Source organism: Saccopteryx bilineata, chromosome X (genome assembly GCF_036850765.1).
Source record: "Saccopteryx bilineata isolate mSacBil1 chromosome X, mSacBil1_pri_phased_curated, whole genome shotgun sequence".
NCBI lineage: Eukaryota > Metazoa > Chordata > Mammalia > Chiroptera > Emballonuridae > Saccopteryx > Saccopteryx bilineata.
In genome coordinates this window covers 59,419,328-59,490,771 of record NC_089502.1, presented here as the reverse complement: position 1 = coordinate 59,490,771, position 71,444 = coordinate 59,419,328, and the positions used below count along the sequence as shown (strand labels likewise).

Sequence of the window (71,444 nt, the reverse complement as noted above, 5' to 3'; positions counted from 1 at the left end):
TTCTTTTCTTTTATTGGACCCTTGTTACTTTGTGGGTTTTAGATTGGGGTTCTAATCTCCCATCAATCATTGGTATTCTAAATTCCTATCAGCTCATAGAGTCTCTAAATATCTTGGTCATTGTCTTCATGAATGAATATTACAGTGTTTTGTATTACCTGTCCTTGTTTTTTGAAAAGAAAAAATAACAAAATTCATTGGTTGCTCAGTAACTTTGATGTGAAGGAGTATAATTGCAGCTGGAGTGGGAGTCATTTGCAAAGTTTCAGGAAGTTTCTCCCTCTTTTTGCTTAAAACCAGTAGAATATCATGTGCTTCGGGGGACACCCAATGATTCTAGCAGTACCGATGATAATGAGAATGAGGAAGAGGAAGAGGATGATGATGAGGAATTTTACTATGATATTAGAGATGAAGAGAAGGAACGGTCTTATGAAGAAAAACTGCAAAAGGAGCTACAGGCCAAGTTAACTAAATATGGCCAGGGTAAGGCAAAGGAAGGAGACAATTCAATAGGTAAGTTAGAAAAAAAAAAAAAAACCAAAGGGGTGAGACAGATTGGGTGGCTATGCTGAAGGTTGACTCTAACACACATTAAATTCAAGGCTAAGTTTGAAAAATTATTGCTCAAATGTGTAGTGGACTTTTAGTTGACTTGTATTTTAGTCCACTAGTTCAGGCTGTATTTAGATAAAGTTTCTGTCTTTTTCTGTTAGTCATGGAAATTCAGAAGCATATTCATTACTCGGAGAAAAAACTCCAAGAGATTCGGTTCAAAGCACAAAGACAGAAGGATCTCCTCAAGAAAGTGGAAAGCTCGACACTCAGGGTAAATTCTTGTTAACTGGTATAAAGATAACTTGGTGTTTTACTTTCAAAATCTCATCTTATGGTCTCTCTCATGTCCTCTCTGAGCAGTGTTCTTATTCACTCATGAAGCTAAACAACCTCTTAGAAACTGCTAATAATAGATAGCCCTGTTTCCTTTTATCTGAATAATTCAGATAACTCATATAAGCATTTTTTTTTGGGGGGGGGGAAGGGACCAGGGGACTTGAGATAATAATCGCCAATATTGAGCATTTCCTATGTGAAAGGCACATAAAGAACTTAACATTGTACGTTTCATCTTCACATCCCTGAAATATAGGTATTGTCACTTCTCATTTTATAGATAAGGAATTGAAATTCAAAGAGGTTAAGTACCTTACCAAGGACTGCTGAAAGTGATAGGGCGTAGTTTGAAACATGTCTGTATCAAAATGTATTCATTGCAGTGAAAGAGAATTAACTGTTTTTAAATTTTATGATGCATCCTTGAACAAGAATAAATATCTTTATTTTTATCAATATACATTTCAACAAAAGGAAAAATATATTTATACCATGTTTGCTTCCATTTTTATAGTGAGAGGAATTCTGAAACATCTGGAGAATTCCTTGCCAGATTTCATTTTCTATAGAGCTGTAGTCATCGAAGGAGAGCAATTTGGCATGGACCTATACATATTTCAATTGTCCTTTAGAATAACCAAGTGGAATAATAGATGTGGAGATATTTTGAAAGAGACAGATATATGGTATATTGTGAATGTTGTTGCATGTAGTGCTAGTTAAGAATAGTAATATTCTGCCTTAGTTCTGGGAAATGAAAGAGTCAAGAATTCCAAACCAATTTTTTTAGTACTTCATCACAGTCAAAGGATTTGTGCTAAACTAGAAAAATGTAACCTAATGGTAATTCAACCATTTATTTTAGAATAAGAAGTAAAACACTGTGTAGGGTATACAAAATCAAATTGATGGTCTTCTAGTTAGGGAGTACAGTTTTTATACTCTGAATCCTTTAAAAAGAGTGCTTTTATATTATGACTGACAGTTTTCTTATCAAATTATTTGCCAAGCTCTTTGTTTCTCTTGTTCTTTGTTTTTCTCTTTCTTTCTTTCTTTTTTTTTTTTTTTTTTTTTTTTTTTTGAGACTTAGCATACATCATTTATACAATTTATTTTTTAGAATCATTTACACGTTGTGCTGGAGCGGCTTATGTTACAAGAAAAAGAAAAAAATGAGCAGGTAAGAAATGTGTTTTCAAATCAACCAGAAAATATTTGATACAAAGAATACTCCACCCCACCCTCAATCCCATTTCTGGCTGTTCTTTATAGGAATTGTAGTGGTCAAATCTTTTAAATGTGAGGGTAGCAGGTTGGAACAAGATCTTTGAAAATTCACTTATTCAATAGATATTGAATGACTATTAAGTGAAAAGCCCCGGGTAGACACAGTGTTTCTTACATTTTATTTTAAAATTACAGTTTACATCCCATATAATTTTGTATTAGTGTTGGGTGTGTACAGCACAGTGGTTAGACAATCATATACTTTACAAAGTGTTCCCCCTGATATTTCCAGTACCTGCTTGGCACCATACATAGCTATTATAATATTGACTATATTTCGTATACTGTACTTTACTTCCTGTGACTATTTTGTAATTTACCAATTTGTACTTCTTAATCCCTTCACCTTGAATAAGAGAGATACAATACTTGTCCTAATAAAGCTAACAGTCTAGCAAGGAAGACTGATAGTAAACAAATTATAAAAATTTAAAGGTGCAAATTATGAAGAAGTACTGTGAAAGAGAAAAAGTCAGGGATGCTATTTGAATAAAGAAAGTCCTGATTTAAATTGGGGAGGGTCATGATCAGCCTTTCTGAGAAAGTTATATTTAGCTGAGACCTGATGGATAAGTCCAGACTAAGCGAGGATAAAGAGCTTTTTGGGTAGAGCATATGCTAGGTTCCACATTGAAAAAGAACTTGGCCTCTTTGAGGACCTCTCAAGTATTTAAAGTAAGGAAGAGAGTGACAACATAAGGTTGGAGAAGTAGGCAGAGGACATATTGTATGGTCCTTGCAAGCCATGATAAGGAGGATTGGTTTTAGTCTGATGTGCAATTGGAAGCTCTTGAAGAGTTTTAAGCAGGAGACTCACATTTAATTCAAACTTTTAAAAAACTACTCTGATTCTTATGTGAGGAATTTATTGTAGGAAAGCAAGGCCAGAAGAGGGAGGCCAGTTAGGAAGCTGTGTGGTAGTCGAATTGATGGTAACTTGGACTAAGGTGGTGGCAATGGAGATGGACAGAATATACATATTTTAACTGTAATATAAATGTTATATAACAGTTTTACTGAGACATAATGCACATATCGTACAATTCACCTCTTTAAACTGTACAATCCAATGGCTTTTAGTACATTCACAGAATTGTGCAGCTATCACTACAATCAATTTTAGAACATTTTCATTATCCCCAAATGAAACCTTTACCCATTAGCATTCACTTCTCATTTCTTCTGAACCACTCCTGCCCTGCACCTCTACGCAACCATTCATCTGCTTTCTACTAGGCTTATTCTGGCTATTTCATGTAAGAGGGAACATATATGTTCTTTGGTGTCTGACATCTTTCACTTAACATAATGTTTTCAAGGTTAATCCATGTTGTGGCATATATCAGTAATTGATTTCATTTTAAAGCTGAATAATATGCTGTTGTATGGATTCTCACATTTTGTTTATGCATTCATCCACTGATGGACACTTGAGTTGTTTCACATTTTGGCTATCACAAATAATGCTGCTGTAAATATATATGAGTGAATGCATTTTAAAAGTAGAATTGACAGGACCTGGGTTAGTTACTGGGTGTTGAAGAAGGAAGTGCTAAGGATGTGTGTTACATATCTGACTCGAATGACTGTATATTTAAAATCAGAAGAGAGTGAGCAGAGTGAAAAGAGGAGGGCATGTGAGATAAGTGAGGGTCAAGTAGCAATAAAGAAAATGTATGCTGACTCCAGCCCTATACTGTTGAGGGTAACAACTTTAAAGAGACTAAAGGTTGTAGCCTGACCAGGCGGTGGTACAGTGGATGGAGCGTTAGACTGGGATGCGAAGGACCAGGTTCGAGACCTCGAGGTCGCCAGCTTGAGTGCGGACTCATCTGGTTTGAGCAAAGCTCACCAGCTTGGACCCAAGGTCACTGGCTCGAGCAAGGGGTTACTCGGTCTGCTGTAGCCCCACGGTCAAGGCACATATGAGAAAGCAATCAATGAACAACTAAGGTGTCGCAACAAAAAACTAATGATTGATGCTTCTCATCTCTCTCCGTTCCTGTCTGTCTGTCCCTGTCTATCCCTCTCTCTGACTCTTTCTCTGTCTCTGTAAAAAAAAATAGAGAGAGAGAGAGAGAGAGACTAGAGGTTGTATTGTAAGGATTAGCTTAGCATGGGGCCTTAAAATAGAGATGATGCTGTCCCCCAACCCCATCTAACAAGGCCAGGGGAATTCTTATATTCTGTATCTTCTCTTCTCCTAAGCATATCACTTATCCAAGGACAGCCATATGAACGGTTAATGCCATGACAGCTTTAGCATCCACTAAACATCTTTGTCTTCATCAGTGCAAGTAATTAGTACTGTGGGGGTGCTATTTTTAACATAGAAAGATAGCTGTAAACTTTATTCACTTAGAGCTCATTTATTCAGTGCAGATTTATTAGGTGCCTACTTTATGCTAGGTTCTATAAGGAGCTAAAAAATGCTTACAACACAGTCTCTATCTCCAGTAGGGGATAAATCCATGAGAGGGATAGGAATTTAAAGGAATGAGGGCTCACTTTTGTCCATGGAGATAAGGGAAGACTTCATGGAGAGATGGTGTTTGACTGGAGCCTTAGGAAGTGGATAGGGGCCCTGGCCAGTTGGCTCAGCAGTAGAGTATCAGACTGGAGTGTGGAAGTCTCATGTTAGATTCCCGGCCAGAGCACAAAGAAGAAGCACCCATCTGCTTCTCCACCCTTTCCCCCCGCTTTGTCTCCACTCTCTCTTCCCCTCCTGCAGCCAAGGCTCCATTGGAGCAGAGTTGGCCTGGGCACTGAGGATGGCTCCATGACCTCCATCTCAGGCACTAGAATGGCTCCGGTTGCAGTGGAGCAATACCCCAGAGGCACCAAGCATCACCCCCTGGTGGGCATGCCAGGTGGACTCTGATCAGTTGGGCACATGCGGGAGTCTGTCTGTCTGCCTCCCTCCTGCTTCTCACTTTGGAAAAATACAAAAAAATAAATAAAAATAAAAGGAAGTGCATAGGGTTTTAAACAAGGAGATAGGGAAAGGAGGGCTTTCTGTATATAAAGTAGCATGTACAAATGGCTCACAGGTGTTAATGCCAGGCTAAAGAGTTTCGATTTTTTAATGTAGGTCATAATGAGCCATTAAAGCTTTTTCACCTGGGGAGTAATTCAGGAAGATTTCTCTACCAGCAGTGTATAGGAGAAATTAGAGTGGGGAAAGATTAGAGGAAAATATGATAGAAGGAATCAGAACTCAACAAGTGATTGACTTTAGAGGACAAAAAGGGAAACAAAAAGGAGTTCAAAGCCTGGGTAACTAGAAAATGGTGTGCCACTAATAGAAATGCAGAAAACAAGAGGAAGATTATTGGGCATGGGGAATGGAGAAGATGATTACCGTATTTTTCGTTCCTTAAGACGCACCTGACCATAAGACACACTTAGGGTTTTAAGGAGGAAAAAAAAAATTCTGAACCAAATCGTGTGTTAAAATATTTAATAAAAGACTGTATTTTTTGCTCCATAAGACACATGGGCATTTCCCCCTCCACTTTTTTGGAGGAAAAGTGCATCCTATGGAGCGAAAAATCCGGTAATTGAGTTAGAAGCACTCTAAAATAGGCGATTGCAGAGTGGCTCATGCATAGAAATGACCATTGAAGCTGTGGGGATAGAGGAGTTAACCCAGCTTTGTGTTTGTAAGTCTGGCATAATAAAGGGCAGCATCATGGCTGCAGCACTGTGTATGCATTCCTCACTGTGGCACTGTTCTTTGGAACATCACAAAACTAAGATAACCATATAAATGTCAAATTACAGTTCTTTTTTGGTTCATATATATTCTAGATCAAATAGTGGGACTTAAGATTTCAGATGAATTTTTCATGGGTTTTTTTTTGGTTTTTTTTTTTTTGCCTCTCCCTACAGATCAGTTCCTTACAGGAAAAACTGAAGCACTTTCAGGAGAAATGAGGACAGCCATCAGCCTGCCACACAAAACTTGGATTCCCCATCCAGATTGAAGTCTGCACAAAACTGTGCATGCTTCTGTTCATTTCATTGCCTTATGTTGAATCATTTGCATTTGTTTTCTGAGCCTTTTCTTTATCATCATATTTGAAGTTTGTAGTAGTAGTGTAGAAATGGACAGAGTATAAAAAAAGAAGTAGACCTAAGGTTCCAACTCAACTATGGAACTTTGCTTCTCTTTATAAATTTGAGAATTACTTGCATAACTCTGTTCTGTGGTGCCATCTGATGATTCAGCCATGCTTGTCAAAGACAATCTAGCCTAAAGGCCATCAACTGGTTTGCGTATGTTTTAGCCTTTCCTTCTGTCTGCCTTGTATATTTTCTAAAACATAGAACAAAGCATTTCAACCAAGAGCTAGGATTGGCCACAGTGAATTTAGGTGCCTACTTTGTGGCAGCTAATAGTAGGTTGTATCTTGTCTATGTTCTGGTAATAAGGGCTGCATTTCTGCTCACGGATGATTTTTTTCTTTCTTTTTTTTTTAAATTAGCATTTACTTTATGCTGAATTTATTCCCAAGCCATACAGTTTTTGTTTCTTCAATTTCTTCTCTGATGTCTTTTTCTTCTGTACAACATCCTCTGGTTTAGGAATAGTCTGCTTTTTGCCAGTAATGATCCTCTCAATGTGGCAGGGAGAGCTCGTGTATGGGTTAGCCCACCCACAAGCTGTATAAGTACTGCGCTGCATCTTGGGAGCTTTGTTTGTTTATCTAGATGTGCTCAATGACCAGAGAATCTACATCTAAACCCTTAAGTTCAATGTTAGTTTCTGCATTTTTAAACATGTGCAGAAAAAATTCAGCACTTTTAGGGGGCTACTAACCCTGTGTCCAGCCCCATTGAATGGCCTGGGCATACCTACCAACTCCACCATTGTAGCAACAGGATGGCACACGTTACTTCTGTAAAGTGACATCCTTCAGATTTATAGTGACTTATAATATATGAATAACCTCAGCAGTTTCACAAGTGTTCTTAAAGTTAACACAAAGATTTGAACCTCTTTTCCTTTAAGGATTTTATTGATTGAGGAAAAGGTTGGAGCGAGAAGTAGCAACTCATAGTTGCTTCACTTTGGCTGTTTATTGGTTGCTTATCATATGTGCCTTGACTGGGCAAGCCCAGGGTTTTGAACTGGCAACCTCAGTATTCCAGGTCAGTGCTCTAAATACTGTGCCACCACAGGTCAGGCTAGATTTGAACCTTTTGCTTTGCATGATTTTGCAGGGTTTTCTGGGTCGAGTGAATAGTACATTATTTTCAGAGGTCACCTCAGGTCACTTATGGGAAGAGTTAGGGATTATTTCTTGCCACTACTATCTTTATTCTGCTGTGTGTTTTTAGGACTATGTCCATTTGTTATTTGCCAGCTAACGGAATAGTTAGAACAGAGATAAAATTCCAAGCGGTTCTTATTCTGCGCCTCTTCATCCTAATCTGAGCCTGTTCATCCTAACCCTCATCAGAAAAGGTTAGGAAAAACCAGGTGCCTGTGAAAACCTCCTAAAAACTGTGAGTGGATTTGTTTCTTCAGCTGTATTTTAAGGTTTTTTACTCTGTATTCTTTAAGCAATAAATGAATTCATCATTTTAAATAGATTGCAGTCACTTTACTAAACTACTTACATGATGAGTATGCTCATATTACAAAAAGAAACTGGAAAGATAAACAATAAACTATGATTAGTAAATGTCACAACATGCTGTCAGTACTGGACTCCTTCTCAAAAGCTCTTAAGATAACTCCCAATGAACTAAGCAAATCCTCCTGTATTAAACATGTAGCATCAGGATTTCTAGTGAGGGTAGAGCAATGTGATAAAATGGCAGCTCTGATATTTGCATTGTATTATGTTGTAGTGGAATGAACACAAAGCTGGAATGCCAGCTCTGCTACCCACCTTAGGCAAGTTTCTATATGTCTTAGAGCCTCTAATGCCTCATCTGGAAATCAAGGGTGATAATGCTTATTAACAAGAGGCATCTTTTCTTATGGCTGAGTAGTATTCCATAGTGTATATGTGCCACATCTTCTTTATCCAGTCATCTATTGGCGGGCTTTTTGGTTGTTTCCATGTCCTGGCCACTGTGTGGTGGTTACAGGGGGAGGGGGAAGAGGGAAAGGGAAAGGGGGAGGGGGAGGGGCACAAAGAAAACTAGATAGCCCTGGCCGGTTGGCTCAGCGGTAGAGCGTCGGCCTGGCGTGCGGGGGACCCGGGTTCGATTCCCGGCCAGGGCACATAGGAGAAGCGCCTATTTGCTTCTCCACCCCCCCTCCTTCCTCTCTGTCTCTCTCTTCCTCTGCCGCAGCCAAGGCTCCATTGGAGCAAAGATGGCCCGGGTGCTGAGGATGGCTCCTTGGCCTCTGCCCTAGGAGCTAGAGTGGCTCTGGTCGCGGCAGAGCGACGCCCCGGAGGGGCAGAGCATCGCCCCCTGGTGGGCAGAGCGTCGCCACTGGTGGGCGTGCCGGGTGGATCCCAGTCCGGCGCATGCGGGAGTCTGTCTGACTGTCTCTCCCCATTTCCAGCTTCAGAAAAATACAAAAAAAAAAAAAAAAAAGAAAAAAGAAAAGAAAACTAGATAGAAGGTGACAGAGGACAATCTGACTTTGGGTGATGGGTATGCAATATAAGTGAATGACAAGATAACCTGGACTTGTTATCTTCGAATATATGTATCCTGATTTATTGATGATGCCCCATTAAAAAATAAAATTATTTTTAAAAAAATCTAATTGTTGTAACAAGTAAAGGAAACATCAAAAGCAGAATATACACAAATTCTAAAAACAAACAAACAAAAACAAGAGGCATCTGAGGTTTTTCTAGTAGTAGCCCACCTAGACCTAGGTCTGGTCCCAACTGATAAAGTTGATCTTGCTCTAGGAAATAATACAAGTTTTCTCTGACACTTCAGGTGCGCCCATTCCAAGTTGAAGTTAGTAAGCCAAGTATACAGAAGGGGAGGGCAATATGTATGGGCAGGACCTATGGAGGAGGGATGCAGACAGAAAGAATGCTGGGGGCTAACTAATGCAGGGGAGAAGTGGGAGTAAGGGAGAAAGACAGTTAAGGGAAAACAAAATAAAGCAAGATTAGGAGAGAAGTTAATGGACAGCTTGAAAACCAAAATGATATTAAAACAATTTCCCCCCAGAAATCCAGAATTTAAAAGATGAGAAGAAAGAGAATGGGGAAAGGGAATTGAGTGTCAGAGACAGAAGGTGAAAGAAGAGGCAGGGTTGGAAAAAAGATATGTCTTGAAGGAAGACAGGGGACTGGAACAGACATGGGTAAAAAATATTCTGGGGACATGGTTAGAGAGACTGAGGTTAGTGAAGGTGGCACATATGGAATCCAGGGGTGAGAGAGGTAGAAGAGCCCTATCCAGGCTCTGTCTGATACTGCAGCTCAAGAGCAGCCAGAGCTCTGCTGAGAGGCAAGGGGGAAGGGAAGACAACAGGAAGGGGCAAGGTCAAATTCACGTGTCTGCAGTGCCCTTGTACTCTCTCTAGTACCGTATCTCATTGTAACCCTGGGGAACCACTTCACCACTACCCTCCAGTTCCCCGAGGCTTATTTCCGCCCTATTTTCCACCCTACCCAACACATACATATGATACTCCATAAAGTTTTCTTAATAGCCCAGTGATTCTGACTCTTGCATGTTACAGATCTGCACTGTCCAATATGGTATCTACTAGCCACATGTGGCTTTTGAACACTTGACATATGACTAGCTCACATTGAGATGTGTGATAAGTGCAAAATACATATGGGGCTTCGGTAGAGAGACTGCTCTGGGCTAGCACCCTGGAGACTTTGCACTGTCCACATAGGCCATGTAGACAAGGCTCAACCGCAGGCTGCCCTAGGCCTTGGCAGAATGCCCTGTAATCATGGGAACACGGGAAGATAGTCTCATGAGGAACTGCTATAAGTCCATTCTCACTCACTTCCTTTTCTTCCAGAAGGCTGCCATGAGGCAGTTTCTCCTCCACCTTTGTCATTCTGCTGAGCCATGGGACTTCCTGCCTGTCTTCCCTCTGCCCAGCCCCAAAGGGAAAATCTGAAGGCCATAAAACTTCTTAGCTGCAGTGTGGAATGTCTACTCAGCAACAGGGTGTCCCCCTAACCATGTTGCATGTCATAGGGCCCCTTTTGTTTCAGTGTTGTCCTGTGGGACAAGGAATGCAGGGACCTAGTACCATTGCTATTTTTGCTTTTGCTGTAACAGTCTGGCTCTATGTGAGTTTCTTGTTTCTTTCTCTTTCTTTCTTTTTTTCTTTCTTTTTTTTTGTGTGTGTATGTGACAGTGACAGAGAGAGGGATAGACAGATAGGAAGGGGGAGAGATGAGAAGCATCAATTCTTCATTGCGGCACCTTAGTTGTTCATTGATTGCTTTCTCACATGTGCCCTGACAGGGATGGGGGGCTACAACAGAGCGAGTGACGCCTTGCTCAAGCCAGTGACCTTGGGCTCAAGCTGGTGAGCCTTACTCAAACTACATGAGCCTGCACTCAAGCTGGCGACCTCGGGGTTTCAAATCTGGGTCCTCTGCGTCCCAGTCCGATGCTCTATCCACTGTGCCACTACCTGGTCAGGCAGTTTCTTGTTTCTTTATCAGCAGCATCTGTAAGCCTCTTTGACACTTTCTAAGACTTATTTTTTGTAAAAAAAAAAAAAAATATATATATATATATATATAAAATAAAATACCTCATTACTAAGAGTAGTTTATACTAATTATATGTTGAAATGATAATATTTTAGATGTACTGTGCTAAATAAAATATATTATTAAAATTAGTTTCACTTGCTTATTTTTACTTTTTAATATGGTTGCTAGAAAATTTTAAATGGCATATGTAGCTCATATTATATTTCTTTTTTCTTTATTAATTTTACTAGGGTGACATCAATAAATCAGGGTACATATGTTCAAAGAAAACATGTCCGGGTTATCTTGTCAATCAATTATGTTGCAAACCCATCACCCAAAGTCAGATTGTCCTCCATCACCTTCTATCTAGTTTTCTTTGTGCCCCTCTCCCTCCCACTTTTCCTCTCCCCTCCCCCCCCCCCCCGTAACCACCACACTCTTATCAATGTCTCTTAGCCTCGATTTTATGTCCCACCTACGTATGGATCATGCAGTTCTTGGTTTTTTCTGATTTACTTATTTCACTTCGTATAATGTTATCAAGATCTCACCATTTTTTTTATAATTTTATTTTTAATGGGGCGACATCAATAAATCAGGATACATATATTCAAAGATAACAACTCCAGGTTATCTTGTCGTTCACTTATGTTGCATACCCATCACCCAAAGTCAGATTGTCCTCTGTCACCTTCTATCTAGTTTTCTTTGTGCCCTTCCCCCTCCCCCTTTCCCTCTCCCTCTCCCCCCTCCCCCCGTAACCACCATACTCTTATCAATGTCTCTTAGTTTCACTTTTATGTCCAACCTACGTATAGAATAATGCAGTTCCTGGTTTTTTATGATTTATTTCACTTCGTATAATGTTATCAAGATCCCACCATTTTGCTGTAAATGATCCGATGTCATCATTTCTTATGGCTGAGTAGTATTCCATAGTGTATATGTGCCACATCTTCTTTATCCAGTCTTCTATTGAAGGGCTTTTTGGTTATTTCCATGTCTTGGCCACTGTAAACAATGTGACAATGAACATGGGGCGGCATGTGTCTTTACGTATCAATGTTTCTGAGTTTGGGGGGTATATACCCAGTAGAGGGATTGCTGGGTCATAAGGTAGTTCTATTTTCAGTTTTCTGAGGAACCACCATACTTTCTTCCATAATGGTTGTACTACTTTACATTCCCACCAACGGTGAATGAGGGTTCCTTTTTCTCCACAGCCTCTCCAACATTTGCTATTACATGTCTTGTTAATAATAGCTAATCTAGCCTGACCAGGTGGTGGCGCAGTGGATAGAGCATCGGACTGGGATGCGGAAGGACCCAGGTTCGAGACCCCAAGGTCGCCAGCTTGAGCGCGGGCTCATCTGGCTTGAGCAAAAAGCTCACCAGCTTGGACCCAAGGTTGCTGGCTCAAGCAAGGGGCTACTCGGTCTGCTGAAGGCCCACGGTCAAGGCACATATGAGAAAGCAATCAATGAACAACTAAGAAGTCGCAACGCGCAACGAAAAACTAATGATTGATGCTTCTCATCTCTCTCCGTTCCTGTCTGTCTGTCCCTGTCTATCTCTGCCTCTGTAAAAAATAAATAAATAAATAAAAATAAAATAAAAATAAAAATAAAAAAAATAATAATAGCTAATCTAACAGGTGTGAGGTGGTATCTCGTTGCAGTTTTGATTTGCACTTCTCTAATATCTAATGAAGATGAGCATCTTTTCATATATCTGTTGGCCATTTGTATTTCTTCCTGAGAGAAGTGTCTGTTCATGTCCTCTTCCTATTTCTTTATTGGATTGTTTGTTTGTTGTTGAGTTTTATGAGTTCTTTGTATATTTTGGATATTAGGCCCTTATCTGAGCTGTTGTTTGAAAATATCATTTCCCATTTAGTTGTCTGTCTGTTTATTTTGTTGTCAGTTTCTCTTGCTGAGCAAAAACTTCTTAGTCTGATGTAGTCCCATTCATTTATGTTTGCTTTCACTTCCTTTGCTTTTGGAGTCAAATTCATAAAATGCTCTTTAAAACCAAGGTCCATGAGTTTAAAACCTATGTCTTCTTCTATGTACTTTATTGTTTCAGGTCTTATATTTAGGTCTTTGATCCATTTTGAATTAATTTTAGTACAAGGGGACAAATAGTAGTTGAGTTTCATTTTTTTGCACGTGGCTTTCCAGTTTTCCCAGCACCATTTGTTGAAGAGGCTTTCTTTTCTCCATTGTGTGTTGCTGGCCCCTTTATCAAAAATTATTTGACCATATATATGTGGTTTTATTTATGGACTTTCTATTCTGTTCCATTGATCTGAATGTCTATTTTTCTGCCAATACCATGCTGTTTTGATTGTCGTGGCCCTATAATATAGTTTGAAGTCAGGTATTGTAATGCCACCAGCTTCATTCTTTTTCTTTAGGATTGCTCTGGCTATTCGGGGTTTTTTATAGTTCCATAAAAATCTGATGATTTTTTGTTCCATTTCTTTAAAAAATGTCATTGGAATTTTGATGGGAATTGCATTAAATTTGTATATTGCTTTGGGTAATATGGCCATCTTGATTATATTTATTTTTCCTATCCAAGAACAAGGAATATTCTTCCATCTCATTTTATCTTTTTCGATTTCCCTTAACAATGCTTTGTAGTTTTCATTATATAAGTCCTTTACATTCTTTCTTATGTTTATTCCTAGGTATTTAATTTTCTTTTGTTGCAATCGTGAAGGGGATTATTTTTTTGAATTCATTCTCAAATGTTTCATTATTGGCATATAGAAAGGCTATGGACTTTTGTAGGTTAATTTTGTATCATGCAACTTTGTTGTATTGGCTTATTGTTTCTAGTAGTCTTTTTGCAGATTCTTTGGGGTTTTCGATGTATAGGATCATATCATCTGCAAAAAGTGATACCTTTACTTCTTCTTTTCCCATATGGATGCCTTTTATTTCTTTGTCTTGTCTGATTGCTCTTGCTAGAACCTCTAGCACCACGTTAAATAAGAGTGGAGAGAGTGGACAACCCTGTCTTGTTCCTGACTTAAGGGGGAAAGCCTCCAGTTTTGTGCCATTTAATATAATGTTAGCTGATGGTTTTTCATATATGGCCTTTATCATGTTGAGATATTTTCCTTCTTTACCCATTTTGCTGAGAGTCTTCAACATAAAATTGTGTTGTATTTTATCGAATGCCTTTTCTGCATCTATTGGTAAGCTCATGTGGTTTTTTTTCTTTGTTTTTTTGATATGGTGTATTACGTTAACCGTTTTACATATGTTGAACCATCCTTGAGATTCTGGAATGAATCCCACTTGATCGTGATGTATTATTTTTAATATGTTGTTGTATTCGATTTGCTAGTATTTTGTTTAGTATTTTAGCATCTGTATTCATTAGAGATATTGGTCTGTAGTTTTCTTTTTTTGTGCTGTCCTTGCCCGGTTTCAGTATGAGGGTTATGTTGGCCTCATAAAGTGTGTTTGGAAGTATTGCTTCTTCTTCAATTTTTTGGAAGACTTTGAGTAGAATAGAAACCAAGTTGGCTTTGAATGTTTGATAGAATTCGCTAGTATAACCGTCTGGGCTTGGACTTTAATTTTTGGGGAGGTTTTTAATAGTTTTTTCTATTTCTTCCCTACTGATAGGTCTGTTTAGGCTTTCTGCTGCTTCTTGACTCAGTCTAGGAAGGTTGTATTATTCTAGGAATTTATCCATTTCTTCTAGATTGTTGAATTTAGTGGCATAAAGTTTTTCATAGTATTCTACAATAATTCTTTGTATATCTATGATGTCCACGCTGATTTCTCCTCTTTCATTTTGGATTTTGTTTATATGAGTTCTTTCTCTTTTTTCCTTGGTAAGTCTTGTCAAGGGTTTGTGAATTTTGTTGATCTTTTCAAAGAACCAGCTCCTTGTTCTATTAATTTTTTCTATAGTTTTCTGTTCTCTATTTCATTTATTTCTGCTCTGACTTTTATTATCTCCTTTCTTCGGCTGGTTTTGGGTTGTCTTTGTTCTTTTTCCAGTTCCTTAAGGTGTGAAGTTAAGTGATTCATTTGGGCTCTCTCTTGTTTGTTCATATAGGCCTGAAGTGATATGAACTTCCCTTTTATCACTGCTTTTGCTTCATCCCATAGATTCTGATATGTCGTATTGTCATTTTTATTTGTCTGTATATATCTTTTGATCTCTGTGCTTATTTCTTCTTTGACCCATTCATTTTTTAAAAGTATGTTGTTTAGTTTCTACATTTTTGTGGGGGGTTTTCCCTCTTTTTTGCAGTTGAATTCTAGTTTCAAGGCTTTATGATCAGAAAATATGCTTGGTACAAGAGCCCTTTTTCTGAATATGCTGATGTTGTTTTTGTGGCCCAACTTATGGTCAATTCTTGAGAATGATCCATGTACACTGGAGAAAAATGTATACTCTGTCACTTTGGCATGAAATGTCCTGTAGATGTCTATCATATCCAGGTGCTCTAGTGTTTTGTTTAAGGCCAATATATCTTTATTGATTCTGTGTTTGGATGACCGATCTAGAGCCATCAGCAATGTATTGAGGTCTCCAAGTATGATTGTATTTTTGTCAGTTTTTGTTTTAAGGTCAATAAGTAGCTGTCTTATATATTTTGGTGCTCCTTGGTTTGGTGCATATATATTAATAATTGTTATGTCTTCTTGATTCAGCGTCCCCTTATTTATTATGAAATGGCCATTTTTTTCTTTGAATACTTTTGCTGTCTTGTAGTCAGCATTATCAGATATGAGTATTGCTATGCCTGCTTTTTTTTTATGTTATTTGCTTGGAGTATTGTTTTCCAGTCTTTCACTTTGAATTTGTTTTATCCTTGTTGCTTAGATGAGTTTCTTGTAGGCAGCATACAGTTGGATTTTCTTTTTTAATCCATTCTGCTACTCTGTGCCTTTTTATTGGTGAGTTTAATCCATTTACATTTAGTGTAATTATTGACACTTGTGGGTTCCCTATTGCCATTTTATAAATTGCTTTCTGTTAGTTTTGTGTCTTGTTTGATACTTCTCTTTCATTTTTCTATATTTTGTTTTTGTTTGGTTGTATTTCATACATCTTTCTTCTGTTGCTATCTTTTTTAAATCATGTGCTTCTGTGGTGGGTTTTTTCAATGGTGGTTACCATTAAGTAATGAAAAGGGTTCCTACCCTGTTCATTATAGTGCACTATCTTGTGAGTACTTCTGTACTCCATCATCCTTGCTACTGTTAATCTCCGTCCTCCCCCCCCCCTTTTTTTTTTGTTGTCACAGTTTAAATTTGGTTTTATTGTGTTCTTGGTGGAGCTTTTACTTGTGGTTTTCTTCATTTTATCTGGTTGGAAACCTCCCTTTATTAATTCCTGGAGTGGGGGTTTTCTGATGATACATCCCCTCATCTTTTCTGTATCTGTGAATGTTTTTATTTCTCCTTCGTATTTGAAGGATAGCTTAGATGGGTATAGTGTTCGTGGCTGAAAGTTCCTCTCTTTCAGGACTTTAAATATTGGGGTCCCCTCTCTTCTAGCTTGTAGAGTTTCTGATGATAATCTAATGGGCCTTTCTTTATGTGTTGTATTCTTCTTTTCCCTGGCTGCCTTGAGAATTTTTTCTTTGTTGTTGGTTTGTGCCAATTTCATTATGATGTGCCTTGGAGTAGGTTTGTTGGGGTTAAGAAAACTCGGAGTTTTGTTTGCTTCTTCAATTTGAGGCTTTAGTTCTTTCCACAGGCTTGGGAAGTTCTCATTTATTATTTGTTTGAATATGTTCTCCATTCCATTTGCTCTCTCTTTTTGATGGAGTCAGATAATTCTTTTAGGGCTTTCTCATTTTTTTAAAATTTTTGAGTCTCTTTCTTCTTCTCTCTGTTGTGCCTCAAGTTGCTTGTCTTCTGTGTCACTAATCCTACCTTCTATCTGGCCTGTTCTATTAGCTAAGCTTGTTACCTCATTTTTTAGTTCATGAATTGAGTTTTTCATCTGTGTTTGATTTTTTTTTTGTATTTCTCTGAAGCTGGAAACGGGGAGAGACAGACAGACAGACTCCCGCATGCGCCCGACCGGGATCCACCCAGCACGCCCACCAGGGGGCGACGCTCTGCCCACCAGGGGGCGATGCTCTGCCCCTCTGGGGCATTTCTCTGTTGTGATCAGAGCCACTCTAGCGCCTGGGGCAAAAGGCAAGGAGCCATCCCCAGCACCCAGGCCATCTTTGCTCCAATGGAGCTCGGCTGCAGGAGGGGAAGAGAGAGACAGAGAGGAAGGAGAGGGGGAGGGGTGGAGAAGCAGATGGGCGCTTCTCCTGTGTGCCCTGGCTGGGAATCGAACCCGGGACTTCTGCACGCCAGGCCAACGCTCTACCACTGAGCCAACCGGCCAGGGCCTTCTGTTTGATTTGTTTTTATAGTTTCAATTTTCTTGGTAATATATTCTTTGTGTTCGTTGAGTTTTTTCTGAGCTCCCTAAATTGCCCTTCTGTGTTTTCTTGTATATCTCTGAGTATTTTTAGGATTTCTATTTTAAATTCTCTGTCATTTAGCTCCAAGGTTTCCAATATATTAAATGTTTTCTCCATAGATTTTTCCTCATCTATCTGTGCTACCTCTCTGTCTTTTGTATCCATTATATTCGATTTCCTTTTCCTTAATGGCATCTGAGGGTGGTTTTGTTGATAGTATTATTGAGAATTAATAAAGAATAAAAAGTTAAAAAAATAAAAAAGAATAAAAAATTATTATTCCCCCCTTTTTTTCCCTCTCCTCTCCCCTCCTTCTTGAGAAAATCTTGTGGTGAACTGTAAATTATATTGTGTTAAATAGAAAAAAAAACTATCTATAAAGGAGGGCCTGAGTTCGGGAGAAGTAATAAAGGGGCAAAAAAGGGGGTATGGACCCACAAAATGCAAAAAAGGAAAAAATTTGGGTCAAGAATAAAATGATTTGCTTTTAGGTAATGTTTGTCTAAGAGATATGAGGAGAGGAATAAGAGGGAAACAGGAAAAAGGGGGGAAATTGCTAAAAATTACTATTGTATTTAGTGGAGCAAGAACTAGATAAAATGGAGAGCCAGGGTTGGGAGCACTGCTAGTGAGTTAAAAAAAAAAAGTGAAGTAAGCCCTGGCCGGTTGGCTCAGCGGTAGAGCGTTGGCCTGGCGTGCGGGGAACCCGGGTTCGATTTCCGGCCAGGGCACATAAGAGAAGGGCCCATTTGCTTCTCCACCCCCCCTCCTTCCTCTCTGTCTCTCTCTTCCCCTCCCACAGCCAAGGCTCCATTGGCACAAAGGTGGCCCGAGTGCTGGGGATAGCTCCTTGGCCTCTGCCCCAGGCGCTAGAGTGGCTCTGATCGAGGCAGAGCAACGCCCCAGAGGAGCAGAGCATCGCCTCCTGGTGGGCAGAGCGTCGCCCCTGGTGGGCGTGCCGGGTGGATCCCGGTCAGGCGCATGCAGGAGTCTGTCTGTCTGTCTCTCCCCGTTTCCAGCTTCAGAAATAAATTTTTTTTAAAAAGTGAAGTAAAAAACCCCCAAAGCACCACAAGGAAAAATTTCAGTCCCAGATAAAATAATTTGTTCGTGATTGAGGATTGAATGAGAGGAAAAGTAAAGGAGAAAGAAGAAACTAATATAGAGGGAGAAAAAAAAAGAGGAAAACACAAAAAGAAGAAAAAAAGAATAAAAGGAGAGAGAGAGAGAGTTAAGGGTTTTGGAGTGCAACCCTCATAGAGAGAAAGAAAGAAGAAAGAATAGATAATGGGAGATGTAACACTTATGGGTAGTGTAGTTCAAGGAGAGGAGAGAGTAAGACCAGCAGAGAATTAAATGGCCAAATTGGAAGAGGAAGAAAATAATCAAGACAAGAAGATAAGAGAAACAAACAAACAAATATACTAAAATGAGATAGGTTATAAAGTCTGTGGATTATTCTTGATTTTGAGAGGTTATCTTCTTGCTTTTTGTTTTCTCTCCCTCTTCCTGGTCTGTGACTCTGTACCCTGAGTTCTGCCCCTGTGGCATGCTTAGGTAGAGGTTTGCAGTTGATAATTCTCTATGGCGATGTCATATATTGGGCTTCAGTCTCGTTGGCAGTCGAGGGTCATTAGCACTTGCAGGCTCCACCAATGAGAGAGTCCGTGTTCCTGGAGCCTTTCTCCTAGTCTTTCCTTTCTGAATTAGTGGCCCGATGATCCAGCTATGGGGTTGCTGCTGCCTCTGCCTGGAGAGTAAGAGGCTCAAAGAGCTGTCAAATCCCCACTCTATTCCCACTCAGCACAGGGCTCTGGGTAAGGCTCAATCAGTCAGAGCCCCAGGCATAATTAGTCGGGGCTTCAGCCCCCACAAAGACCTCTGACTCTGCCCCTCTGTCCGGGAACATGGGCGCCCACTCCCGGGGGAATCTCTTGCCCAGTATCTGCGCTCACTGACCAGGATATCCAGCCAGCCGCCTCACACTCCTGGTGAGGCACCCCGCCCACATGGAAAAGTTCAAGCGTAGAGAATTTCGCTTCCGCTCCCTCCCCGTGTGCTGCTTTTTGGGGCGCAGGGGCAACCCTAAGATTCTGGTTTGCCCACACAAAGGCCTCTGACTCTGCCCCTCTGTCCAGTATTACGGGTGCCCACTCCCGGGGCTCTAGGAGGAATCTCTCACCCACTATCTGCATGCGCCGACCAAGAGATGGGGCGGATGGCTGTCCCAAGTGCCTTTCTTTGTCTGGATTTGGCGTGAGTGTTATCTTGTGTTGACTGGGTTGCCACAAGCACAGTTTTTCCTTGGCTTGGATGTCCGTGCCATAGCCTGGTTCAGACGTTTGTGCCGCAGTCTGGTTCTATTCACACCCTATGCCTGTCTTAGTTCCTATACTCTCAGTTCCCAATGAAAGCAACCCTTATTTAGGTTAGTGAGGAAGGCGGAGTGTTTCTTCCTCCTTATTTCCTTCAGGGTTGATTATATATTTAGTCAATTTTTCTCTCAATCATACCTTCGCGTTTAGTGTGGAACTTCTGGAGGCTCTAAGGATAGATTTTTCTGTCTCTGGTTGAAGATCTTGTTGAATTTTGGGGAGATTTATTGGTATCACTCCTTACGGCACCATTTTTCTGACGTCACTGTCATACTATATTTCTATTGGACAGTACTGTTATAGATTGGTGAAAAAAAAAACTTGGTGATAGTGAAGAGGGACTGACAGTTTAATTTTCCCAGAAAATGGTATTTGTAAATACACTCAATTTAAAGGGATAGACCTTTAAATGGAATAAATGTGACTTTATGGAAACTTACTACATTGTCTTTTTTCATATATTGTTTCAGGCTGGTAAAAAATTTCTTTAGATTAGTGAAGATGGTATTGAAGAACCATTGCCTTAAGAGCTCATTCAATGAGGGGATAATTAGCTAATTTGTGTAGGACCTAGAGAAGTAACCATTCCAAGTAACTATGGATACAGCTACTTGGAATGGGGGTGTCTTTTTGGTCTACCACGTGTTACACTCATCTGGTAGCCTACATTTTGCAATGCTCCTGTGTCTTCTTGACTCCCCCTCTTTCTTCCCACACACAAATAAGGGAAGGATGTAAAATATCAGAGTCAAAGAGTATATATAACCAGACAAACCAAAGTAAACAAATACAAATTTATTCTTTTTAAAGCAGAAGTCAAGGGAAAGGAGAAAAGCACCACAGTGAGTGGCAATCTAAGTTAAACAATTTGTTCCCAGTCCTGCCCCTTTGTACCAGACTTTTTGAGACTTATGTGCCACCCTTGCCACCTTTCCTAAATCCCTTCCCCAACTCCCATTCTCATGACCAGTTCTTGCAGCCCGTAAACAGCATAGCAAGCTTCAGTCTGGCCTCAGTACTGCCCTGGGATGGCAAGGACATTCAGCAGTCCCCCCCCCCCAAATGTAGCAGTTGTGGGAGGAGATGGAGGCTGGGAGCTGAGTCTTGGCCTTGAGCCTTTCCCTCTCCCAGAGCCGTGGGTGTGAAAAGAGTGAGAAGGAACTGAAGTATTCCTTTGTTCCCAGGGTCAGACTTGGCTGGGAGGCCCAGAGATAGAGGTGCCCTGCTGAGCAGTTCAGTGTCCACAGTCCTAGGGAAAGACAGCCAGTTTCCCTCCCAGGACAGTTTGTCTTAAGGCTCCTACCTTCTTTGTTATCTGTCCCCTATGTCAAAAAAAAAAAAAAACCTGATGAGATTCTGGTCCGAAATGGTTTCAGAGGCCATGAGTCTAACCCTGAGAATGTGTGTTGAAGGAACACTCTAGCCTGAAGCTGGATATGGAGCCCAGGTCCCAAACACAACTCAGGCAGTATAAGTATTCCTTAAAATGAATCTGGAGGCAAACCATCTCCAAGAATTGGCCTCTGCCTAGCCTCAGGGTTTCTTATCGCTGCCTCCTGCCAGTCCAGTTCCCAGAGTAGAGAAACTCAAACAAGTTTCTCTGTAAGAAAATATTTCCAAACTTTGAGCCTCAATGAAAATGGGTACTTGAGAGCCTTGCTTTTAGCTTTTCCATCTGGAAGGAAGAGCACATGTTCTCCCAGGTAGGGCCCTTCCTAGCGAACCATACAACAGCTTGATGTCCTCCAGCCACTCAGCCTTCCCTAACCATTTCTCAGTCCACTTGACTCCACTCTGCTCTCTCTACAGAGGCACCTTCAAAATGGCTTTTTTGCCTCTATCAGATTTTGTCAAGAATAAATTGCCTATCAATCCTAAGTATTCATTGATACTGTTTGAAAACAACCCAAGCAAATACTCACATTCCTTATCACAGAGGTTTCCTCAGGCTGCCTACCCAGCACCTCCCTTCACCACACTTTCCATACATGGCCATAAACTACATAGCATCACAAACAATGCCTCTAGGAGACACACACATGACAGATGCCCAATGACACACAACACATCTCAGTAAATCCCACTCTAATTTGGATTCACAGTGCCCAAGGATCCATTTACCTCACTGCGGGGAAACTCCATGTATATGAGGCAGTGACCATCAGTGGAGCCTTGAGCAATAAATAAGCATACCTTGGAGATACTGTGGGTTCAGTTCTAGACAACCACAATAAAGTTCATCTCATAATAAAGCAAGTCAATCTTTTTGCTGGTGGAGGGTCTTACCTTCAATTTGTAAAAAAAAAAAAAAAAAAAAAAAAAAAATGCAACACCTGTGAGGTGCAACAAGCAAAATGCAATAAAATGAGGTATGCCTGCACTCATCTCGGGCATTAAGGTAAACACAAGACCACAAAGTGTCAGTGACCCCGTTAGTGAGAATTCAACTCTTCACCACCTGCTTTGGTCCACCTAACAGCACAAATCCTACATAACAAGATCTGCATTTTCCCTACATTGCATGACCCACTGTGGTTGCCACAGGCTATCAGCATTCCTAGATCTCTTTAATGGAGTGAGGGTTACAGAAAAAATTTTCCAGGACTCCCTTGCTAAAAGATTGTTTCATAACATCTACCCGCCTAAGGCTTAGGCAGTCATAAGCCTCAAAGACTCTGAACTCTCTGTTTTATAGCATAGTTACTTTATCCCATTCCTGCCCACAGTCTAGGATCCTACAAATATAGCTTCCTGCCACTCACAGACAGATTCCCAGGCTCTGTATTTGATGCCCACCTACCACCTGCTCATCATACATACAGATACCCAAGTCTTTCCACCCAGAGACCTCATGAGCAATAAGGCAGATATGGTGATGTGGTCTGAAAACTGTGGGCCTCTTGCTTAATGCCCTGTGACGATTCTAGAAGGAAACAATCTTGGTCTTTTGGACCCAAGCTGCTGCCCTCTCTCCCATGCAGCAGATAAATCCAGCTTTCCAGCAGTTGTACACACAGGCCCACTGCTTGATTATAACACAGCACCCCAAGCATCTCATGCCCTCTTGACCTCAGTGGTAACCACAGCTTTCTTCAAGGGCCTGAGCCAGACTTAAGAACTGGAAGGGGCTAGAAGATATACTCTGTGTCTTATCCTGACAAAGGCTAATAAAAGTCTAATTGTTACCTCTTTTCTGTATGGGGTAGATAAAGCTTAGATTTGCTCTATTTTGTTATCCGAGCCATTGTTTAGAGGAGCCCTGGAAAATCCATCCAAGGCTTAGGTCTCAAGAGAACAAGATTTGGAGTGAGTAAAGAGAAGAGAGTGACTCTTCCAGTTAGAGTCCTCTGTGGCCACGGGCTTCTGTTGCTTTGGTCTTGAAGACAGCTCACCCCAAATATGAATGGAAAGACATCTGAGGGGAGTAGCCAGGATATATCTATCTGTTTAACCAGAAGCTTGGGCTAACAAAGAGCGAGGCAGAACATTAATACTTCAAGAGGTATTAGAATTTAATGTGTGAGTGAGACCAGGGGAATGATGATGTACAGTAGATATGCAGAATGGCTATGTATGTATATAAACTTAGGCAAATGAAGTCAATTTCAGGGCTCTATGTTATAAAGCTCCTTTTGAAAGAAAGCTACTTAAATGGGCTCTGACTCTGTTCAGAGTTGCCAAGCTCACTACCCCTCCTCTCACGTACTATCCTGGACAGTTTCCAAATAAAAGGATCATGGTATATATTGCCTAGAATGAGTTAGTTCAGTTTGAGGTATGGGTTTACTTTCTAGTGTTAGAATATTTTTATGCAAAGGAAGGCCATGCTGTTGCTTAGATGGAAAGCGGCCAGTAGCTCCTCAGAACAGGCCACTATTCAGGGTGGCCTATTGTATCTGCCTTAGGATTAGCTGAGGACAACCAGCCATGTCATCTGATTCACTCTAAAAGAAGCAAGGGTGTTGGACAGTCACACTCCTCCGGGCTAGTAGTGGCTTCCCCTTCCTCACCCAAGGGGAGCAGACTCAGAAGAGCCAAGGATGGCTTCAGCTGGATTTCCAGAGCAACTCAGCTGGTCTTTCAGGATGATGAGGCCTTCAAGAAAGAGGAGGATCGGGGGGGGGGGGGGGTATCTAAGCCCATAAGTATTTCTTTAATGATTCCAAATATAAGGTGGAAATAGGAATCAAAATTAACTGTTCACCACTTGAGGAATGTTTGCCACAGACTGAGGCAGAAGAACTAAAGATATTTGAGGAGGAAACAACATCTAGGTAGCCTTAGGATGGCTAGAGATATGCCCTCAAGCTGAAATAATATGACACATGCTGCCCACATTTTTTCAGGGACACTTTGACAGAGAAGGGGTTGTTTTGGGGATACCCTTTTATCTCCCTGAGTTGGGCCAAAGAGGAGGACTAACTCCTGTGGATTCATAATGCTGGAACCCTGGGGTCATTAGGCTTCCCAACCTCCATAATTCCATGGAGAAGGAAAGGCACCAGCAAGCACTGCTTAGCTCTGCAAAGCAGCACTCTGCTCCCCATCTGGGTGGCCTCCAAGTGCTCTTTGCCTATGCTGCAACAGAAGTGTGCTTAAGGGACCAGTCTCAAACTCGAGGATTAAAGGAAACATGTTTAGAGACATAGGAATCATGTCCCTCCCTCCCCTGTCCCTCGCATACCCACCTCACATACCACCAGATCCCTGCTGCTACCCAGAGCCCAAATAACTCGAGCTGAGAAATGTGGGGCCAGTGGAGACTGGAAAGGTTGGGTGAAGGCTGAGGGAAGGCTGTGACAGAACCAGGAGAGGACTATGGACTACAGGCTAGAAATCTGGCTCTATCAGGAGGCCAGCAGGGTGTTGGCAGTCACATCAGAGCTTCGCACACTGGGGAAGGCATGGCGAAGCTTCTCCATAATGTCCTCCAAGCACAGGCTGACATCTTGGCTCTTTGACCCAACATCATCTGTGTTGGAAAAGAGAAATGTGGAAAGGGAGCTAGAGATTCGATTCCCTGATGAGACCAAGGAGCTGAGTTAGAAACTCACAGCATTTGTGTCTTCCCAGCACAATATTTAGTACATGAGGAGTGCTCAATATACATGTGTAGAATAAACAAATGAATGAATCAGTCAATAAGCCAATCATGCCTGATGCTAATCTCAAAGCTATGAGGCAAAACCAGACCTAACCTTAGCAGAACCTTAGGCAGGAGATCTGGGGCAAGACAAAGCATGAAGGAAGGGGCTGGGAGGGGCTGGAGAAACTTACCTGCAGCCTCGGTGTCTGGAGTAGTCTGGCCCTTCTCCTGGGGATGACTGCCTTCTGACTGCTGTGGAGAGGAAGCTATGGACGAGCCTGCAGAGCCATTGCCATCTGATTCGGTGGGTGGCTAGCAAGAGGTAATGCATAACTTAAGTGACTTTGCCATCTTGACCTTACTTTGACAGACTCCTGAGCTTCGAAGGGGCCTTAGAGACCTTATGCCCATCTCTTTGCCCTTGGACTTTAAGAAACTTTGGTAGTGCCCCAAACAGTGATCTCCCATTTCAGGAAACTTCTTAGAATCTTCAATTATCAATTAACTTCTTCGTTCAACAACATATGTCAAAGTCTCCCACTTTTTATAAGAATGACACCACCCCTCAAGGCCTCTTGCTGCCATTCCAGCTATAATTAAGCTGTTTAGAACCCAATTCTCTCTAGAAATGTATAGTTACACACCTGATCCTCAGTTTATAACTTATTATATGTCAGGACCTCGAGGCACCTACAGGCCATCCCTTGTGAGGATCTGGGGAAGTGGCAAAGGGTGTTATCACCTGATACGTATAATGACAACAGGTAACATTTATCAAGTGTTTATTATATTCCTGGCATTGTGTTAAATTCTTTAAATGCACTAACTCATTTTATGTTTACTATAATTCCATGAAGCTAGTATATTATTATCCCTGTTTGACAGAGGAGGGTACTTTGGCTTAGTGAAGCTAAAGAACTCTCTTAACACCCCACAGCCACTAATTGGCAGAGCCACATTCAAACACAGGGCAGTTTGACTCCAGAGTCACACCATATCATCTACACACAATCTATCAAAGAGGAAAGGGGAAAACATATAACAAGAGCTCCCTTCAGAGAAGCATGGCCAAACTTGCTACTTTCTAGCAAACGTAATAGCAAAATCAAGGTTTTGGATGATTCCTTGAACTTTGTTTTTTCAATACCAGATTCAAATGGATTGTAAGAAAGTGAGCTCTTAGAAGTCCTTCCTCTGCCTCACACCCCACGATGGCTTGAGACTAACACACAGGGTGGAACAAAAGCTAGATGGAAGAGAATTGGCCAAGCAATAAGACACACCAGGCCCTTCTTTCCCCCTCCTTCCCCAACTGTCATCCCAGTTCTCTTCAAGTCATTTGGAATGTAAAGGGGGGAGAAATGGTGACGCAAGGAGACTTGACTTGGGGTAGTGAACACACAACACAATATACAGATGAGGTATTATAAAATTGTACACCTGAAACCTATATAATTTTATTAACCAATGTCACCCCAGTAAAGTCAATTGGAGGAAGAGAGAGGAGGAAGAGGAAGAGAAAAAAAGAAGGAAAAGGAAGAGGAGGAGGAGATCATCTAACAGCCATGGCGAAGGAGCTCTTCTTTCCTCCCCATTGTCACACTCCCCAGCTCCCCATATCTATTCCCAGCTTCACCTCTACCCCCTGCAGGGGTTTCTCTGGCCCTTTTCCTGGTTTCAGCCTCACCTGCAGGAGCAGTTCCCTTAAGCGCTGCAGCTGGGACTCCAGTTGCTTGTTGTGATCTTCAAGGATCTGCATGCGTGTCTCCAGGCGGCTCTTGTGCTGCCGAAGAATCCGGGCCTCAGCCAGAAGCTCCTCATTCCGATCGTCCTGTGCCACATCAGCAGAGCCCTCAGCCAGGGTGGGGGCCTCAGCAGCTTCCTCATGCTGCCACTTCAGGCGCCTTAGCTCTCCCTGTAGAATCCTGCCAAGGACAAGGAAGCTAAGCCCTATGGCCTTAATGAGGTGTTGACTGTCCAGGTCCCAAAGGACCCCTCATATCTAGGTATAAGCAATCCCTTGGCTTTCCCCTACCTACACCCACCCTAGCCGTGTTCTTGTTTGCATGGCCATAGCCACTTCGTCTCTACCACATATGTCATTTACTCTGCCATCCTTGGATCTCAGAGCAGAGAGAGCTGACATTTCATATAGCAAATGCCTCAGGGCTTTAATATGCTGCTTCGGGGATTAATTCTGACCTTAAAATCAGGCAGAATACAGTCTGAGAAAGAAGTAGTAATAACAATAAAAAAATATGAGGCATTAGGGCCACTGACTCACCTACTCCATTTTTAGATTTTTAATAGCCATATTATAAACAAAATATCACCCATCGTGCCACTTCTGTAAACTACCCTCCTTTTTGGCCTACTTGGAACACTCATGTTGAGTAATCAAGAAAACAGATTCCGCCTTAACAGGAGGTGGCGCAGTGAATAGAATGTCAGACTGGGACGCAGAGGACCCAAGTTCGAAACCACGAGGTTGCCAGCTTGAGGGCAGGCTCATCTGCTTTGAGCAAGGCTCACCAGCTTGAGCCCAACGCCACCAGCTTGAGCAAGGGGTCACTCAGTCTGCTGTAGCCCCCCCAGTCAAGACACATATGAGAAAGCAATCCATGAACAACTAAGTTGCCACAATGAAGAATTGATGTTTCTCATCTCTCTCCCTTCCTGCCTGTCTGTCTTTATCTTTCCCTTTCTCTGTCTCTCTCTTCGTCTGTCACACAGACAAAAAAAAGATTCCAAAGAAATGGTCTACTTTAGGTGCAACAGAATCACTCTCCCCATTGATCCCCAAGGCCTGCCCAATGCTGCTTTAATGCAGTGCTTCTCAAACTACCTGCAACAAAGACTTACTGGGATGATCACTTTGTAAGGTACATAAATGTCTAATCACTATGTCATATACCTGAAACTATTATAATATTTTGTCAACTATAGCTGAAAAAAAATTAAAATACCAGGCAAAATTTTTAATCCACTGTGGACCAATTTTTGGTCCAAATGTGCATGGCTAGTACACAGTTCACATCACACATGACTTGCCACACAAGTTCAACAGTCAAATTGGTCTATACCTTATTCAATGAAGACAAGTCCACTAATTATGTGCTGGGATGTTATAACAATGTCAAATTGCTATAAGAGTTTCTAAAAGTTTACTCTCTATTTCTGTATTTATCTCACAGACTGGCCCTCTTCTAAGGACCTGCTACTCCCCGCCCCCCCCCCCCCCAAATGCAGGAACTCAGGTTCCAAGCTAGACCCATGAGTCAAATTCTGCATCTTCCCAAGGTCCCCAAGTGACTTCTATGCTCACTACTGTTTGAGAAGCACTGTTCTGGCAGATACTAGGATTTTACTGCACACCCCCAAAGTGGTTTGGGCCCTTTTCAGGCCTTGTCTGCCATCAATAGTTTAGGGAATTAATGATATTCCTGTTATCAATTCACCTTCCCTCTTCCAGTGCTCAAATGTGCTATGCAGTTTCACCCTCTTTTATTACTTTCACTAAGTATAATACTAAGTATCTCTTTCCATTCCAACCCTGGACATTCCTTGAGGGAAGAGGTATGTATACTCTTCTGTATTCTCTGGATTTATATTCTTTCTGTTTGCTTCTAGTGGGCACTTGAAAATATTTGGGTTGAGTTAAAGAGATTCAAATAATTACTAAATAGCTAGCACTTATTGAACACTTACTATAAGCCAGGCACTGGCTAACACATTATATTCCTGGTCATATGATCTTCCCAAGTGTCCCTAGGAGGGAGGTACTATTACCATCGCCTCCATTTTACAGATGAGGAAATGGAAGACCACAGAATATAACTTGTTTGTGGCCACAAAGCTAGCATGTGAAAGTATCAGGACTTGAATTCAAGCTGTCTGACTCTAGAACCCACATAGCTCTGTGTCATTGCCATACCCACCGGTTCTCATCCTCTAGGTGGGCCAGGATCTTCTCTAGCTCCCCCTTGCTTTCTGTGGCCATGCTGCATGGAGCCTGCTGTCCAAACCCTGGCTCCCGGTCTGTGATGGGGCTGGAGTGCCGCAGCAGATACTGGTCCTCATCTCTGCATGGGTGTGAAGAGGAAAGGAGATGGCCGAGCATTGGAACAAGAACCAGCTCAGGGCATGAGTTCTCAGGTCCCAGCTCAAGCCTCAGGAGACACATGCCAGAGGATTCACTTCTAAGTCACACAGAGAGGGAAAAGACCATGTACTCAGGCTTAAGAGGAATGGAAGTATTCAAAGGTGGCTGAGGTCATGGTTAGGTATACCAAGAGAGAGTGCTTTTAGTACACTGGATCTTTTGGGTTCTACTTAAAGTCCCCTGGGAAATGATTCCTGTTCTGTGCTATTCTTCCACCCTACTTATCACCCTTCACTTCCCCACCAGCAGAGGGATCACTGCATGCCTGAATCCTAGTTAGGGCCAGATCAATGCATGTAGCTAGCAGCTCCTAGGCCGTCTGTCAGCAGGCAAGGTACCTCCTTAGAGATTAAGGGCCCATTCTTGGGGCGATAGCACCCAGAAGTCTTTCTAGCCACACTTCAGTCAAGTCCCTGGTGTCTCAACAGGGTTGCTGTGACACTAGCTGGAGCTTTGATAATGGCTCATTTCTGCATAGATGAGAGATTATTCTTCTCCCCTCAAAGCTGGACATAGAAGGATGGGATCTTGAAACAGAAAGAAGACTGGGCAGATGGCAGGGAGATAGCACATCATTCATTCCTTCCACTGGGTTGATAGAGGGAAGACGGCTTCTTTTACTAAACGCTGTTCCCAGAAAGCAGCCTTTCTTCCTTAGGGCATCAAAGGCCATAACCAGCATACCCCCTCCTCTTGAGGACAGAACCTTCCCAAATAAATGGTGGTGGAGGGATCCTAAAGAGAACTAGCTATTCCTAGAAAAGGAGCAGGTGTGAAAACTCACATGCTGTCATCTGGGGACAGGCTGTCATTAAAGAAGGAGCAATTCTGACTTTCCATTTCAGCAAGCCTGGGGAAAAAGAGCAGGAACAAAAGGGAAAACAGGATGTGGGGCCGGCTTTCATCTCAAGGACTCTAACCCCACAATAGGATCATCAGTTTGGTGGGCTGCCCCAACCACACCTAAGCGTTAGGCCTTGCCTCCCTTTTTCCCAACTGCAAACCCCTTCCCCATGAGACTCCTTACATTCTCTCTCCCCCAAACCCGGCAGTACCTGCTGGCAAAATGCTCAATGCGGGAGTGTGTGTCAGCATGTGGCAACCTCGGGGAAGAAGCTGGCCTAGAAGAAAGCAGCAGAGACTCAGAGGACCAAAGACTGGGCAGCTGGGCAGGCTGTTTGCTCATCGTCACCCTCCCAGCCCCCTCCCCTGCACCAAATTAGTGAAGTGGGCAAGGGCCGATGAGGACAGGATACAGAGACCAGATTTACAGTTTAATTCTCAGGCTGGATTCCCACGTGCAACCGCCCTGCCACTAGTCAGATTTGCCCTGGAAAAGTCCTCTAGCCCACACCACATGCAGCCTCCTCATGCACCCAGGCTGAACAGGGCTGCCCGCAGCCCCTGCCTGGCCACCGGTACTCACGTCTCACTGCAGTCGGCCTCCAGCACCGATTGCACAGGCAGATAACCTCGCTGGGGGTGTTTGCTGAAATAATGCTTTGAGCGGAATTTGTTCTTTAAGGTTTTGGCAAAGTCCCTCATATTCTCACTGGATGTGGTCTGAGGGGAGACAGGTAGAGAGACTCACCTTAAAGGCTTTGGGATATGACGGTACGTGTGCCTGGTCCCCTAGAGCAGCGAATGTGACTGGTCCTCCACTCTTGTTCGTGCCTACCACACCCCAGTCCTAGTAAAAGGTCTAGAAGGACACATGCCCAACTGAACACTGGGTACCTTGGAGAAGTTGAACCAAATCAGTGGGGACCAGGCTGAGGAGAGGAGAGGACTCTTATTTGATACTTTAAATACCTCTATATAATTTTACAATGATATATATTCGTTAATTTTTAAAATTTCATTTATATAAATTCCAGGGACATGGATGAGCAGGAGGTAGAAGATTACCAGTCTATCATCTTAAGCCTCTGTGTGACTTTTATAATATTTACTTTAAAATGATAATAAGAAAAAAATAAAGGGCAAGGTGTTTGCTCCCACTGGGTCATATATGTTACTGGGCCAACAGAATTTGGAGAAGAGATGTGGCTTGGAGAGAAGGATTATGGGTAGAAAGGTGGTATGGTCGGGTGCCAGGGAGCAGTGGAGGGAACTGGGCACCTGTTTGCAGCTTTGGGACCAACTGTGGGATGGGACGGGATAAAGGACTTGAGGGAGCACAGTCAGGTCAGACAGCTAAGTCTCAAGCTGTGGATCCTGAGCACAGCACAGGACAAATTCTGCAGCTGGAGCTCAGGGATGCTGACTAATCTGGACTCAGGGGGCTCTGAAGGGAACAGTTTCCAATGAAAACCAAGTGAAATTGGGGACTCAGGGAGAAAACATATCCTCTCCCCACCCCCAAGAGACTGAGTAATTAACATGAAAACAAACTTTGTTATTAACCGGAAGGGATAGAAGCAGTGACAAAGTTGCAGGTCAAGACCAGGAAATAGAAACAATACAGGAAACTAGGCAGAAAAAAATAAAGTGAGCAACAGACTTGTTGCCTGCAGCTGTCTTCCTATTTTTCCCTGAAACTTCTCTCTGCAGGAAAATAGTGTCTTTTAAATGGCCGAGAGAGGGATCCTACCACCAACCGCAGCCCTGCTGAGGGAGAAGGCCTGCTGGAGAAACAGGCCTGAATCCTCCAAATTGGCAAATCATCAGGACTGTTAGGAGAATGCTCCTCAGAAAGCAGCAGATGCCCTGGCCGGTTGGCTCAGCGGTAGAGCGTCGGCCTGGCGTGCAGGGGACCTGGGTTCGATTCCCGGCCAGGGCATATAGGAGAAGCGCCCATTTGCTTCTCCACCCCGCCCCCCTCCTTCCTCTCTGTCTCTCTCTTCCCCTCCCGCAGCCAAGGCTCCATTGGAGCAAAGATGGCCCGGGCGCTGGGGATGGCTTCTTGGCCTCTGCCCCAGGCGCTAGAGAGGCTCTGGTCGCGGCAGAGCGATGCCCCGGAGGGGCAGAGCATCGCCCCCTGGTGGGCAGAGCTTCGCCCCTGGTGGGCGTACCGGGTGGATCCTGGTCGGGCGCATGCGGGAGTCTGTCTGTCTCTCCACATTTCCAGCTTCAGGGAAAAAAAAAAATTATAGAAAGCAGCAGATAGTGGGCCAGTGTGCGGCTAACTAGCTCAAGGGCCCAGACCTGAGAGCGGCCTCCCCCTCTCACTTTACCACAGGCTCCTTACCGGGGTATAATACTCCATGATGGGATAGTGCAGCTTGTTGCCTTTGCTGGCCCGGCCTGTCAAGAAGCAGGTCTGACAGATGTCCACGTTAAACTGTTTTAGACTCCGGTACCTTGGGGGAGAGGAGAGGTGGCAGGACAGAGGATCAAAGGGAACATAGTGACTTCCCTACTCCCTTAACATCCAAATACACACACATTAGAAATGGGTGGGGCATGAAGTCATAATGCGTCCAACCATACATAGCAGTGGCTGAGCCTTTACTAAATGACTAGAGAACATACATGTCCATGAAATTACACACTCAGACTCCTAGGAAGTATGGGAAATAGCATTGTCTCGCCGTAATTTTTAAAAGTAAGGGCGTGAAGGTATAAATCGCTCATGATAACAAATAGCTTTCTAAACAAGTATGTCCCCAAAGAGTCCAGTTTCAGAAGTACCACTACCCACACTGGAGAAGTTACTCTTCCAATACAAAAGCTGCTTATTCTACCAACCCTTGGGCAACTTGGCTAAAAGTAATTTCCAAAAGCTTTTTTTTTTTTGCATTTTTCTGAAGCTGGAAACACGGAGAGACAGTCAGACAGACTCCCGCATGCGCCCGACCGGGATCCACCCGGCACGCCCACCAGGGGCGGTGCTCTGCCCACCAGGGGGCAATGCTCTGCCCATCCTGGGCGTCGCCATGTTGCGACCAGAGCCGCTCTAGCGCCTGAGGCAGAGGCCACAGAGCCATCCCCAGTGCCCGGGCCATCTTTGCTCCAATGGAGCCTTGGCTGTGGGAGGGGAAGAGAGAGACAGAGAGGAAGGCGCGGCGGAGGGGTGGAGAAGCAAATGGGCGCTTCTCCTGTGTGCCCTGGCCGGGAATTGAACCCGGGTCCCCCGCACGCCAGGCCGACGCTCTACCGCTGAGCCAGCTGGCCAGGGCCAAAAGCTTTTTTAAAAAATAATAACTGAGGCCCTGGCCGGTTGGCTCAGCGGTTGAGCGTTGGCCTGGCATGCGGCAGAGTGACCCCCCCCCCCCCCGAGGGGCAGAGCCTCGTCCCTGGTGGGCGTGCCGGGTGGATCCCGGTCGGGCGCATGCGGGAGTCTGTCTGACTGTCTCTCCCTGTTTCCAGCTTCAGAAAAATACAAAAATAATAATAATAATAATAACTGAGAAATGCTGAGGTCGCCGGTTTGAACCCTGGGCTTACCTGGTCAAGGCACATATGGGAGTAGATGCTTTCAGCTCCTCCCCCCCTTCTCTCTCTCTGTCTCTCTCTCCTCTCTCTCCCTCTCTGTCTCTCTCTCTCCCCCTCTCTCTCCTCTCTAAAAATGAATAAATAAAAAAAATAAACTTTAAAAAAATAATAATAACTGTATTACTACCCAATATAGACTAACTCTTTGGATCCAGTTATAAAGCCTGGCTGAGCTGCCCAGACCTAGTAGTATATAAAATGGTGAAATGCTTAGATTTAGAGAAGACCGAGGGTCCAACATCTGGTCCTGCTATAATATATATCCTGGTCTATATTAACCAGCTATGTGAACTTGGGCAGGTCACATTCCATTTCTTTGCCACATTCGCTTATTAAAATCAGGATGGTTGTGAAGAGAGTATGTGTTAGCATTTTAAAAAGTCAAAAAATTGCCCTGGCCAGATGGTTTGGTTGGTTAGAACATCATCCTGATATGCAAAGGTTACTGGTTTGATGCCCAGTCAGGACATCTACAGAAACAGATTGATGTTGTTGTCTCTCTCTCTCCCTCTCTCTCTAAAATCAATGAATAAATTGGTGGTGGGTACATGCTGTGGGGTGCTGGAGCTGCCCCACACAGCTCATATGAGCCAATTGTTAAAATTTCAGGGATTTTCCAAGCCGATTGAGAAATACAGCCATTATTTTAAAAATAAATTATATAAACTCACAATGAAGTATATGATATTAAAACAGAAGTAATAATAGTAAAATAATAGTATTTTACTATTATCTACACCCCTGAGGTTGTTTATGTCTATTGGATCTGCATGGTGGAAATACTGTAAAGAGTGTGCAACCGCACATCTCTTTCCGACCTCCTGTGGGTAGCCAGACATCAGCCACAGTGGGAGTACTTACATCATAGAAAATAGCAAATGCTACAAATTGGGTTTCCTTCTTGCTTTCTAGAGAGGCAGCTGTGAACCATTTGCCAGCATGCCATTTGTAATATAGATGCTCTTACGCTAGGAGGCTGGGGTTTCTGGGTTCTATTTAATATTTCCTGGGAAACCACGAGCAACTTACTTCCCTTTCTGTGCCGTTCCCTCACGCACCCCCTTTGACACCTCTGTATGTTTTTGTAGGTCTGCAACATTTCATAATACAATTAAAACAAAAAGAAAATATTTCTGATTGTTTAAAAAGTTAAACTGCAGTATAAAAATTACTAAAATATATAACAATGTACAATTGATTAGCTATAATTATATAATTATGAAATATTTTTTTGAATACATAACTTATTTGCAACATGGTGTACTTACAATTATTATCATTCCATCAGGTATTGTTTTCCCTACCTGAAGCCCTTAATGGGGCACTGCCTACAGATAGAGCACTTAGTCTGATGCTTCACTTGCTCAGCAATGGTGACCCGATGCAGAACAGCCAGCCATACCATGGACTGGGGCTCCAAGTTGACCCATTCCAAGAACTGTGAAGCTTCAATGACTGGTTTCCCAGTGCTCTAGGAAAACAAGAAGCCAAATGGTAATAACTGAGGCCCAACATGTCTTATTCATCGAATGGCAGCTCTCAGAGGAGCAGGAGAACTAGCAAGGCCTGGATTGGCTTAGTTTCCAGAGGTGTCTACCTTCTGTCCTGTCTTAGTAGACTTGGCACCCTCCCTGGCAGGACTCTAACCCTAAAATCCCAGAGAACCCTCTTCCCTGTTGCTCCATCCCAGCAAACTCCCTTATATCTGACTAGTTCAGATCAAAACCCTAGCTCTTAGTCCTCCCTCCCTTCTTTCAACCCTCCCTCCCATTACCCCTCCCTTCTACCTTCCCCAGTTCCATACTCACAAAACGGAAGCAACTACGGACACTGGGCTCCACATTGCTGCCCCCAAAGGCTGCCACTTCCCCCAGCTGACGGGGCACCTGAATGGCCTCATGAAGCAGGACACCAAGGTGGCGCTGGTCACACTGGCTGCCTGAGTTCGCTACTTGGCTGAAGAGGTCTGCTGGCCCCACCAAAAGTCGTGATCAACCCCGATGTAGGAATGGCCAGAGAATAGTACAAGGAAAAAGAGTAGAAAAAGAAGACAGAGAAAGAGACATAAACTTAGCTAATGACTTTTGAAATTGGAATACCTAGAGGACCATTCGTGAACTTCTAGAAGCCCGAGTTCTAAAAGGAGCATTCTCTGAGTTCAGAGAGGAAAAGTACGACAGACACAAGAGAGAGAATATCAGAAAGACAGGCTAGAGAGAGAAGGACAGAGAGCAAGCTGTGTGTAAGGGCAGTGCCAGACACAAACGTAACACTATTGGGAAAACAGATTCTCAAGCAGCAAGATTAGAAGGTATGTGACTCAGTGGTGCCTGAACATGAGTCACAGCTTGTGTGCCCTATCCCATCCTAGCTTGTGTAGTCTGAAACTATAGTATTATCTCAATTATCCACACAAATGGAAAGGAACACTGGCATGGATAATCCAAAAACAGGAGATAATTCAAGAGATTGATCATCTAAGACAGCGGTAGTCAACCTTTTTATACCTACTGCCCACTTTTGTATCTCTGTTAGTAGTAAAATTTTCTAACCGCCCACCAGTTCCACAGTAATGGTGATTTATAAAGTAGGGAAGTAACTTTACTTTATAAAATTTATAAAGCAGAGTTACACCAAGTTAAAGCATATAATAATAAATTACTTACCAAGCACTTTATGTCAGATTTTCTCTAAGTTTGGCAGAATAAATCTTTATAAAACAACGTACTATAGTTAAATCTATCTTTTTATTTATACTTTGGTTGCTCCACTACCGCCCTCCATGAAATCTGGAATGCCCACTAGTGGGCGGTAGGGACCAGGTTGACTACCACTGATCTAAGAAGTATCTTTAAGTGACTATGAAACAGACTGTGGTACTTTTATTTGAATATGGGCTACATCTGCCCTTGTGGGAACTCTCCCACCCCACCCCAACTTTAGAAAATCTCCTCTAGAGATTATTGTCTGTCTGCTTCATATCTCACCTACGGCTTAGAAAACACACAAACATGGAAGACAGAGGGCCTAGGTTTTAGTATTGGATCCATTACTGAGTAGCTTGTAGAACCTCACGTAAGTCATGAACCTCTTCATGCTTCAGTTTCCTTACTTGTAAATTCAAGACAAATAATCATTGTCCACCCCATCTCAAAGGAATGTTGGGGAAAATAAATAATATCATAGCTATGGGCATGCTTTGAAACGTTTTCTTCCCTGTAAAGTTTTTCCAGACTGCTGTTATTTCTCTTTTATGATCTACCATTCTGATTAGTCTAATTAACACTTTATAAAAACTGATTTCTGTGTACTTCTGGCTCCTCCTCTGCACTGTAAACCACTCAGGCAGGGATCACGTCTAACTGAACCTAGTACTTACCACATTTAGCACAGTGGTCAACACACAGTCAGCACTTGACAACTAAAGATGCGGCTGTAGAAAAGATGAAGGATGGAGGGGAAAGCAAAGGTACTATCCACCAGAGAGGTTAAAACTACAGAATTCTCTGTCTATCTCCCAGTAATAGGAATTACTGCACCCTGTCCATATAATCACATGGGAAGTCTCCAGTAGAATGTGTGACGTGGCTTGAGCTCCAGACTGGACAGGGAGAAGCCTGATAGGCCATGGGGAAATAGAATTGGAAAGTCCAGGCTCTGAGTACCCCAGCTGTGTGTAAGAGCAGTGTGTAAGAGCAGTGCCAGACACAAACATAACACTATTGGGAAAACAGATTCTCAACAAGTAAGATTAGAAGGTATGTGACTCAGGGGTGCCTGAACATGAGTCACAGCTTGTGTGCCCTATCCCATCCTAGCTTGTGTAGTCTGAAACTATAGTATTATCTCAATTATCCACAAAAATGGAAAGAAACACTGGCATGGATAAACCAAAAACAGGAGATAATTGCCACTCTTAAAGGACAATGTTCGCCTCTTCCCACTGCGACCACTAGATTTAAGAGAAGATGCTAACTCAGATCCTGGTAAAGAAATTACATCAGATTAGGAGAAATCAAACCCACCGGAGTAACACTGGGAATAAAAACAGGCCTTAGGCCCATCTTAGCCTTTGGCTACTATGGGTTCTTTAAAGCAGTGGTCCCCAACCTTCATTGGGCACGGACCGGTTTAATGTCAGAAAATATTTTCACGGACCGACCTTTAGGGTGGGACGGATAAATGCACAAAATAAAATTATGCGACTGGCGTAAAAACTGTGGTATTTTTAAATATAATTGTCGAACTTACAAGACAAGTGTCAAGAGTGAGTCTTAGACCAGGGGTCCCCAAACTTTTTACACAGGGGGCCAGTTCAATGTCCCTCAGACGATTGGAGGGCCAGACTATAAAAAAACTATGAACAAATCCTTATGTATACTGCACATATCTTATTTTAAAGTAAGAAAACAAAATGGGAACAAATACAATATTTAAAATAAAGAACAAGTAAATTTAAATCAACAAGCTGACCAGTATTTCAATGGGAACTATGCTCCTGTCACTGACCACCAATGAAAGAGGTGCCCCTTCCGGAAGTGCAGCGGGGGCCGGATAAATGGCCTCAGGGGGCCGCATGTGGCCCGCGGGGCCGTAGTTTGGGGACCCCTGTCTTAGACGGATGTAACAGAGGGAATCTGGTCATTTTTAAAAAATAAAACATCGTTCAGACTTAAATATAAATAAAACAGAAATAATGTAAGTTATTTATTCTTTCTCTGCGGACGGGTACCAAATGGCCCACGGACTGGTACCAGTCCACAGTCCAGGGGTTGGGGACCACTGCTCTAAAGTATCCTGGACCAGGAAGTATCACAAGGTAATCCTGAGCAGCCCTCTGCTGAGTCAGAGGACCTACCTTCTACTTGTCTTATACCTTCCTTCTTCCCACCACACTTCTCCCTCCACCACACTCCACTTCCAGACTTTGAACTTATACTCACACTGCAGTTTTTCCTTCACTTCTGTGCCACACAGGCACGCAATGCCAGTCTTAAAGGACAATGTTCGCATCTTTCCACTGCGACCACTAGATTTAAGAGAAGAGACTAAGAACATAAATATATGTAAAAGGTTAACATCTTGGCAGTTACTTCCCTCACAGAGTTGACCTTAGCAGAACTCTGTGCTAACCATGCTCCATACTGAGTCGGGTCCAAGTCCACCATGGCAGCAATCTCTTCCCACCAGGCCCACTCCAGATGTCCCACTGTATTTCATTCTGGATGCTTCCAGAGCTGCAAGCCTTTACCTATCAAAAACATTGAGGAGCCAGTTGAGGCTCATGTCTACACAGAGCGGCACATTGACCAGGATGCCTCTTTCTTCCTCCAGCCGTTCATATAAGGCAGTCAGACAATGAATGACCTCCACCACGTCCATCACATGCTCACTAGCCTGAAGGTCATGCTCATTAAAGATCTCCAGGGCTGTGGTTAAAGTTACCAGGTCCACTGGAAAAAAAAAGAAAGGGAAAATATATAGCCCAAAACAAGAACCTCAAAGGATAGGCAAGGAGATAAGGCCACCAGCTTCTCCAAAATTGACTCAATCTTCAGAAAAACCATTTGTAAATATGATACAAGCTTCCCCTTTACCAAGACACTCATTCCAAGGGAGAGGAAGGCAGCAAAAAGCTCCCTAAATTAACCCAAAATGTTTCTATACCCATATGTTCTTTGACATCAATTTCAAGAAGATGGTGGGATGTGAATAAACTCACCCTCTTTGTTGGACATATCTCATTTAAAATTTTTATACATATTTCAACTGCAAATATGTTTGTCCATGGACTTTGTTCTGAGAATCTAGCCACCATTTGTGAAGGCTCAGGTGTGCCTGGGTAATTGTGACATACCTACCTCAGGAGGACTCTCTAATTACCCCCAGTGTTGGAAGCAGCCTAGACAGTCATATCAGCAATATTGAGGCCCTGGCCAGTTGGCTCAGTGGTAGAGCATCGGCCTGGCATGCGGGGGACCTGGGTTCAATTCCCGGCCAGGGCACATAGGAGAAGCGCCCATTTGCTTCTCCACCCCCCCTCCTTTCTCTCTCTCTCTTCCCCTCCCGCAGCCAAGGCTCCATTGGAGCAAAGATGGCCCAGACGCTGGGGATGGCTCCTTGGCCTCTGCCCCAGTCGCTAGAGTGGCTCTGGTCACGGCAGAGCGACGCCCCGGAGGGGCAGAGCATTGCCCCCTGGTGGGCAGAGCGTCACCCCTGGTGGGCGTGCCAGATGGATCCCGGTCGGGCGCATGGGGGAGTCTGTCTGACTGTCTTTCCCCGTTTCCAGCTTCAGAAAAATACAATATATATATATATATATATTAAACAGTGTCTCTGAGAAAGGCCACAAGGCACAGTATATCTGCAGCTATACTGTCCCCTAACCACTGGCATATGTTTCAGCGGATCTGCTGCTTCATCCAATAACCCCAAGATGGCAAAAGAACACAAGCCTCTCGTGGCTCCAAACCATGAGCTAGGATACTTCCTGCCATAAAGCAGTTGCTTGACCCATGTTGGGTAGGGAAGAAGGGAGAAGGAAGAGGATAGCTGTGGGTTTATTTGGAAACAAGTCTGGGTCTTGGGAAGAATGGAAAGGCCCTGGAAAAAGCCAGTGTGCACAGCCAGTATATCCACCAGCCTTTGGAGGGTTCCCACCAAGCCAATCAACAACCCCAGCCAAGGTGGGATGAAAATGGGAATGAATTGACAGATGAGAAACGTAAGGAGTGGGGGGAAGGCCATAAGGGAAGTGTGATGGGAGACTTACAGCGCAGTGCCTTTTGGACTCTGCGTAGCTTCATGGCAGTTCGGTAGGCTGAGAACTTAATGTTGTTCAGATCAGCTGCAAAGAATGGAAAGAGACCCACTTAGATCAGGGGATTACAAATTAAAACTACAAGATACCATTATGTACTCACCAGCTCAGCAAAATATAATAGTCTGACAATAGCAAGTGTCATCAAAGGTGTGGATGAATCACTATGTAACTGCTGGTGGAAGTGTTCACCTTGGAACACAACATGGTATTATCCCATAAAATTAAACATTCAGGTATCCTACAACACAGTCAGTTATATATTCAGATCAGTTTTTCAAATGTCTTTTTGACAAAGACACATAATGAGAAATTCATTTTACATCACGGTCCAAAATATATATACTTATGTGAACATGTATAAATAACTGTTCAAACATTTCAGGAAATAATGCCTTATTAGATTTGATAAAGTAAAAACAAAATAATATCAAACATGACTTGCTAAATAAAGATTTGTTGTGCTCTCTTTCATGTTTTCTAGTCTGTTTCAATTTTTATAATGCTTGTTAAATGCTGAAACAATGTTAGACCTGTAATCTGAAAAAACATGAACAGGTGCACCAGAAGACATTAACAAGAGCTCTTCAGTAGCACTGTTCTTATTAACTCCAAACTGGAAACACTCAAATGTCTATCAACAGTAGACTGGGTGAAGAAACTGGTATATACAACAAATGAAGCACTCTACAGCAGTTAAAATAAATGAACTAAATTCACATACATCAACATGGATAAAATTTGCAGCCACATGGTGAGTCTCTGTTAGTAGCCCAAGATAAGGCACGCGAGAATCACATTCATTACTTCCTGGACAGTGTCTTTCAAAGCACATCTGGTTCATATCTATAAGCATAATCCCCTAATGTGATAATAGAATGGTCCAGGGGGAATGTAGAGCCTCCAGGTGAGGGAGGTTCAGATGGAAACTGAGAGGAGGCAGCTGGAGGAAAAACAAGGCACTCACTTTCATGCCCACCTGCTTATAAAATGGGAGTCCCTTCTGTTCTCATAGAACAAAGGCAGCTGAATCCCCACCCTCTATGGAAACCTCGCATTCTTACCCAGGGTTTGGTATAACTCGGTCATCTTGGGATGGTCCCAGCATGTGGTCTGAGCCTGGTGGCTACAAACAAAAGCATCAATATCACAAGCATCCACACCACCCCTCACCGCCCGCACACATGCGCACACCACTCAGTGACAGGTTGGATGCAGGAGCTGCAGGATCTAGGGGTGAACCCTGAAGGTCCGGAAGCACAAGGGTTCCCCTTTACCCTAGTAGAATCTTGAGCTCTTGAGATGAGTAGGAGGAAGAACTGGGTTGGATGAAGGAATCCCAACAGATAAGGAGTGACAGGGACAGACAGAAAAAAAGGCCAGGGAGGGGTGAGGGCAGGTGACTGACCCGCTTCTGATTGAGACGGTCACTCACTTGATGTAGTAGGGAACTTTATTGGGTGAAATTGCTCTTTCCCAGGGAACCTGGACAGAGGCTGGTAAAGGAGAAGAGAAAGAAGATGGCCGTCAATGCTCTTTAGGCCCCTAGGGACTCCCCTGTTCTGTCCTCCCAAGAAGATGTCAAGCCCCAAAGGGGAAATCTGCCTCATTGCCAGCTCTTCACAGCTGCTAAGGTGGAGGGAAAAAAACTAATGAACACATTTCTCTCTTTGATCTTAAAGCAAAAGCGGGAGAAGAGGTTGTCATTGATATCCTCACATGCCAGAGACGTGGCAAGGGCATGAACAGGAATATCTGACCTTGCCCACCCTGACTATCTTCTCCCTAACCAGGCTGGCATTTCTACCCATTCAGCTATAGGTAGCTGGAGTGCTTCTGTGGATAAGGAGTGGAACCTACATTCTTCTTGGGGCTCAATGGCCTTCCCCAGGAAGACCAAGCTACGTAGTCCTGTAGGACAGTGGGGAATGGTAATGCCTGTTTCTCTTTGAAGCTGAGGAACTCTATAAAAGATATCCCTCTCTGCTCCAGGAATTTACCTTCTGGATGTTTCAGGAGAGGTTCAGTCACCTGGGCAACCTCCTCATGGCTATTTCCCTAAGTACAAGAGCCCTCTGCAGGTATAATACCTGCGACTATAATAGTAATAGTTCTAACTGCCATTAACATTTACTGAGCTCCTACAATGTGCCAGATACTCTTCTAAATGCTTTGTGTACATATCTAATGTCCAGATTTGTATATTGCCACCATCTCCACTGCTACCACCATGAGCTGAGTCACCACAATCCTTCACCTGGGTTATTGCAGTACACTTCCTAACAGGTCTCCCTGTTCCCCCTCTCAACTTCAACACTGACTCTGTTGAAACATCATTCAACTCATATCATCTTTCTGCTCAAACCCTTCCAAAGGTTTTGCATTCCATTCAGAATAAAATACTAAGTTCTTACCCTAATCTACAAGGCCCTCTGTACTCTGGCCTCTTCCTAACACTCTGATGCCACACTCTCTACCCTCTTTGCTCCGTTCTACACCAGCCTCTTTGCTGTACATTAGGCAAGCCCTGCCTTAAGGTCCTGGAAGTTGCTGTTCCCTTTCCCTGAAATGCTCTTCCCACAGATATCCACCCGGCTCATACCCTTACCTCCTGAGGTTTCTTCTCCATTGCCATGTTCTCAGTGAGACCTTTCCTGACCACTCCATTCAGAATTTCAATGCCTCCCCCGCTCAAGTCCATCACTTCCTAGTCATGCCTTAGCTGCTTTTTTCCAGAGCACTTGTCACCAACTTGCCTCATAGACTTTTTACTTATTTGTTTATGGTCTGGTTTCCCTCCCTAGAATTTAAGTTCTAAAAGTGTAGAAACTTCTCTCTGTTTTGTTCACTGATATAGCCCCAGTGCCTAGAAGAGTACCTGGCCCAAAGTAGGCCCTCAATAAATATTGTTGAAAAAATAGTCATTTAATTCCCATAACCTTGTGAACCAGGTAATATTTTTACTTCTTTTTATATATGGGAAAACTGAGGTTCAGAAAGGTTAAGCTATTTTTTTTCAAGCTTGCTCAGCTATAAAGTCAAAGAGCTATGACTCAGACCTAGATCTCTCTGATTTGAGAGCTTATCCTTTAAACTACTATACTACACGGCTTTATCGTTATTGCATTAGGAATGCCAAGGTATACTGGGTTCCACTAGGTCCCCAAGGGACAAGAGTAGACTCTCTTGGAAAGTGGCTAAGGCTCTGCTAAGTGAAGTCCAGTTTGTCTCACGTACAGGAGAGGAAGTGTTGTGACCCAGGCCCAAAATCCCTGTGGGCATCCTGGAGCTGCTTAAGCCTCTCACCAACTGACACCTAGGGAAAGAATAAGTAGTAAGTCAGTCAGTGTGGGAATTCATTCCAGATATTATAGTGTGGGATTTTCATGCACCTCTAGGAATCTTTGAGAATATCCTTATAGGCTGGTTCTTTTGTAGTTCCAGTTCCTTCTACCATCACCCAACTGCTAGTCCTCCCACAGCACTCCCAGGGGCCAGAGACAAGCATCCCAAATTTCAGGACACAGTCATTCTTCATCTGTCCCTGTATAACCTAAGCATCCATATTTAGACAGGTCCCTTTCAGATCTTCATTTCAAGCACTCCCTGTAGCTTAGAGGTTGAGAAGCCTGTTCTCTGTCCCCAAATTCTCTACTATTCTTCTCCTATGCAGGTCCCATTTCAATGCTCCTTCACTTCCTTTGGGCCTAGAGAATCTTGCCCCATACCTAATTATATTGAAGTTCTTCCCCATGGATCATTCCAGACTTCTGTACCTGTAGCTGTTTCCACCGGATGTTGATCTGCTCCAGGGCCCGGGAATTCTCCATTGACAAGTGCACATCAGAAATGGCGAGTTGATGGGCCAGATCATTCACCAACTTCACTCCATCTTTCACGGGGGAGAATTCTTCTTTGAATAGCTGTAGCACCAGGACCCAAGTCCCACAATGGACAGAGAGTGTGAAAGAGAAACCATTAGTCATTCACCTCAAATTCTTCATCACTCAGAGATTTTGTTTCAGTAGCAAAACGTAGGTGTTTGTCTATTAGGGTAACAGGACTAAGATGTGGGTGGCCACTGTCGTTGTCCTCCTTTCTTACTCTCAGAAAACACCAAAGAAAGAGAAGACAGTAGAAAGACAGAGGAGATTCCAGCTAAACTAGCCCCCAAATCCAGCACATAAAATGGTAGGCTTGGTTGCAGTCCTAGTCAACAATGGACTCTCAAGAGCAGTAAACTTGTCAGGGTCTGGGACATGTGTCAGGTATCAGAGTGGACTGTAGCCAGGTAAGGGAGCCCGCATACCTTAAGAGCTTGGATGTGGTCAGGGAGTGAATCAATGAAGAGATCCCCAATGGGCTCCCAAGTTGCTCGAACACCCTCAGCCTGGGTCAGAGTAGTGCTTAATTCCTCCATGGCCTCTTGGATCTCCAATAGCTGCTCCAGAGTGCGCTCAATGTGGCGGTGCTGGTCCACACAGCGGGCTATCAGCTTCTCCCATAGTTCACTGGCTACAGTCGCCTGTTTCCACACAAAGCGGCTAAGATTCTGGATCCGCTGTCTGGGAGAGGTATCTGCAAGGATAGGTAGGAAGTCAGGTCCGGCCAATCAGGAAGGGTAAGCACAAGGGAAAGACAAACAAAGACAGCCTTTTGTAAGATGTACATGGGTGTGCATGCACGTGTGTGCATTTTTGCCTATGTTTACACAAATGCATATCTGTATAAATATACAAATGTGTATTTACACAAATACATATTTTCCTGTGGTTGAGCTTCTTTTGTACATTCAGTTTTTTTTTAATTAAACTTTTTATTTTGAGATCATTATAGATGTAAATGCAGTTGTAAGAAATAATACAAAGATCTCATGCTCCTTTTACCCAGTTTCCACAAATGGTAACATCTTGAAAAGCTTTACTATATTATCACAACCAGGATATCAACATTGATGCAATCTACCAATTATGTTCAGAGTTCCCCAGTTTTGCTCATACTTTTTTGTCTGTGTACTTGCATTTAGTTCGATGCAATTTTATCACATGTGTAGGTTCTTGGATTCACTACCATAGTCAAGAGATTATGTTGTTGATTTCCATCTCTTTTATCATGAGGCTTTCCTTATGTTTTTTTTTTCTTTCTTTCTTTCTTTTTTTTTTTTTTTGTATTTTTCTGAAGCTGGAAACGGGGAGAGACAGTCAGACAGACTCCTGCATGCGCCCGACCGGGATCCACCCGGCACGCCCACCAGGGGGCGACGCTCTGCCCACCAGGGGGCAATGCTCTGCCCCTCTGGGGCGTCGCTCTGTCGCGACCAGAGCCACTCTAGCGCCTGGGGCAGAGGCCAAGGAGCCATCCCCATGCCTGGGCCTACTTCGCTCCAATGGAGCCTCGGCTGCGGGAGGGGAAGAGAGAGACAGAGAGGAAGGAGAGGGGGAGGGGTGGAGAAGCAGATGGGCGTTTCTCCTGTGTGCCCTGGCCGGGAATCGAACCAGGGACTTCTGCACGCCAGGCCGATGCTCTACCACTGAGCCAACCAGCCAGGGCCTGTTCTTTTTTCTTTTAAAAGAATATTGGTTAGAGTTATTCTATTTTTAAAATTTCTATATTTAATTTTTTTTTTTTTTTAAATATTTTATTCAGCCTGACCAGGCAGTGGCGCAGTGGATAGAGCATCAGACTGGGATGCAGAAGACCCAGGTTCGAGACCCAGAGGTCGCCAGCTTGAGCACGGGCTCATCTGGTTTGAGCAAAAAGCTCACCAGCTTGAGCCCAAGCTCACTGGCTCAAGCAAGGGGTTACTTGGTCTGCTGAAGGCCCACGGTCAAGGCACATATGAGAAAGCAATCAATGAACAACTAAGGTGTCACAACGAAAAACTAATAATTGATGCTTCTCATCTCTCTCCGTTCCTGTCTGTCTGTCCCTATCTATCCCTCTCTCTGACTCTCTGTCCTTGTAAAAAAAAAATTATTCATTGCCTGACCTGTGTTGGCACAGTGGATAAAGTGTCCACACATGGAATGCTGAGGTCGCCGGTTTGAAACCTTGCACTTGCCTGGTCAAGGCACATATGGGAGTTGATGCTACCTGCTCCTCCCCCTTTCTCTCTCTCTCACACACATTCACTCTATGTCCTCTCTACAATGAATAAATAAAAATAAAAAAGTAAAAAAAAATTATTCATTGATTTTAGAAAGAGGATAGAGAGAGAGAAAGAGAGGACAAGGAACAGGAAGCATCAATTCATAGTAGTTGTTTCTCATACGTGCCTTGACTAGGCAAGCCTGGAGTTTTGAACCAGTGATCTCAGCATTCCAGGTCAATGCTTAATAGGCTGTGTCACCACAAGTCAGGCTCCTTATGTTCTTTACAATGTGCAAGGTAAATAGTGAGTAAAATATATTAAGAGGCATAGTGAGGCAAATCATCCAGAGTCCTATTCACATGACCCTGGAATGTGGTTTTGCATTAGTGTTTGCTGCCCACTTCCATTCAAAGAACAGATGCATTTCATGAAGGCCCAACCCAGGAAAGGTCAGTGTAACTTGCTCAGTTTTTCCATCTAGGCACCTAACCTGTAGGTTTCCTCTTCCTTCTCAATCCTCCTCTCAGAATTAGATTCAGAGCCCTAAAACTCCAGGCTTATTGGAACTGTCCTTCTCTTCTGGAGCTTGTCCTATCTGAAGCCTATTGAGCAGTAAATTCAGTAATAGCTTCCCACTGAGGAGCTCAAAGTAAATAAGAGGGTCAATGGCATTGACAAAGGGCTCAACTAAAGACCTCCTGACCTGTGGTAGTGCAGTGGATAAAGTGTTGATGTGGAATGCTGAGGTCACCAGTTCAAGGCCTTGGGCTTGCCCAGTCAAGGTGCATACAAGAAGCAACTATGAGTTGCTGTTTCCTATTCCTTCTCCCCGTTCTCTCTCTTTCTACTCTCTCTAATCTGAATAAATAAAATATATATATATAAAGAAATATATATAATATATATATATATATATAAATAATGGTCCTTCCAGGCTATTCATAGCCAATTTCAGAGAATTAGAAGATTCCTCTGGAAAAGAGGGCTTGCTAGGCAACCTCTCAAACCTAATCACCATGGATACCAGCTGCCTTATATGTACCTAGACCTAGAGTTGCCCACTCTATTGAGAGAAGGGACTAGAAGTCACTAGGGTCAGTATCAAAAAGCCATTATCAATTTTCTTCTCCAAAGTCATCACCTAACTTTTCAGATTTTAAAAGTTTTTTGTTTTGTTTTGTTTTTACTTGCTGTTGACTAGAGCACTGTCATATGTCTCTCTATGTTGGAAAAAAGAAGAATGTTTTAGAAGGATATACTACTACTTCAATTCACTGAGTCAGTTCAATACATTTGAGTCTTGTGTTTTTCCTTATTCATGCTTCATTAGAAGGCCACACATGATACTCCAGAGCCCCATACATCTTTGGGCCACACACTGGTGTACCTTGCTCCAGACTCCATTCTCTTTGCTTTTTCTTGCAGTATGAATCTTTCTCTTCCCCAACTTTGGACTCCTAGAAGAAAACTACCTTTCTAGGTAATAGTTGAGAAAATGAGTTTGGAGAAGGCAGGAAGCTGTTTTGTGGTTCATAGTTCAAGAAGAAAGTGGAAGAGAGGAAGACCACCTACCTTTGCTCTCCAAATGGGATTCTTCTAATTCCTCAAATGGATGCTGGGACAGGAAGGCCTGAGCTGACTCCAGCACAGAGTAGATATAGTGGCCTCGAGACTTGACATCTTCCATAAAAGCCTGTGAAGTTTAGCAACAAAGTCAACAGGAGGGAAAGTATTTCAATTGCTTTACATTTCATCCTACAATTGACAACCTTTTTTCTTCCTCAGTGTAACTTGACCCTTTGGCATTATCCCACCCTCCACTCCCAGTAGCTTAACCACTATTTTGTCCTGTGATACCAATGATTAGCTTTTCCATTTTTAAAATTTATCTAAATGAAATCATATAGTATATCTTCTTTTTATACCTGTTTTTTTTCAGTTAACATACTGTCTTTAAAATTCATCCATGCTGTGGCACACAATTAAAGTTTTATTTTCTTGCTGTATTGTATTCCATTCTGTATACATTTTAAATTGAGATATAATCGGCATATAATATTATGCAAGTTTAAGGTATATGATATACTCATTTGATACATTTGTATCGCAATATCGTGCCATTGGAACGTTAGCTAACATCTCTGTCATGTCATATAATGATAATTTCTTCCCATGCACTTATTTTTATTTTTAAGAAGTCTCTGTTATTTTATGACTATAGAAGTAATATATGTCACAGAAGTCTTAGGAATTTTTGAAAAGAATAAAAAATTTAAAAACTCTAATTTAATCACCTAGAGTTGTTATACACTGTGAATATTTTTATATAGCTCCTTCTTATATTTTCACATGTCTGTATACATGTACAAATATCTATATAGATTTTTATACAATTGAGATCTACCTGTATATGATTTGTACCCTGTGTGTTTTCACTTAATGTTATGTTCATTCTTCATTAGAAAGTAGAAGAGGATTACCTGACCAAGTGGTAGTACAGTGGATAAAGTGTCAGACTGGGACAAGGAGGACCCAGGTTTGAAACCCTGAGGTCACCGACTTTAGTGTGGGCTCACCAGCTTGAGTGTGGGGTCAATGAGTTGAGCATGAGATCATAGACATGACCCCATGGTCGCTGGCTTGAGCCCAAAGGTTGCTGGCTTGAAGCCCAAGGTTGCTGGATTGAACCCAAGATTGCTGGCTTGAACCCAAGGTCGCTGGATTGAGCAAAGAGTCACTCACTCTACTGCAGCCCCCCCAGTCAAGGCACATATGAGAAATAAATCAATGAACAACTAAGGAGACTAAGGAGCCGCAACGATGAATTGATGCTTTTCATCTCTCTCCTTCCTGTCTGTCCCTATTTGTCCTTCTCTCTCTCTCTCTCTCTCTCTCTCTCTCTCAATAAAAAAATTAGAACAGGATTTTAAGGAAGGGCAATATTTGATGAAAGAAATAAAGAGAAAACATTTGACTTTCTCTTTGGAGTGCTACCCACAGATGTCTAAGACTGCAAGCTGTTTCTTGTTACTTTAAGTGTCTAACCAGAGACTGGGTGTCTTTCTGTCAGGGTATTGAGAAGAGATCCCTTTCCAACTACGAGGCACACACCATGGCCTCCGTGACTCTAACCTACCACATGTGTCTCCTTTTCCTGTTGCACCAGGGCCACATCCCCTTGTAGGGGCAGCTGAGCTGACAATTCCTCATCTTTTTGGCTGAGCCAGTCAATGATCTCTTGGAGAGGGAGCTGAAGCTTTCCACTGTGGTCTGAGAAGGCTTCTAGGCGAGCGCTGCACACAATGGGAAGGAACAGTGATTTTCAGTCTTTTTTTTTTTCCAGTGGAAAAACATTTTCTCCCAAAGCAAGCATTTATGTGGACCATTAATACATAAAACAGATTAAAGGGGAATTACTCTGGTTTAGGGATTCCAGAGCCCTCCCTCTTACCCACCCACAGAGGTCAGTACTAAAACCAATGGTAGAAGCATGGATGGGGAGGTATCTCAAACTTAAGTGGTTTGACATGTCACTTTATGGACTTTAGTTACTTCAGTCACATAACCTGCATCAGGCTGGGAAGGGTAGAACACTGAGCAAAGCTGTTAGACGTAACAGCTGTCTTCTTGCCCTAGAGGAACTCAAGTCATGCCAAACTGCTCCTCCCAGAGCCTTCTATCTGCGCATGAGAGGATGCAGTAAGTGGGAAGTTCGAGTCAAGGGACTGAGTACGGGCACTCACGTGTGTAAGGATGCATAGAAATAGAAAAGGTTCAGGGGTCCCAAAGAATGATAGCAACATATGCTAAAGGTTTAACATATGGCATATGAAAAATGTGTGCTGTATAATCATCTCTGTCTGCCTCCCCCCACAAAGGAACCATGATCTGAGATCTAAGTGGTAGGAAGCTGGCAGCCAGCCGAGGCTGTGTGCAGCCATTGAACCCATTCCCCTTAGCTGACAATAATAAACCCTTTACCTAAATTTTTGCAACCACAAATTCTCAGAGCAACTTTATTTGGTAGGCACTACTATTGCACAGAGAGGTTAAATAATTTACCCAAGGTTGCACAGTCAAGTCACTGATAATGTTATGATCTGGACTTAGGTATATCTGACTCCAGAGCCTGCATTTTTTTCAACTTCTTCACACTGCCTCATCCCCAGCAGAGCACCAGAAACTATGGATTTGTGTTTTGATGATAGGCAGTGGTATGGGATAGGAATACACACAGGGGTAGGGAGGAACAACTGACAGAGAAATTGCTTTTCAGTTCTTACTGATTTGCCCTTAGTCTGGGGAGTACTAGTTGGGTTAATAACCAATGGATGGGAATAGAGAGGGATGAAAGGATGGGAAAAAGACCAGATGAGATCAATTAAGATGGAAAACAGTTATGAGAAGAGCAGGAGGAAGGAGTAATGTATATCAGTGCTTTTCAGTTTAGTAAGCATTTTCAGATCTTATTTGAATCCTCATGACAACACTGTGAGGTAGTTACGGCAGGTACTATTCTTCTACCCATTTTTCCCCTTAAAAACAATACAAACAAGTAGAAACTAAAATTCAGATAACGCAAACCACTTATCCAAGGTGACACAGCTACTTAAACCTGAGGTTCACATCCAAGTCTCCAGACCCAGGGTTTTCTCCCCAGTGCCAGAGAAGGAAAGGGAGGAGAAAGGGGATAGTGAAGCTGATGAGAGGCTGACACAAGCTGCATCAGCAAAAGGAGCTCAACACTGTCCCAGCGAGGTCCCCAGAGCCCCTGTTCATAGGGATCAGGCCTTACCGGAGGTTGTGAGACTTCTTCTTGATTTCATTCCAACACAGATTCATGGCTGGTGGTTCCAGGGCTCCAGCACCAATAGACCCGTTGAGCAGCTTTGGGCTTAGGCAGAAAACCCCAGCACCATCCTGAGGAGGTGCAGGGGTGGTGGCAGCAGCTCTAACCTGGACAGAAACACAGACATCCTGTAATCCCTGGAGTGTGCCACAGCCTGGTCTGCAGGAGGACAATGGGGGGGCGGGGGTAGTTGTGAACAAGGGAACAGAAAGGCGTGTTCGGGGGTGAGATAGAGGAAGACTCGGTGGCTCCGTTTATTGCAAGGTCCATTCCTGGTATAGGTCAGTCGCATACGACTGCTGACTATATCAGTTTTACTCTGATATTGTAAATTCTGCCAGGACTACTGCCCTGATGTGACCCAAGAAGTCCTTGCATTAGGTAAGAGCTTCTTAGAACTGCCCAAATACTGGCAAGCACAGCATTTAAGGTGAGCTGTAGGCTTCTATTTCAGAGTCCCATAATTTATCGAACTTCTGAAAAAGAAAGCTCAGGGCTGCCCTTCTCCCTCTTCCCTACCTTCATTTCCTACCACAGTCAGGAAGCCTGGAAATCACTCCAAAGAGCACTGTTTCTCTTCCATGGATTGAGAAAGGGCTAAAGCCACAGTTTGGATCCTGATCTGCAAATGACTCTGACCAGAATTGGCAGTTCAGAAGACCAGCCATAAAGCCTATCAAAATCTCTTCTTGGGCACTCAAGCTCAGAGCCTGAGGAGTAATGTGGGGATTGGAGGAATGGGGTTGTGCCAAATAGCCCTAAGTAGTTAGCTATCTCCACCACAATGCCAGGGGTGCCCAGCCAGGGGCACAGTTGAGGGTGGTGCAAGGAAGAGTGTGGAGAAGCAAATCTCAACTGAACCTCTCCACCCCCACCTGGGGAAACCCACCGCCTGCCTGTCCACCTGCTTGCCTTCTGTGGAAAGAACATGGTCCTGTTGGTGGCCACCACCCCCCCGTCCCACTGTCTGTTCTCACCCCCCCCAAGACTTCTTCCCCACACAAGACTCTCCAAGCAATTTAGAAAACCAATCATTCCATTAAAACCAGTTTGCAGCCACATACTAAAAGGGAAATGAGGGAGCAGCAAGGTCCTGGGGCAAAACTCCCAACTCAGCCACCCTGTGCCCCCGTGGGCTGGCAATACCTGTGCTGCCTGGGGGCTCTGTCGCAGGACTGGGCAGCTCCATGATTCCCCTCAGCACGAATCCAGGCCCAGTGCCTGGTGAGGTACAGGCAGAGTGCTGACAGGCTCTGAGCGGGCTCCCTCAGGGAGGGCAGGCAGAGCTGTGCCAGGCTAGGAGGCGGGAGCCATCGCCCTGTTTGTTTCCTGACCCCCCAAGAATCTGAAGAGGGTGGCTATGTCAGGGCTCAGCTGGTGAATCAGAGCTTTGTCCCTGGGAATTCCGGCCTGCTCCCAACTGGGCCTGCCACACCGGGGCCAGGAGGGCCCTCCCAGGCTGGCAAGGGTGGTAGGAGTGGGACTGGGCATTCCATGGTGCTGAGGAGGGGCACACAGACGAAAGCCTCGGCTGATTCATTTTCCCTTGCTGTGGAAGACACAAAAGACTCCTTCTGCTTCCAGACCCACCCTCTCCTGAGGTGGAAGAAAGGATCAGACCATTTTGGTCACAAACCTCTCTGATAAGCCATTTCCCGAAGGCCTAGCAGGAGGATGGGCTTGGCAATAAGCCTTATCTTTGAGTAAATGTCTTCAGAGGCAGTAAGAGTAAGGAATGTGTGTGGCACACCCGGGACAGAGCCATGGGATAGCAGAATCAGGTTGTTGGGCAGCGGAACATTCATCTGAGCCCACTGTGAAAAAACAACACGGAGGCGGGGGGACCCTGCCCTGCCTTTGTGAGGCAGAGAGGAGTGGAGAGAAAGTCATATCCCCCAAGACCGCTCACTGCACTCTGAGGTGAGAGGGAAATGAATGATCAGTCAACATCCCCTTGGACCTTGGCAGGAGAAGGAGAGGGCCAAACTGAACTCAGTAGCTGTCTGCAGGGAGCCAGTTTGTTCCAGAGAGGCACCTGTGCCCTGTGCTGTCTTGGGCTATGGGTTTGAGGGACAGAGTCCTTTCTGCAAGTAGCCACTCTCCTTCTCCCGCAGACTTGCCTGGGGAAAGGTTAACATTCCCGAGCAGGGCCCCCACTCCTCAGCACTAAGGGCAATGCTTCGTTTTTACCAAAAAAGGTTCTGTTCCCATCCTCCTTTATCTCCCACAGAGTCTTCTGGGCTTTTCACAGTCCCACATTGTTTCCATGCTGAAGCCCACCTACAGGAATAGTTGGATCAGCTGCCTGACCCTTTCTGGGGGTCTGGGTTGGAGTCATTGGGGCAGATGGGGGATGGCAAGGGATGGCAGGCCAAGAACGGGGAGTGGCTCTAGGGCTCTAGCTCCAGATCACAGCTTTTCTTATGTTAGGATAATTGGGCTCAGGCCAGTCTTGCAGATTCTCCTTGACTGGGAATGCCCCAGAGTTAGAAATGGCCCTTGTGACCCAGCCACAATCAACATCTCCTGGTTCTGCAGGAAGCGCCCACAATGAGCTGGCTGCACCCGTGTTAGCCTTTCCTTCCCTCTAGCCTTCTTCTTAGTTTCCTAATCCTCCATTTGGCTCCTTACTATGTTCCTTCACCCTCTTCTCCTCTCCCAGTTTCCCCTCACACTCACAAGTCTACCAAGCAGAGTTAGGAAAACAAAAAAGCAAATAATGAATAGTAATTGTTTTTTTTTTCTCTTATCATTGGCCTACTTTTGGTCTTCTACATTTGGCCAAGATGTTTACTTCTCAGCCTCACTCTCCACAGAACGCTCTCTTCATTTCTTGAAACTTTAAGCCAAAGTATGGCCTCTAGGGAAGGAAGAGAAATAACTGGATAGTGGCAGAGGAGAAGGGTTGGTCTCACCATTCTCAATCACAAAATGAAGCTCTCATTCTGTGCCTCAGGTCCCTGTGCCTAGGCCATGAGGCTTGAAGAGGGCAGGCAATGAGTAGAGCAAGCCTTTTGAAAGGGCCCAGGGTTCTCAGTCCCTTGACTCCATGAAAGTCCCACTCTGGGAAAGAGGTTGGTGCACTGAAGGATTTTTAAGTTGACACTGGTATTAAGAACATATTAGCCTGACCAGGCGGTGGCGCAGTGGATAGATCGTCAGACTGGGATGCAGAGGACCCAGGTTGGAGACCCCGAGGTCGCCATATTGAGCGTGGGCTCATCTGGTTTGAGCAAAAGCCCACCAGCTTGAACCCAAGGTCACTGGCTCCAGCAAGGGGTTACTTGGTCTGCTGAAGGCCCGCGGTCAACGCACATATGAGAAAGCAATCAATGAACAACTAAGGTGTTGCAACGCACAATGAAAAACTAATGATTGATGCTTGTCATCTCTCTTCATTCCTGTCTGTCTGTCCCTGTCTATCCCTCTCTTTCTCTGAAGAAAAAAAAAAAAAAGAACATATTAGATGCAGCCCTTTCTCTGTAGCTAGATATGGGGATAATAGCTCAGGAGAATCTGGATCTTATGCCTCTCTGGACCGTGACTCCCCCTTCCTGTTCTCCCCCAAAATGGTCTAACCAGCACTCACATTCTCCATCCACACCACCTACCTCCCTCCCTTCCTCCTTTCTGTATATTCATCTGCTGTCTGCACCCCCAGCAGTGACTCAGTACAGCAGCCTACCTGTGAGAAACTAGAAGACATCATACTTTGTCACATTCCCATGGCCTGTGGACCCCAGAACACTGTAGGGCAAGCAAAAATATGCCTATGCTTCCCTCTTTCCACTCAACTTTCCTGTGGGCCTCCCTGGCTTCCCTCTCAGGGTTGCTGCCTCTCACACATCGTCTGCTTACCTGCCAACAGACATGGGCAGGCACACATAGTACCACAACTACACTCCTAGGGGAAGGGAGAGAGAGGAGAGGCAAGTATGAGACTCTAAATCTTCCTTTGTTACTCTTTGTTAAATCTTCTTTGTGACTCAGGCGATTCTCAGTGGGGCTGAGCCAGGAGCTTCAAGTAACACTAGGGACTTGAGATAAGAAAATGGAAGAAGAGAGAACATTCTTCAGGTGCAGAATATAAGGTATGCCACAGAACAGTAAAGGCAAATAAAGGTCCTGCCTTGTCCTAAGCCATGCCCTGCAGGAATACCCTCTTCTGGAACCCTCTTAGGAGGTTAACAGGGAACCAGCTCCCTCAGTCATTGCGGGCCCTTTGGCTTGCCCAGCCCAATATACTTTCTTGCTCCATGTCTCCCATAAAAGGTCTCAAGAGTGACCAGAAACAGACCAGAAGGAGGCCTTGTGCTATCCAAAGGGTTTCATATGTACTGAGAGTGCCCCTGAGCCTTAAGAAACATGGACACACAGATCCTGTCTGCATCTTTTCTCCTCAGGTCTTTTTTTGCTGTTGATCTCTTACCGGAAACTGGGGGCAGGCGCTTCGAAGGCTGCTGCTGAGATGGAACTGGTCAGCTGCCCGCCACTCATGACATCGTGGGAAGGTGTAAGGACATCCCTGCATGACCATAGGTTGCATCAGAACCAAGGCTCATGTGGGGTGAGGATAGGCAGTGCACCAACTGTTGAGCATAAGCTCCTGGAAGAGTAACAGAGGAAGATTTAGAGTCAAGACCTAGAGAAATGCCTGACCTGTGGTGGCACAGTGGATAAAGCGTTGACCTGGAAATGCTGAGGTCGCCGGTTCGAAACCCTGGGCTTGCCTGGTCAAGGCACATATGGGAGTTGATGCTTCCAGCTCCTCCCCCCTTCTCTCTCTCTGTCTCTCTCTCTCTCCTCTCTCTCTCTCTCTCCTCTCTAAAAAAAATGAAAAAAAAAGACCTAGAAAAGGCCTATGAATCTAGCACATACCCAGAGATGCCACCATACTTAGGTAAATAAGTATTCAAAGTTTACTGACCTAACTAAATTTTCCCAGAGAACCATGTACCATAGAAGACTTTAGTTATTAATCAAGGGAGTATTTGTTGTCTATCTATTATGTTTTGTGCTAGAAACACCAAGATCATTTATTGTCTGAGATCTCACAGCCTAGGGATGGGGATGGGGGAGGGGGGCAGTTATGTAAGCTGATAATCATAATAAACTGCTTATGTGGCAAATGCTATAATTAAAGATAGACCAGAGGGTAGGGGAGCATAGAGTGGAAAACAACTAACTTTACCCAAGAACATGCAAAGATTTCAGAGAGACTGCATTTGAGGTAAGTCTTTAAAATATATTTTTATTTAACTTATTGGGGTGACACTGGTTAATAAAAGTATATAGTTCTCAGGTGTGCGATTCTGTATCATCTGTATATTGTACTGTGTATTCACTACCCCAAGTCAAATCTCCTTCTGTCACTACTTACCCCTCTGTACCCCCTCTTACCTGCCCTTATGTCCCTTTCTCTCTGGTAATCACCATACTCTTGTCTGTGTCTATGAGGTATTTTTTTTTACTTAATCCCTTCATCTTTTTCACCCAGCTCCCCACCCTCTCCCCTCTGACAGCTGTCAGTCTCTTCTCTATATCTATGAGTCTGTTTCTATTTTTGTTTGTTTATTTCTTCACTAGATTCCACAAAGAACTAAAATCATATGGTATATATATATTTCTCTGACTGGATTATTCACGTAGCATAATACCCCCCAGGACCATCCATGAGGTGAGTCTTAAAGGATAAGTAGATGCTTGCCTTTGCAGAGAAGGGGAGAAAGGGAGAGGGACATTCCCAGAAGAGGGATCCACTTGTGCAAATGTGGATGTCACAAAAAAAATTTAGTGTGTTCAAATAACAATAAGTTCAGTGTGGCTAAAGTTTAAGAGGCACAGAGATGAAAAATGCATGGAGCCTGCCCCTTGAGTTCACATATAGAGAGATGTGAACTTTCCTGTGGGCCTCCCTGGCTTCCCTCACATGAGGCAAACCAGGCCATAAAGTGTTACATGCATTAGAAATATTGATGGGATGGAGTAAAGGGATAGATGAGGTGAGTTCTACCTGGTCAGGTCAGGAACAGTGTCTCTAGAGGAAATATACTTGCAGTGAGTCATGAAATAGAAATTGGATTGCCATTTAACAGAGGAGATAAAACAAAAAAAGAACATTCCAAACAGCATGAAAATAAAATGTATGATGTGACCAGAATACAAGGTAGGTGCTTTGTAGGAAGTAGCAGATGAAGTTGGAAAATGAGGTTGTGGCCAGATTGGGTCATGTCTTGAATCACAAGCAGAGTATTCTGAGTATTCTGGACTTTGTCTTGCAGATAACATGGAGGCACTGAAGACTTTAAGCCAGGGAATGACATAAGCATATTTGCATTTTATTTTTTTTTATTTATTTTTAATTATTTTTTATTTATTTATTCATTTTAGAGAAGAGAGACAGAGAGAAAGAGAGAGAGAGAGAGAGAGAGAGAGAGAGAGAGAGAAGGGGGGAGGAGCAGGAAGCATCAACTCCCATATGTGCCTTGACCAGGCAAGCCCAGGGTTTTGAAATGGTGACTTCAAGTGTTCCAGGTAGACGCTTGATCCACTGCGCCACCACAGGTCAGGCCAAGCATATTTACATTTTAGAACAAGCCCTCTGGCTGCCTTGTGAAACGATACTTCCAGATAAGCTGTTATAATAAGCAGGTAGTTGTGGTGAGGATGGAGCAGAGAGCATGGCTTTGAGACACACTGAAGAGGTAAAAGACACTGGACTCCATGATCAATTGAATGTAAAATGAAGGGTGATGGGAGTGAAGGACTCAAAGGTTTCTAATTTGGATGCTAGGTGGATAATGTCACCAACAGTAAGAGAGAGAAGGCAAATTTTGTGTGGTAGGGGTGAGGACAGTGTTCCATAAGCTATACATGAGACACATGTTAGGAACTAAGCTTAGAAAAGGAAGATACAAGTAAAAGTTGATGTTTAAACCAATTGACAGCTTAGTGAATGTACAGCATTGTGATGGGAATGGATAGCCAATATAATCCTTGCGAACGATAAAAGCAACGTATTTTAGTGCTGGGCAAAGACAGGCAAGCCCTGATCCAAAGGGCAGGAAATGAGCATCTTTAATTCCTGATGCTGATGATTAAATAACCACCATTTTTACTCTCTATTTAAATGGTACCCAATATTTTAGTTGTAAGAAAATGTCTCTTCTTAAGATTTGAAAAAATATATCACTTCACCCACTCATAATACTAGCTGTACTTTTAGAACATACAATTAAGAAAAACACTTATCCATTTAAAGATATTTATTTATTATTATTATTATTATTATTATTATTTTGTATTTTTCTGAAGCTGGAAACGGGAGACAGTCAGACAGACTCCCGCATGCGCCTGACCAGGATCCACCCGGCACGCCCACCAGGGGGCGACGCTCTGCCTACCAGGGGGCGATGCTCTGCCCATCTGAGGCGTCGCTCTGTTGCAACCAGGGCCACTCTAGCGCCTGGGGCAGAGGCCAAGGAGCTATCCCCAGCGCCCGGGCCATCTTTGCTCCAATGGAGCCTTGGCTGCGGGAGGGGAAGAGAGAGACAGAGAGGAAGGAAAGAGGGAGGGGTGGAGAAGCAGATGGGCGCTTCTCCTGTGTGCCCTGGCTGGGAATCGAACCCAGGACCTCTGCATGCCAGGCCGACGCTCTACCACTGAGCCAACCGGCCAGGGCCTAAAGCAGGGGTCCCCAAACTACAGCCCGCGGGCCACATGCGGCCCCCTTAGGCCATTTATCCGGCCCCCGCCGCACTTCTGGAAGGGTACCTCTTTCATTGGTGGTCAGTGAGAGGAGCATAGTTCCCATTGAAATATTGGTCAGTTTGTTGATTTAAATTTACTTGTTCTTTATTTTAAATATTGTATTTGTTCCCGTTTTGTTTTTTTACTTTAAAATAAGATATGTGCAGTGTGCATAGGAATTTGTTCATATTTTTTTTTTATAGTCCGGCCCTCCAACGGTCTGAGAGACAGTGAACTGGCCCCCTGTGTAAAAAGTTTGGGGACCCCTGGCCTAAAGATATTTAGATGTCTCGCATTAACTGCCCTCCCCTCCCCCTCAGGGTTCCATGGTTCAAACATTGGGAACTATTACAGATCATGAAAGTGAAAATATTTATGGCCACTTTTTTTTTTTTAATTTCAGAGACAGAGGGAGAGTCAGAGAGAGGGATAGACAGGGACAGACAGACAGGAACGGAAAGAGATGAGAAGCATCAATCATCAGTTTTTCATTGCAACACCTTAGTTGTTCATTGATTGCTTTCTCACATATGCCCTGACTGTGGGCCTTCAGCAGACTGAGCAACCCCTTGCTTGTGACCCTGGGTCCAAGCTGGTGAGCTTTTTTTTGTTCACACCAGATGAGCCCGTGCTCAAGCTGGCGACCTTGGGGTCTCGAACCTGGTTCCTTCCGCATCCCAGTCTGACACTCTATCCACTGCGCCACCTCCCGGCCAGGCTATGGTCACTTTCTTTTTTTTTTTTTTTAAATAAATTTTTATTAATGGTAATGGGATGACATTAATAAATCAGGGTACATATATTCAAAGAAAACATGTCTAGGTTATTTTGTCATTAAATTATGTTGCGTACCCCTCGCCCAAAGTCAGATTGTCCTCCGCCACCCTCTATCTAGTTCTCTGTGCCCCTCCCCCTCCCCCTAACTCTCTCCCTCCCTCCCTCCCATGTCCTCCCTCCCCCCACCCCTGGTAACCACCACACTCTTGTCCATGTCTCTTAGTCTCATTTTTATGTTCCACTAATGTATGGAATCATGTAGTTCTTGTTTTTTTCTGATTTACTTATTTCACTCCTTATAATGTTATCAAGATCCCACCATTTTGCTGTAAATGATCTGATGTCATCATTTCTTATGGCTGAGTAGTATTCCATAGTGTATATGTGTCACATCTTCTTTATCCAGTCGTCTATACACAGTGGCCAAGACATGGTCACTTTCTTATAGTCACATTCCGTAGAGATTACACAGCTACATAGCTCCTAATCCCCAAAGAGATTCCTGAAAGAATGGTTGAAAAGATGGCTGCCTTCTGATCCAATGCTAACATAAAGGAATTAGTACCTCAGATAAAAATGAAGTATTGCCATGAATGAATGAAGAATGAAGCTACAAAAAGCTTGCTTTCAGACCTCTTTTTATATTAACATTTTCATTTTTCCCAATTACACAAGTAACTCATGTTCTTTATAGAAAAACTGGAAAACACAAAAAATCGTAAGGACACAAAACCAACCTAAAATGGATCCACCCAGATAAAAGCTTTACTAACAGATATAAAGTCTTTCATAGTTTTTTGATGAAAAATATAGGCATGCACTTTATTTAAAAAATTTTTAAAGATTTTATTTACTTATTTTAGACCAGTGGCCCCCAACCCCCGGGCCGCGGACCAGTACTGGTCCGCAGAGAAAGAGTAAATAACTTACATTATTTCTGTTTTATTTATATTTAAGTCTGAACGATGTTTTATTTTTTAAAAATGACCAGATTCCCTATGTTACATCCGTCTAAGACTCACTCTTGACACTTGTCTTGTAAGTTAAACAATTATATTTAAAAATACCACAGTTTTTATGCCGGTTGCATAATTTTATTTTGTGCATTTATCTGTCTCACCCTAAAGGCTGGTCCGTAAAAATATTTTCTGACATTAAACCGGTCCGTGGCCCAAAAAAGGTTGGGGGCTACTGTTTTAGACAGAAGAGAGAGAGAGAGAGAGAGAGAGAGAGAGAGAGAGAGAGAGAGAGTGTTGGGGGTGGGTGGGAAGCATCAACTCATAGTTGTTTCTTGTGTATGCTTGACAGGGCAAGCCCAGGGCCACTGCACCACCACCACAGGTAAAGGTACACACACTTTAAAAATAAAATTGTCATCATGTGACATCTATATAATTTTGTATTGTGCTTTTTTTGTTTTCCAATTATATCACAATCATTTTAGAATATCACTAACTATTCTTCTAAAATATGATTTTCTAATGGCAGCAAAAGCAATAGAGCACTGTGGTTGAGGCCATGGGCTTTGGCATCAGACAGACCTAGAGTCAAATTCATACTATTCAACCTATTAACAGTGTGGCTTGGTACAAGTTCACCTCTCTGAACTTCAGTGTCCTCACCAGCAAAATGGGGATGACAACAATACTTCTCTCATAGAATTGTTCTGATTAAAATTAATAATGTGTTTAAATAACTTAGCATAGTGTCTGGAAATAGTATATACTGCTAAATAATTGTTAGCTATAATCATTGTTGTATGCTATTTCATTGATCGAACATATCGTAACATTAGATATAAATCACACTGCAATGAACAGCCATGTGCCTATTTGTAATTCTTTCCTTGGTATAATTTCCTAGAAGTGAGAATTCCTGGATCAAAGGCTATGAACCAATTTCAGGTTGTGATGCATATCTCTCAATTGCTCTAGGAAAAAAGGTAGATCATTTTATACGACTACCAGTAACGTCCGAAAGTGCCAGTTTTCCAGAATATTTGCCAACAGTGAAATAATCTTATTTTCACAACATCTTTGCCAAATTTGTAACTGAAAATGCATCTTGAAGATTACTTTGTATGTCCTTAATTAGGAAAATGCTTAACTTTTCTCCTACATTTTTAGTGGCCAGGTATATTTCTTATATCACCAACTATCTCTTTTGAGATTTACCTCTTGACAGATCAACTTCCTGACCTGATGCCCAGTTGATCATTCATGAACAAAAATAAAACAAACCCAGGAGTTAGAGAACTTGGATTTTTGAGTCCCAACGCAGGCAGAAATACGCTCCTTCCGGTCCTAGCATGACTATCCTCAGCTATTTTCAGACTTTGCCACACTGACTGTGACCTCAAGCCATTGCACCTCTCTAGACCTCCATTTGCTAATCTTGAAAACGCTAATGTTTAAGTGTTGCCACAAAGACATTAGCATCCCCTGTATTTGTATGGCATGCTTTTGGATCCTACTATACTGTCTTTCTTGATCCTCAGTGCAACGTGGTAAGGTTGGCCCAGCCAGAATCATGATCCCATCTGAGAGATGAAGATGCAGAGACACAGTGAACCTGGACTTCCTGACTCCAGGCCAGTGGTCTTTGTTTAACACAGAAGTTCTTTCTGTCTCTCTGTCTGCATCCTGTCCCAAATTACCACCTGTATGTACTGATTCTCTTCCTATTCCTCTTCCGATTTGTAGAGACTGTGTGGAATTACAGATGAATCCAACTTGGTCTACAACTGGTCAAGTGTAGGAAATAAGACATATAAACAAAAAAAGGTATAACTTAAGGGAGGAAATGATTTGCACCTAAAATGAGACACAGAAAACCTGCAATGAGAGGTCACAGAGGAGGAACTGTTCACCTTAAATTGAAAGGATTAAGGATGTATTTATGGAAGAGATGCTTTTGATCTAAGGTGTGAAAGAAGATTTGGTAGCATGGAGTAGTGTGCAGGATTCTTTGAGAGTGGAACAAACTCTTCTGTGTTCTCCTCTAGGGGTTCCTGTGGCTTTTTGCCCCTAGGAATATTCCACTGGAGTGGTTGGGGGTGGGGAGGCATTTTGTTTCTCTTGGACAGAGATAAAAGCTTTAAAAACATGTGGAAAGTACCAGGATTTCAGCATGAAAGCAAGATTGTTGGCTTATGGAAGACAAGGTCCATATCTGATACTTATTTCTATCCCACATGATTTTTTGCACAGTGTCAGGCACAGAACAGGCACTCAGAGAATGTTTTCTAAGTTGATTTATTAAATTGAACTCCAATTAGGTAAGTGTATAGGACTTCAACTTTGTAGGTACAAATCCCAGGAGTAATAAAGAAAGATTTTGGATATACATATTTCCTTGCATTTCTAAGAAATGATTCATGCAGAATGTTAGCATTTGAAGGAAGGTTTGACCTGGAAAAGAAAAAAAAAGCAACCTGCAACAACCTAAATGTCCACTACTAGAGGACTAGTTAAATAAATAATTGTGTAGTCATACAATGGAATTCTATACCTCTATTAAAAACAGAATTAAGGGCCCTGGCCGGTTTGCTCAGTGGTAGAGCATTGGCCTGGCGTGCGGAGGTCCCAGGTTCGATTCCCGGCCAGGGCACACAGGAGAAGCACCCATCTGCTTCTCCACCCCTCCCCCTCTCCTTCCTCTCTGTCTCTCTCTTCCCCTCCCGCAGCCAAGGCTCCGATTGGAGCAAAGATGGCCTGGGCGCTGGGGATGGCTTTGTGGCCTCTGGCTCAGGTGCTAGAATGGCTCTGATTGCAACAGAGCGACGCCCCAAGATGGGCAGAGCATCGCTCCTCGTGGGCGTGCCGGGTGGATCCCGGTCGGGCACATGCGGGAGTCTGTCTGACTGCCTCCCCGTTTCCAGCTTCAGAAAAATGCGGAAAAAAAAAAAGAAAAGAAAACAGAATTAAGAACTCTCAAGATTTATGATTTATTTTTAAGTATAAAGGAAACAAGAAAAAAATAAGGTGGTTAGTTTATATTTGTGTAAATAAAGGAAAATATGTGCTCCTGACCTGTGCTGGCACAGTGGATAGGGCACTAACTTGGAATGCATGGTCACTGGTTCAAAAGCTCAGGCTTTCCTGGTCAGGGCACATACGAGAAGCAACTGCCATGAGTTGATGCTTCTTGCTCCCCCTTCCCGCATTCTCTCTCTCTATCCTCTCTAAAATCAATAAATATAATCTTTAATTTTTTAATTAAGAAAAAAGGAAAATATGTGCTTATATATACAATAAAATATCTTTCGTAGTATTACAAAAGAACCTATTAATTGATTGCCTTTGGAGAAGGGAATTGAGTGGCTACTAGAAAGAGGTAGGAGAATTCTCTCCATTCCTTTGGGATTTTCCCTCTTTTCAACACAGAAATATAATATAGTTGCAAAAAAGTATATAAAACATGTGTAAAGTATATTAAATTATTATAAAACAAATCCCCGTATAGTCACTGCTCAGGTTGAGAATTAGAATACCTACCCATACCCACAAAAGCCCTGTGTCACCAACAGGAGTTGTAGTTTTTTGTTTGTTTGTTTGTTTTAGGAGTTGTAGTTTTTACAGACTATTCTTTTGTACCTTTAGAGTATTAAACCATGTGAATATATTAGCTATTTAACAAATTTTTTCTCTCTCTTTCCCCACTCTTCACAAAAAAGCCATGGATATCTTTAACTGTTTTATGGAAAGATTGGTATAGCAGCCTTTCTATAGCTAAATACATAATAACAGTTAAACTTACTGCATTCCATGTTTCACATATATTAACTAATGGGTATATATACATCAAGTCACATAAGCTCATGAAACAGCAAAGAAGCAGTAAGTAAACTTTTAAAAGTGATATTGTGAGTATGAGCTGAGAAGCTGAGATTCGTGTCTAGGCAGGTATGTTCCAGAATACCAGTTCTACTCTATTCTACCTCTGTAATTTCTACAACCCTGGCTCTGAGGCATTATACTCACTGACCCCTAGCAAGTAGAGAAGATTTTTGGCTATGGGCCACCAAAAGCTGACTCAGTCATGCTACTACCCAGGTAAAAACATGAGCAATTGAGAATGGACAGAGTGCAGTGCGTCTGCAATCTGCGGTATCACCCAGTGGGCTAACTCTACAGAACATTTAAATGACCTTCTCAGGACATATTAGAAGTAAAATTCTAGTCAATCCCCCTAGTCCAGTGGTCGGCAAACTGGCTCGCAGGCCACATGCGGCTCTTTGGCCCCTTGAATGCGGCTCTTCCACAAAATACCACATGCGGGCGCTACCTCGATAAGGAATATACCACCTATATAGTTTAAGTTTAAAAAAATTGGCTCTCAAAAGAAATTTCAATCATTGTAGTGTTGATATTTGGCTCTATAGACTAATGAGTTTGCCGACCACTGCCCTAGTCTGACCTCAGAGTTTCCCTATTGCCTCAGAGCTCAGTAAATATTTTTGAATGAATAAATTAGCTTTTTCACCTCTAAACTAGCAAAGTCTAAGAACCTATCCTACAGAAATACTTGCAGAAGTGAAGGAATATGTATCCTGCACTATTGTTTGCAATAGCAAGACTCTGCAATCAGCTCAAATGTCCATCCACAGGGAACTAGTTCAGTGGAATATGTCAGAGAGATGGCACAGCATGATAGTTAGAGGTGCGGGCTCAGATTTTCATCCTGGCTCTGCCACTTAGCAGCACAGGTTGGGACAAGCTCCCTGACCTCACTGTGCTTCACTCCCTGCATCTGTAACACAGGGATAACGAAATGACTTACCTCAGAGCCCTGTTGCAAGAAGCTAATTTATAGTTTCTGACATGTAATAAGTACTCAAACCTCATCTGTTACAGTAGCCACTGGCACAATGGAATATCATGCAGCTGCTTCAAAGAGGTAGATCTGGCCTGGCCTGTGGCGGCGCAGTGGATAAAGCGTCCACCTGGAATGTGGAGGTCACCGGTTCAAATTCCTGGGCTTTGTCCAGTCAAGGCACATAGGGGACACAACTGAGTTGAAACTTCCTGCTCCTCCACCCCCCCCCCGCCTTCTCTTTCTCCTCTCTCTAAAATCAATAGTCTTTCTTTAAAAAAAAAAAAAAAAAGAGGTAGATCTGTATGCACTTATTTGAATAGGAGCTGAAGGTATATATTTTAAACAAAAGAAAAGTAGTGTCAGAATAATATGTTAAAACTCCAATTTTGTAAAAAAAAATAAAAAAGACCTTTTGAAAAAAATTATTTGTGTTGTGTGCACAGAAAGAAAGTCTTCAAGGACACATAAAACTGTTTAGTGACATTATTTCTGGAGAGTTGTATGAGGGGAAGTCTCCTTTTGATATTATAATGATATTATAAACTTTGTGTACGTGTATGCACACACAAGGAATATATATATATGAATATATATATATATGAATATATATATATATTTACAACAAGCATTTATTACTCTTGGGAGAAAAAACATACATAAGGAAGATTTCTAAATCAAAGAGGCTAGGGAAGGAACAGGGCAGTGGGAAGGAGACATCCCTCCCTGTGGGCTCTCCAATCCAAGGTAATGCCGCGTGATGGGCCTCTCTCTCACAGGACTGCCTTTCTACCTGACAGCATGGCGCAAAGAGATGAGAAACATATTTCATTGGTACTGAACCTTGGTATGTGTTCCTAAAATAATTCCTGCAATGTAGCCAAAAACCAAGGTTCTGCTCCAGTTGCTGTCACTTAAGAATAAATCATGGCAACTTAGATTGTCAAACTAGAAGGATCTTAGAGATTATCTAGGCCAACCCTCTCATTTACAAATGGAAACAATGAAATGTGTTCCTGAGGAGTTATGAGACGTTAAGCAATTCTAAGAAATAAAATTTATTTTCTAGTGACAAAAGCAGAGACATATCCCTAAGGGAGAATTTATTCTAAGAGTCAGTTAATGCACTACATTTGAAATTTTTAAACACTGCTGGATGAAGTGCAAGTCAGTAAACCATTTGGGAGAGCAATTGGATGATATCTACCAAAGATGAAGATTCTCAGACCCTGTGATGGGACAATTTTCTCCTAGATACAAACCGGATAGCAACCGTCACATAAGAATATTTACCCGAGGCCCTGGCCGGTTGGCTCAGTGGTAGAGCATCGGCCTGGCATGCGGGGGACCCAGGTTCGATTCCTGGCCAGGGCACACAGGAGAAGCGCCCATCTGCTTCTCCACCCCTCCCCCTCTCCTTCCTCTCTGTCTCTCTCTTCCCCTCCCGCAGCCAAGGCTCCATTGGAGCGGAGATGGCCCGGGCGCTGGGGATGGCTCCTTGGCCTCTGTCCCAGGCGCTGGAGTGGCTCTGGTCGCGGCAGAGTGACGCCCGGGAGGGGCAGAGCATCGCCCCCTGGTGGGCAGAGCATCGCCCCCTGGTGGGCGTGCCCGGTGGATCCCGGTCGGGCGCATGCGGGAGTCTGTCTAACTGTCTCTCCCTGTTTCCAGCTTCAGAAAAATACAAAAAAAAAAAAATGACCCATAAAAAATTTTTTAAAAAAAGAATATTTACCCGAGAATGATCATAGAGCTCTAACTGTGAGCTAAAAATTGGAAGCAGCCTAATTGGCCATAAACAACAGAATAGATAAGTAAATCATGGCATATTCAGTAAATGGAATGGTATACAATAGTAAAAAAAAAAAAAAAGAGTAAACTAGAGCCACATGGCACCACATGGATGATGTTCACAAATATAGCACTGAACAGGAAAAAAAATTGGAGAATTCAGACCACTGATAAATTTTTAAGACATATAAATCAGTGGTAGATGCTGTTTTAAGACACAGTCACATGTAGTAAAACTATAAATAAATGCATGAGAACAATAAACACCAAATCTAGGAGAGGGGTTACTTTGGAGAGAGGGAGGGAAGGAGAGAATTTTGCATAGACAGAGGGTTTTGTCTCTACTGGTAATGCTTTCTCCTTAAGCCAAGTGGTCGGTAACCTGATTTTCATTATACTATTCTTTATACCTCTTTGAACGTGTAAAATTTTTCAAACTACATTAAGAGAATGCAACAAATCCCATGCTTAAAGGAAAATTCATAGTTTTCAGAAATAAAATACTAAGGGAAACGTATAAGATATAAATGCTGCACTCAAACTGATGAGATTATTTATTGCTCAAATGTGCCTCATTTTCCTGGAACTAGTTTCACGTTAGAAAACCTGCTGGAGAAGCAAGCAGCAGTTGGGCACAGAAGACTGAGAATTAGAAGAGAAAGATTCCACTCTCTCAGATACTCATCGGCTTTTCAGAAAAAGAAAAATCTGATTAACATTTTAATCCTTTTCATATTAAAAAATGCAGCTTTGGGCTAGATTATCTGAAAAGTTTTTTCCCCCATGTGACAATTTCTTTCAGCCTTTTTTTTTTTTTTCAGCAGCAGTTTCCCAAACTGTGTCTGCAAGATGCTAAAGTGTTTCCCATATATTCCCTGGTCAAATCAGTTTGGGATATACTGGGTTAAACAAAATTAAACAGACTTATTTATAGCAGTCCTCAGCATATTTAATACGCTTATGTACATTGTGACTCTCCAAGAGGAGAATTCAGTTTTAAAGCCTTTTCAAAAAAAATTATTGAACCACAGAATGCACCCACCACCACCACCAACACTATTCCTTATTTTAAAACAGAATCTATTAACATTTTCTCAGAACCATTGGTTTAGTAGATGCTGTCCTTTAAGGATTCATCTCGCTTGCTATTTTAGTTGCTGCTGTGTTTAGAATCCTTTGTAAGGGAGGAATGTAGTTTCATACTATGATTTCTGCAGGGAGGGTTTCCTTTGAGTGAGTGTCCATGGCAAGTTTGGATGGATATCTCTTGTGTTTCATATCCTATCTGGCACTGTGGCAGATTAACATGAGAAACTTCTGTGCGTCTGTGGTTCGAAGTGCTGCAACCCAGATGTGCTCTCTGCATCTGGCTCTTGGGCCTTTGCTAAGTTTGCTGCTTCAAGCCATGCTCCCCTCTTTTGGGTGACTATGAAGCTGAAGGGTATTCCCGTCCAGAGCTCAGAGTACTTAACAAGGGAGGAGTGATGGGAGGAGCCAATCTCAGAGGAAGAGGAGCCCTTTCCACGTGACTTTATCCCCCAGTAAGAGTTTGCAGGAAGCAGGACTTTAGGATGGAGGTTGGCCTACCCAGGAAAAGAGAGGCTTGCTCTATTTCAGGGATAGCACACTTATCACTCCTACTTGCAGCTCGGCCTTTTCCTGGGGGTGTTCCTTCAAAGACCCTGAGTTGTCTGGGACCATCTCCTCACCCAGATCCCAGAGGGCAAATCTTCCCAAATCCGGGGTCAGCAGAGGGCCCTTCACAAGGTGACTTAACTGAGGGCCTTCCATCTAAAAACAAGGATTCCTTTGGAAAAGTTAGGAGCTCAGGTGAACTAGAAATAAAGCTTTTTAAAGGTTTTTGCTGTTTTGAACAATCAAGAAGTAAACATAAGGAAAAGTATGTTCTCTCTCAGACAATGTGCACCATGCTGTCATTGGAAGCAGGCAGCTGTCACTGCTGCTGTCTCTCCTTCCCTTCTTCACTCCACCTCAGCGCAGCCCCAGCCCCGCCACCTGCTTACACCCAACACCCAGGTGGCCTACAAAAGGCAAGACAAGCCTGAAATGCCCATACAACCTCAGGCTCAGGCTGGGGCACTGGGCCTGATGCCAGGGAAAGGTAAGGCGAGCAGAAGGAATGGGGTGCCTGACTTCAAGAGAGTCAAGCCCGATTTCCAAGCACTCCAAGCTCTCTGCTCTTAAGAGTACAGAGGTGCTTTCTGATTACAGGGGTAGAAAGGGAACCAAAGGAAGAAATCAAAGGGTGAAAATACAACAGAGAAGACAGATTGAGCCAGGAAGTGAATGCAGAGATGAGGATGCATGCTTCTACTGAGGTCCCTAGGTCAGAGCCCCATTTACCCCACAGAGGCGCTCCTGTGTCCTGTCTGCGGACCACACACTCATTTGGTCACAGAACCTGCTCCAAGGTCCCAGGTTTCCTCTCTCCTCCCTTTTCAGCAAATGCTTTCCACACCCCTTCCCTCCCCTCCCACCAGGAAATCTACCCGTGGACAAAAAGCATGTCATTGAGAACAAACAATACCTCTCTCCTCTTAAAGAAGCAAACTGTGGACCTTTTTCTGATTCATTAGTTTTTCAAATTTGCTTAAGTTTCTATTCCTGGGCGTCTTCTCCTGTCCCCTTACGAACCAAAGCAGTGTCTACTTCATTGTGGGTCTGTTTTAATGCAAGTTTTCCCCCAAAGGCACACGCAGGCAGCAGGCAGGCAGGCATACGCGAGCACACACACACATCACCTCGGGAGCCTCCCCTCCCTCAGTCTTCCCCTCTCAGCCAGCAGAAAAAGGGCAAGGCTTAAAAATCATCCCTCTGTGGCCTACCTTCTGAGTCCGTCAGGTCTGAGGAGCAGGCGGCAACTGGGAGCTAGGATTCGGGGTTGGACTACCTCTGTGAATCAGCAAAGAGGTCCCTGAGACAGGGATGCTGACAGCTGCTGTGTGCACACTCTCCCTCTGTCTCTCCCACCTCCCTGCCCTCCTTCTCCTTCTCTTCCTCCTCCCCTCTCGAGCTGCTGTGTGTTGCTATGCAATCATATCACCGGGACTAACAGCATCACTCCAACCTTAGGCTAAGATACCCTTGACTGGGCAAAGGCAGAGAGAGCAAGGACAGTTTTGTCAAACTCCCAGAGCCTTGGCAGCTCTCAGAAATTTCAATTCATTAGGAACAGGGGAGGAAAGCGGAAGAGGCTGAGAGGCAGACGGGGTGAGGAGGAGAGGCTTGCACTGAGGAGGAGACAAAAGAGGCCCCGGGAGATCAATACAAGCTGCTGAGCAAGCAGCCTGGGCCCCAAATTCCATAGATCTAGCCCAGAGCCAAAGCCAACCTCAGAGCCAGCAGCTGGCAGAGCCCCTCAGTAGCCAGTCCAGGATTCAGTCTGTGGTGGAGCTTGAAACATTCAGCCCTTGAGTCAGCACTAGTGCCCAAAGTACAGTCTTGGGACCAGGGCAGTCTGCCATTCACCCCTAAGTTCCATCCTCACCCCCTCTTAGAGCTACATGTAGAAAAAAAACCCTAAACAATAAGAGAAACAAAATGGATCTTGAATGATTTGAGAAAATTGTTTCTCCATGCTTCCCTTCAGCAGTTACCCACTCATTCTCCCTCCTTCTGTCCACACCAGTTCTTACTCTTTCCACTATTAACCTGTTAGAGAGAAGAGAGTGGGCCCTCCAAACACCCCGAGAGACCCAGGCAAAGTTACTGAAAAGATAGTGGGGATTATATCCCTTTATAGAGTGCTCAGCACATAGTAGTTTACCTAGTAAATATTTGTGGGATGAGTAAATTGGATGGATGGGTGAATGGATGGATGGACGGAATGGATGGATGGGTTAGATGAATGGATGAGATGGATGGATGGATGGATGGATGGGATGTAGATGGATGGGATGGATGGATAGATGGGATGTATGGACTGGATGGATGGGAGGGATGGATGAGAGGGATGGATAGATGGATGGGATGGATGAATGGATGGATGGGATGGATGAATGGATGGATGGGATGGATGAATGGATGGATGGATGGATGGATGGGATGGATGGATGGATGGATGGATGGATGGGATGGATGAATGGATGGATGGATGGATGGATGGATGGATGGATGGATAGGATGGATGGATGGATGGATGGGATGGATGGATGGATGGATGGATGGATGG

At 43.3% G+C, this 71,444-nt stretch overlaps 2 protein-coding genes across 3 annotated transcripts in view; one reads left to right on the top strand and one right to left on the bottom strand.

Moving 5' to 3' along the window:
- The window catches only part of TAF7L (TATA-box binding protein associated factor 7 like), a 20,547-nt gene extending 14,430 nt beyond the window's left edge, over window positions 1-6,117 (top strand). Inside the window, exons 10-13 of the mRNA XM_066250465.1 lie at window positions 304-516; window positions 717-829; window positions 2,015-2,074; window positions 6,073-6,117. Of these exons, the coding sequence (XP_066106562.1) occupies window positions 304-516; window positions 717-829; window positions 2,015-2,074; window positions 6,073-6,117 (431 nt within the window). The remainder of the gene's footprint in view (window positions 1-303; window positions 517-716; window positions 830-2,014; window positions 2,075-6,072) is intronic.
- A 14,437-nt stretch (window positions 6,118-20,554) lies between these two features.
- Window positions 20,555-70,195, bottom strand: DRP2 (dystrophin related protein 2). 2 transcript variants are annotated; one of them, XM_066249864.1, is made up of 23 exons: window positions 70,099-70,195; window positions 55,554-55,730; window positions 51,071-51,231; window positions 49,412-49,568; window positions 47,848-47,968; window positions 44,494-44,762; window positions 43,961-44,107; window positions 43,422-43,500; window positions 41,620-41,680; window positions 41,249-41,310; window positions 40,137-40,211; window positions 38,616-38,817; window positions 38,308-38,393; window positions 35,173-35,330; window positions 34,669-34,835; window positions 32,118-32,229; window positions 30,354-30,490; window positions 29,983-30,048; window positions 29,712-29,777; window positions 28,704-28,847; window positions 26,453-26,690; window positions 24,957-25,077; window positions 20,555-24,651 (listed from the first exon to the last, which is right to left on the bottom strand). In XM_066249864.1, the coding sequence occupies exons 2-23, from the start codon at window positions 55,668-55,670 to the stop codon at window positions 24,527-24,529; spliced, it is 2,871 nt and encodes a 956-aa protein (XP_066105961.1). In that variant the 5' UTR covers window positions 55,671-55,730; window positions 70,099-70,195; the 3' UTR covers window positions 20,555-24,526. The 2 variants fall into 2 exon arrangements, with proteins under 2 accessions (XP_066105961.1, XP_066105963.1); XM_066249866.1 differs by lacking the exons at window positions 55,554-55,730; window positions 70,099-70,195 and adding an exon at window positions 52,271-52,388.
- Window positions 70,196-71,444: the final 1,249 nt, after the last annotated feature.

What these genes read in the sequence shown, in the direction of transcription:
- DRP2 (XM_066249864.1), bottom strand. Translation starts at nt 55,670, where the DNA reads ATGCAACCTATGGTCATGCAGGGATGTCCTTACACCTTCCCACGATGT. An exon ending in AAGAAGTCTCACAACCTCCG is followed by an intron (nt 49,569 to 51,070) that starts GTAAGGCCTGAT and finishes CATTGTGTGCAG; the next exon opens with CGCTCGCCTAGAAGCCTTCT. An exon ending in TAAGGGAACTGCTCCTGCAG is followed by an intron (nt 25,078 to 26,452) that starts GTGAGGCTGAAA and finishes ACCTCTTGCTAG; the next exon opens with CCACCCACCGAATCAGATGG.